The sequence below is a fragment of the Nothoprocta perdicaria genome, unplaced genomic scaffold (assembly GCF_003342845.1).
Source record: "Nothoprocta perdicaria isolate Ctin4 unplaced genomic scaffold, notPer1 scaffold_5, whole genome shotgun sequence".
NCBI lineage: Eukaryota > Metazoa > Chordata > Aves > Tinamiformes > Tinamidae > Nothoprocta > Nothoprocta perdicaria.
In genome coordinates this window covers 2,305,284-2,377,372 of record NW_020455754.1, presented here as the reverse complement: position 1 = coordinate 2,377,372, position 72,089 = coordinate 2,305,284, and the positions used below count along the sequence as shown (strand labels likewise).

At 39.0% G+C, this 72,089-nt stretch overlaps 1 protein-coding gene across 2 annotated transcripts; it reads left to right on the top strand.

Moving 5' to 3' along the window:
• Window positions 1-16,967: 16,967 nt before the first annotated feature.
• GABRA1 (gamma-aminobutyric acid type A receptor alpha1 subunit) lies at window positions 16,968-56,053 on the top strand. Of its 2 annotated transcripts, none has more exons than XM_026047448.1 (10): window positions 16,968-17,102; window positions 19,269-19,356; window positions 22,753-22,865; window positions 32,048-32,115; window positions 37,087-37,307; window positions 39,004-39,086; window positions 42,645-42,788; window positions 48,423-48,575; window positions 51,102-51,304; window positions 53,572-56,053. In XM_026047448.1, the coding sequence occupies exons 2-10, from the start codon at window positions 19,283-19,285 to the stop codon at window positions 53,878-53,880; spliced, it is 1,368 nt and encodes a 455-aa protein (XP_025903233.1). In that variant the 5' UTR covers window positions 16,968-17,102; window positions 19,269-19,282; the 3' UTR covers window positions 53,881-56,053. The 2 variants fall into 2 exon arrangements, with proteins under 2 accessions (XP_025903233.1, XP_025903234.1); XM_026047449.1 differs by lacking the exon at window positions 16,968-17,102 and adding an exon at window positions 17,281-17,297 and having other exon boundaries at window positions 53,572-53,992.
• The last annotated feature ends 16,036 nt before the right edge of the window (window positions 56,054-72,089 follow it).

The window sequence follows — 72,089 nt, the reverse complement described above, 5'->3', positions numbered from 1 at the left end:
CCCAGGACCTCACAGTGGAGGGAAGGTCCCATCACAGGCTGCAGTGACTGCTCTGCCCCTTCCCCCTGCAAAATRCCAGTGTCAGAGCCAGCATCTCCACAGCTCAAACGCATCCTGCACACGGCAGGCAGCAGCAGAGGCCTTTGCATATGTATCACAAGTAATTATTTTGGCTCCCCTTCCTTGCTCTGAGGAACGCCTTTACAAGTAGTCCCAAAGCAGCCCTAGACAAGACGTTCTTGAGAATAGACACACAAAATTATGACCAGTAGACATGAATATTGAATAATAAAATTATTGAATATTTTTATTAGTCCATATTCATGACTACACAGATACATATCAGTTTGTCTTAAAGACAAAATGGTAGTTACATGTGTTTTATATATGTGTGCACATACCCAAGTATTTATATATACATCCTGACATGCTGCAAGCTCATCAGCTTTAAAGCACTTATCTTGACCAGGACCATTCTGAAAATCATTTCCTCTATGCACAGTCGTGGTATAACAGAATTTGATTTAATTTCATGAGAAAATTATATTTAAGCTACTAAAATTTAATTGCAGCAGAAATAACTGTTTCTGTCTTTGTTGTATAATATTGACTATATACTTGGTTAGATCTTGACTACAACTTGAAACATTTAAAGTCCTTTACACAGTCCCTATGAACTTTATATTTACCATTTGTCTCTCACATTACATAGAACATCAGAACACTTGATGTACATATATAGACACACAAACTGAAACCAAAGAGTGTAGAGAACTTTCTGGTCGATTCTTAACACTTTATCAAGTTACTCAAGCGTCACTTCCTCAGAGTGCAATCAGCTATTAATATTCTTTAAATAAACGATATGCTTCAGGCCCAAGGCTGCAGAGGAGTATGCTATAGCCATAATCAAGGCTTATCACCCATGTCTACTGCTGGTCAAAGCTCAATCTCAAGTTCCCCGAGCAGCCACCAAAAGCACTAAGGACAGGCAACTCCCAGCTGAATTCAGATAAAACAGTGCAATTCAACCCGCTAGAACCAGAGCCCAAAAACACGGCACTTCCCTCAGGTTTCACAGTTGTGTCACAGCCAGCACAGCTAGAGTTACAGCACAAGCATCAGAAAAACACTGAGACACTGTAGGTGTCTTCTACTGCACTACTCATAGGTAGTGAGCACAGAATAGGAATAAGACAGAAAAGAATAGAAGCTTAATGAGAGCTACCTTTCAAAATACCAGCTGATTTATCTTTTTTTAAATGCAATACATACAGGCAATGCAATCTTTGGCAAACTCCCCCAAGCCTTCATATCTATAGTTAGCTCAGCAAATGAACTAAGCTAAAGAAGCTAAAAATGATGGCATATATTTTAAGAGAACTAATAAATCATTCATCAGCCTTTAATTATCATACTCTATAACACAGAATGAAGCAATAAGCATTTCATTTCCAAATTGAACACTTCTACCTGGCCATTGACTAAAATTGGGAAGCACTTAAAGACTCATGCTTTGTTTTAATTATAGACAGCCCAATTTTAACCTATCCATTTATTATATCATTTGCATCTCATCCTGAAAATATATATGCATTTCAGCATCTTTAATTATGTGATTAGACCAATGACACTAGTATCTACAAGAACACTTATTTTGAATATTGTTAGTCTGATACCTTAATAGGCCCATCCTTCAAGTACTTCTAACCTTCACATTTTCCTGTACTTTAAGAAAGTTTTTCAGTGCTCAGATTTGAGGGGAGAAGAGCAACAAAGTAGGCAGCCAGCCAGCTTTCAGTCCTCTGCTTTCTGAAGAGCAGAGTTGCTGTTACAAACCTAGAAGTAATATCTCGGGCCTCAGTGATTCTGTTCTGCCACCACTCCCAGAAAAAACCTATATGGACACAAGATACCAAGAGCTAGAAAACAGTTTAATGCAGATCCCCAATCCCTGCTTTTTAACAAGAGGAATTTTAGGGTTGAGTAGTTTATATAAATTTCATGCCATCAATGCTGAGAAAAGGTTGATTAAGGTAATTCTGAGACAGGCAAAAAAGTTCTCAACACAAATCCAGATTTTGTTTAAAGCCTCCATTGCTTATCAAAAGCAAATCCTAGCTTGAACAATTTCTCCTACGAGCAGAATATATTAGTGAATGTGTGGGTTTGACTATCTTTCACAGTATTTTTTTTTTTCTGCTTAATATTGTCATGTTTTTGTGCTATAAAGATATATTTACATTAAAGAGCATTCTATTATAGATTCAAAAATATTACTAGAGCTTATACTCTAGTAGAATAAATTATGATTGCTTTAGTATGTTAATTTTACATTGGATAAATAATAAATCTAATACTGGATATATGATAAATATTCACATAACAAATAGCATGAGACATGGAAAGTTCAACCATACCATTTGAGTATGTTTGAGCTTACCATATGTAACAATATATAGCCTAAACAAACAGTCTGGGTTGTCTTCAAAGTATAACTTTAAACGTTCAGTTTGCACAAACGCACCCATCTCTTTGCTGTATCAAAAATACAGCACAAGTTTCATAGGTCTCGTAGCCAGAGTATGGAAGGACTCGACTTCAGATTATAATGAGGCTTAAAATGAATATTCATGCAAGTCCCTTTGAACATCAAACTCTTTACAGCACTTGTTATCAATGCTGCTCTGCCAAAATKAATGCCATGCTACAGTGCCCCTGTGTATGATTTTAGCCAACTTCATGCTTTAAGCAGGTTAAAAATAAGACACCCAAATCTCCGACAATGAACATTTTCTCCTGGTTTCTGTTGTACTGGTGGTATGACTGCTTGAGAAAAAATAAAATCTTTGAGAGCTAGAAATTCATGGAATTGCATTACGGTTTATCAGCGGCATCTCTGAGGTGAGAGCAGATAAGCCCCAGCTCACCTCTGCAGGCATTTGCCAGGAAACTTGGATTTGGACCTCAACCATATCCACCATATTAAGTCTTAGAAGCATTTATGCTTATTTTTTATTCATCCAAGTCTTACTGTACACCCAAAAAACAGTTTTCCCTGTGAATGTCTAAGCATGTCAAGTTAACAGAAGAGCCTCAGAGAGGATGTCAGTTTTCACAAAAGCTTGGCATTAAAGCATTAATACAAAACACTCCACAGCACTTACATAGCAGCCTACAAACAATATTCAACTTAAATATGGARATATCTCTTTGTCTTTACCTGGACAATCTACAGGCCTTCTTGCCGCTGCTGATCTTCAAGGCCAAAAGGAGGCTTGCATGTAGTCTGATCAGTGTTAATATTACAGATAAGCCTCAATCCAGAGCTCAACAGTCTGTGACCTTAGGGCTGCTTGGCCCAACCTAAGGTTGGCTTAGAGATTTATGAAAAGAGAGATTTATCGTGATCCTACTCTTTGCACCCTCCAAATACTCCTCCACAAGGTAAAGGACCTGCAAGGTCTTCTGCTGACCAGTTCCTCTACATTGGAGCTTGCTTCAACAGTGAGAACAGAGAAACATCTGTCATCCAAGGCTGAAGCTTTTGATCTCAGTTTTACACCCCTAGCCTTATCAGTTTCTCTCAGAGGGGGAAGAGAAGAGAAATTTAAATACGTTCAAATACAAAGTTTCAACAGCAACCTTTATGACAGCTTCTTGGCAATTTGTCCGAGTAGTGTTTTGTACAACAGGATGTCAATGGCATGTAGCATGAGTGAGAAGTTTGCTTACCATAAGGTTCCTTAGCTAAAAAAAAACACCACAAGAATTGTTCAGTTTTACTTTGAGAGCATATGCAGTTTTAAATGCATCTTGTTCTGAGCATTTTAGCCGAAGTGTGAGCTTCTGAAGGTGTAACTCCAATACAGATAACAGATGTTATCTTGGTTCTTCTGGAGGCACCACTAGCCAGTCTCATGGAGGAATAAGATTAAAAACCATGGCGGACACCTGACCTCTTCCTATGAAAGCTCATCCACATTATGTTCAGAATGTAGCTTTACTTAGTTTATCAAAAATAACATTAAGGAAGCTTGCCAATCCACATTAGCTTTACATCTTGACATACAAATCAGTTTTTGGCCATCAACATTCTGAATTAAATAACAGATTTTCCTTTAACTTGGAAGAAATACAGTAATCATACAAAAAGTCAGACAAAAAGGTCAAAAGGGTTTTGCTGGTGCTCTAAAGAACCAGGATACAAATCAAGCATGTACAATCAATTATGTGCTTCAGCCTTGGTTGTTGCGTTACTGGCACTATGTTACCTGGATCTCATAAGCTGTGCGAGTGGCAGTGTTCTGCTGGTTTGATGTGGGGAGTAGGAAGAAAGGTTCTGTGCCCAAATACATTTTTAATATAACACATACTACAAAGAATCGACTTTAAAAGCTGATGTACTTCTTGACTGTGGCTTAGTCTTTTGGATGGAGACTGTATTAAAGTGTTGATTACTGTACTTCTGCTGAAAAACAGATCAACTTTCATGGCAGTGCTTCTCTTGTTTCTGGCTAGAACATTTAACTTAAAGCAGCGATATTGAACAAATATTAGTATATTTTGAGTGTACAAGTTCTCATAGTTTTTATAGTCTTAAAAACAAAGAAAATCCACAAAGATGCTGCTAAAAAACTCATCCACAGTTTTCTTGGGAAGTTATCTGCCTCCTCAATACTTAGTTTGCATCTTCTCCAAACTCTTGAAAGAGACTTTGAAACAAGACAGATGCCATCATCCCAAATAAGTTAGATATTAATTGCTCTGAAATCCAACAATAATTTGGAAATATAAAACATCAATACTGTTATAGAATGGCACCTATAAATTCCACTACATTCAAGGCAACAGTATAAGAACTCTGATGACCAGGTGCCAAAGATCAATAGCACCTATGAGCATCCTAAACTTTGATTTAGAAATATCTTGAATATCCTACAATGTGACACAAATGTGACTATGGTTATACAATTGGAAGCAAACCATAAAGAAAATCCTGATCCTATCTATGGTTAACCATCCGTTGATTTTTTTTTTTTTTTTTTTTATGATTGACTTCTAGAAACATTACTTACTGATTTTGGAGTAGTTTCAATATTAAGCAAACCATTACAGACTCTGGGTAATGAAAAAGGTGGCACTAGAAATGGAGGGTTTGGAACATTCATTTGTTTTTCTAATTCATCCATGGCATACTGTTACTACTACACTATACAATGAGAAATTATTTAACTAAGTGTCTTCACTACAGAATGGTAGTGGGAAATTAAAACTAGGAATTAACAGTGTGATGCATGTATGGAAGGTTACATCATTTTAAAGCTCTTTTAGAAGGCAGATTTTAAAGGAAACTTTATGGCTTATGAAAATGATCAATGCACAGTTCAAGACCAGATCTGATAACAGCAGTTAATTTTTTTCCTGAAACAAATTTGAGAACTATTCATAGCTTTGACTTTCAGCTCTGTATATTTTATTTTTTAGAACATCATCAACAGGAGTCTTGATGATTAGAGGTGTTCTCATTCTAGCTGAACACAAGAGCACATATTTTCCAGAGGTTTGAATATAAGGACTGGTGCATTACTGTGTAGCTCTTTACTATTTTCAAATAAACAGTAGCTATGCTGAGATCATTGTTCATCTTGGTCCTGCTGACATGACATATATTACCTTTATTCATTCCTTCCTGTGCAGGGATTTTGTCTTTCTGGTAAGCTTATAAAACTTCYATAATTTGGCACATTCTCAATTCAGAGAACTCTTGTGCACATTCAACAAAACTGTAAATGCAGGTACCTGCTCAGCTGTCACCTTGTTTCCACGGTTTACACCAAGCACAAGGCTATGCTGTCCTCCTCCTTCCCTGGAGAACAAACTGCTCTGCACAAACCATGCTAATACCAAGCCCTGCAGGTGCTGCCTATTGGTGGGGCAAGAAGAGTTAAAATTAAAAACTTGGTCCCAGTAACTGCCTGCCCCCATCAAGTGTCCAAACTTTGTGCCTYACTAGGCTATTTACATGGAAGAATCAGGGATATTTTTCAAGAAAATACCCAAACCTTCAGAACTGAATTCTATTTTTTTTTCCAGGCAAATGATACTTAATTGTTTCTGAAATACTTATGTAGGTCTTGATCCATACTACTACATCTTCATGTTACATTTAACTCAAAAGCAATTCTTTGGGGTGAGGCATTTTGCTAACATACTTCACATTTCTCCACCGTATCTTCAAACATCAGGAGCTTGTGTTTGAGCTGCAGTGATTGTTCTAGGTGGAAAGCAGGCTGTACGAGAAGAGCATTGTTACATTGGTTGACTCTTGCCCTGAGAGCTTTATCTGCCCAACTTCTTTCTTCTGAAAGAAAGCTAATGATGTTCCTTCTGCACTCATCCATGCTGCCAGTCATTGCAGTGGTCCCTTAAATAGCTTTTCTTGCAGAAATGTTGCTCTAAAGGTGTTAAATGCTTTTGGCATACTGAAGACTATATTCATTCACCTCTGAGATCTTTTTTGATACAATCTCATTCACACAAATGGATTTTAGCTAAGTCACAATCTTGTTTTAGAAAACATTTTCTTCAGTCTTCAGAAAACTTAAGAAACTTTTCACTGCATAATAGTAATTATTTTCTTTTTTTCATATTTTATAATACTTTGCATAACTAAAAGCTTTTACAAATGATAAAAATTGTGAAGCTATCAATACTTTATTCACTAAAGGCATCTTAAAGCACAGCACTAACTACAGGTGCAAAAGTTTAGGATTAAAAGCTGTTTCACAGTGACTTCACACTATTGAATAAATGAATATGCAAGTATCTACATAAAATATTCTAGAAAAGTATGGTTGAAATCTCTTATTCAAAGCCATTTCCATCACTGCACATGAAAGCCCAGCCGAGATTCACTTCAATTCAAGGCTGTTTCATTATTGAAAATTTGTTTTGAGTAACACAGAACCTTTTAATCATAGGTACATAATAAAGCCCAACAAATATTTGAAAAAGCATAGCTTGTGCTATAGTGCTTAGCCCTGTAAAGCTCTGCTGAGGTCAAGCAATTTTAATGAAATGTTCTCTCATTTCTTTGTAACATTATGACTATTTTCAGGAATAGGTCTTCTCCTGGAAATCTCTTTTACACACACACACACACACACACACACACACACACACACACACTAAGTTTGCTCCAGCAAAATCCATGGTCCTTTATCCAGTTTACCTTTAAATAATGCAATTAGTATTGAATTAACTAGTGCTTGCTACATATTACAATTTGAACAGAATTTCTTTTTCCTTGTAATTGATTTTAGAGATATAATTTACAGAGAACCTGTCATCACTGACCTTAAATCCATCAATATCCATGCAAAGACTCTTAAAGCAATATCCAACACAACAGAGAAGCATTTCCGAAGTACCAAAATCCAAACATTGAAAACAAGTATGTAATAAACAGCCCCAGTGAATCAAGTGGCACTATTAGCATCCTTAAAAACAGATTTCTGCATAGCATTTTAGATCAGTACTTAAAAGATGTTTCTTGTCAGATAAAGCTGATTTTTTTTTTTTTTTTAAGAAATCAAAGTATTTGCTGCAAGCTGTTAATGAGAAGCAAAACAAGGGGATCCAAGCTCAAAAGAAATGACAGCTTGCAGATCACTTCACTGTATGATGGCCTTCTAAAAAAGCATTCCCCCCCCCSCCCCCGCCAAGTTTTTCATTCAAAAGCTTGTAGAGTAAAAGCTGAGTAATTCTTAGGTTTGTTTGCAGGAATGGTAATGTATTATATCCCTGTTAACATACAGTGTTGTTGTCCACATCCCAGCTCTCACCTTGCCACAGCCATGATAACTGAAGAAACCAATTATAGCTTTCTAGTTTAAAATAATAACTTGACATGATATTCTATATCCCYGCCTCTGCAGAATTGTCTCTCATCCTAGTCCAACAGTAAAGACAGAAAAGTCTGTTTGCTTGAGAAGGYAGAGTGGGAGTACAGTCCCAGGTGGGCTAAATGAGTGTCCTTGACTTGCCAAGGAGCCAACTCAGAGCATTTGACTTTGCCAGCTTAAAAAAATGTCTAGAACCTCAGAGCATATAGAGGGCACTTGTTGCTATTGTAAATCAAAATACAATAAATTAGAAATGTGTTTTGCCCAAACTGCCTGGCTGTGCTTGCTCAATAACTCTGCATGATTGATCTCATTTTTCCTAATATAAATAAAAATGCCAGTATACAACAGGGGAAAAATGAAGCTGATTGATGAACTGTATTGGATATCCTGTGCTTCCAGAGGGTTTAAGACAACAGAGCAGACTTTGAATGCAGACACTACTGACAAGACCTCTCTACAGTCATGGTTGGTTCACCTCAAGAAAAAAGCATGACCATGGAGGTCCATGACCTCCAAGGGAGGTTTATAGCAACACCTTCCATAAAGGAATTTCAAATCTGACTTGCCATAGCCAGCAGATMCAGACAGAACCTGTGATAATGTTAAGATGTGAGGGAACTGGTTACTTGAATTTTTATTAATCAGGTAGAAAAAATATGTCTTCAAGATGAGCTATTATTTACTTCAGCCTCAGAAAGCATCCTGGTTAGGCAGCCTGGTTGGGCTTCCAGTCATATTTTGTATGCCTAATATCTATAGCATCAGTCTCAAAAAGACAAACAGCCAAATAAAGTAAATTTGGATTTTTCATATAAATATCTAGTCATTATCAAGCAGAATAGATCAGGAGATTGGGATATCTAAATGAAAACAGTTGATGCTATGAAGCAACTTCCATCCAATATTAACTTTGGATGTTCTCTTGAGCATGACTCCATGGACTGGACACCCTTTAGACAGCTGAGCAGAGAAAGCTCCAAGCGCCCACCTTTCCTTCTTTGTTACRAAAGCATTCCCCATTCAATCAAGTCTTTTCACATTTAATTATATTCTTATTTTGATTGCGATTCTATATTGAAATTGCAAGAATATCTGGCACACATGCATCCTAACAAGAAAATAAGACCTTTGAGCTTTAATAGAAAAAAATAAGCAATTTATTGCCTGCACCTGTATGGGCCCACCATATATTCATAGAAAGCAACTTTTTAGCTTTAGACAGCAGCAATACTTTCATTGCATGAGTAAGTACTTACAAAATAAGAAAAAATGCTCTAGTGACTTACGTGACTAATGATTTTTCATCTACATAATTTCAAGAAMAGAAAGAACATAAGGAAAAGCTTATGAAAGACGTGAATGGTGTGAAGAACACATAATCTGCCTTTCAAAGAAAGTACAGTAAAAAAACACAGGATGGATCAAAACAGCAGAWATATAATTATGCACAGACTACATTTGCATATGCCATATTGTTAGTTTGTTTCTACAGTATTCTTAGGYATAGGAAAAAGGAGAGTAGTAGTTATCAAAATGAAAAGCAGGGTRTTCTTATATCAGATGTTTTATTAGGATAAACAACACTGTACTTGTCCAGTATGATACCATTTACATTGAAACTTYACAATGACTGAGGCCAATAGAAAGCTCCCAAGCAATTTAAACAACCATAAATTAGTCACCCTTAACTGTATTTATCCTCTAGCAAAGAAAGAGATATGTATTTAATCCCATTTGGGTTAAATGGAATTAARCTAATAGTAACTTAAAAATCAGGCATTTAGAGTTACACACCTTAGACTCCGTGATAGCTACTGGGAATTGATACACCCCTCAGAAGAATGACTCATTTCACTCCAAATTCAGTTTTAAGAAAAACAGAATTACACTATCTCACTCCTCTGATTACTAACCATGTCTATATGACTAATTAGATGCCTAGGCTTTGATAGCTGAAGATGAAATAGATGAGCTACAGAGCAGAGTTCTACTCTCARAACGAAAAGCCAACTTCTTTACTAGCCTTTCCACAAAATGAGAAATTGGGCAAGATTCCTGGCATCCCAAGGAACGCCACTAACAACATTGTTTTGTTCAGAACCCGGCCTTGTTGACACTCTGCAATCTCATTGCTCTCAGTAAGGGCACACAACTGGAACCAGAAACCTGACGCCACAACTAGGCTAATTAATTGCTCCCTTAAAGACCAACAGCTCTTTTCCTCTCACCAGCCTAAAAACTAGCAGGAGTGGAAAGAAAGGCTTTCCTCTGCTTCACTCATTCACACCTTACTAGCCTAATACTGCTCTAATTGCATCCACATTACTCTAAATAACCAGCAGCATAACAGAGACTTGWTACTCTGAACAGCCACAGCAGACTGCAGTAGCATTTCCATGTAGTCACATTTCATAATGTTCCTAGAGCAATAGTTTAAACAACAAAGCAAAAACAAATTAATACTGATACACAAAATCTTAAAAGAGGAAGAAGCRCATACCTGTATGGACACTAGAATTAAATTAACATTAACAGTATTATGAAAGAAGCAAAGACCACAAATGCTAAACACATCCTGATATTGTTGTAGCTGCCTTTTCACATATTATCTCAACTAAGTATTGAAGACCATTACTTTATTTATTTAAACAGAGTAGCACAGGGAGACTAGATCCATAGGTTTAACTCTGCTGACCTGAGCACATCTGTGCCCACCTACATTGTCAGGGAAGACCATCCTTTACTGCAAAGCACTTGCAACCTGCCGTAGATGTAGGCTGTACCTTGCAAAGCTTGGCATGAAGGTTACTAAATTGTGAAAGATACTCCCATGGAGCTGAGGTAGAGCAAAATATATGCCTGAATCTGTAGGCTAAGCAAAGCAGAGGGCAATTAAAAGTTCATCCAGCAGGCCCAGGGGAAACTTGAGCTAGTGCCAGAATTTCAGCTCCCTGTTACAACAGGAGACAAGCAAGGAAATTCAAACATACGCAGGCCCTCATGTATAATACTAAAAAAAAAAAAAGAAGCCACAAACCAGAGGTAATCAAAACTAACCTACCTTAGAAGCCAAGCAGACATGATCCAGGAAACATAGACTAAAAGGGACCACCTGCCTCGCATACGCTGCTTTTATACTGCCTGTGGATGTCTGCCTTTAACACCTGGCCTCTCATTGGTCAACCACACCTGGCCTCTCATTGCCTTAACCACAACACCTGGACCTCTGACTCACCCAATACAGCAGTTGTTGCCTGGAATTTTCAATAGGTATAAAACCAAATATAGGTATTTCTTAAATAGAAAGAAAATGCAGAAGAGTTGTGTTAGCATTGCTTAAATAAAGATCATAAAAGGGACAAGGATTTGCAAAAGTTAAGCACAAAATCATGCCATTACATGGATATCACTTCATTAAGAAGTCCAGCATACCCACCAYGTGTCCTTGCTCTGCTTCCCTGCACTGTGAGTCTAGCACGGAGCAGGTCACTGCGATGAAATGTGGCCATCTGATTATTATTCAAATGTTTGCTCTGGTGTGTCAGGAGGGACAGCACAGGGAGGTGCAAGCAGGACTGCTGTGACCTCCCACTAGAGCCGAGCAGGCATCTCTGTGCAGCAGCATCAGGATATGGGAAGCACCTGCTGTCCAYGCCTGGAAGAACCAGGCGCCCACAGAGCATTCGTGGCCCCATACCGAAAAATCCCGCTAAAATGCACAGGAATTTTGGCTAACTGAACAGCACAGGTTGCAATGTTCTTATTCTAGATAAAAATACCAACAGAGAGAAATTAAATRTGTCCAAGGTCACCTAAGATATCAGCAGGGTATTTAGATGCCAGGCCAGCAAAGCAGCCAAAGCCACCCCAGTGTCACCCAATTTAGTTTAGCAATACTTATGACCTATTGGCATGAACTGCATTCTGATGCATTTTGCTGAACAGGGGTAGATTTATACAGCTTTTAAGCATCCCTCAGAATTCAGGCAAACGTAAATGAACTGTATGTAGCCCTACTGTATTTTTTTCCCATTTTTAAAAGGTGTTTTCTTGTTTCTTTTCTCTAGAAAGCTTTGCTTTGCTTTCCTTATTTTCTTTCCATGTTCATTTATTTTTTATATCCCCAGGTAATGAGGGCTTATTAATATACTAAACATTCTGTAGCTAGGTTATTCTTTAAAAGGAATAAAATATCTTAAAATATCAGGCTTCAGGAACTTTCGATCCTCTAAGATTCTTCTGCCTAAATAGGTATTACCCCTCTGGATTTTAGGAAAAATCATAATTATGGCTCAGTCTGGTTGTGCAAGTAAATATGAAGTTACAGGGCAGTTCATTGGTTAGCAGGAATACAGCCAAATTATCAGTCATAACTGCAAAGTATGAAGCTCAAAGAAATCTTGGCTTTCCAGTGCAGAGCAGAGGACCAGTGAGCACCCAAATCACCTTTCCAAAGCGTGACCAAGTGACATCCACGTCATGGAGGGAGGTCTTCCCTCCCCTGCAAGGACAGTGCACAAACTGTAGAAATTAGGGTGAGTTTACACCGAAGGTGCTGTGAAAGCCCCAGGAGGCTGCAGGTGCAAAAGAGTAAAGAAATGAGGAGTTTGGCCTCCTGTCTACAAAAATCCAGCTGTTGTAGGAAAAGCTCCCTGAGAAAGATCTCAGTGATGAACCACTAGATTGATAGAAGTCTTGTAATCCCTTGCAAGCCCCAGGCATGAACTTCATCCTTTCCAGCTGGTTTCGTCAGTTCTACATTAATTCTATTTTTTTTTTTTTTCTTTTTGGAAATAGATTATCATCCCATTCTTCCTTTCTGACATCAGGCAAGAAATACTAGTATTATCTGGAAAAGAATCCTCCATTTCTAGCTTTACAGATTGAATTTTCTGGCAATGTTTGGCAACAGTATAGCATAATAAATTGTTGCCTCTATGGATTAGAAAGGCAGAAAATCTAGTAAGAAATTGGGTTTTCTGTCTGAAGTATCGTATTTAGAAACTCTAGAATTCAATAATCAATCATCATTTCTAAGTTTCTAAGCACCACTCTATTACATTTTTATTCCATTTTTACAACACAGATCTAGAAAAAATGTTCCTATTTCTGCAACAGGCATTGCACCTCCAATTGAGTCTTTGAAATATTTCTTTTCATGTAGGTTCTCATTTGTACGTCCCTTCAAGTTCCTCACTGACTGTAAATTAAAGGGAGGAAAAAAATCCCCTGCATTTCCTTATACCTGCCAAAGGGCCAATAGCCATTCTTTGGTATATTCCTGAAGTGCATTAAATGACAAATCAAATCCAAATGATATATTTAACATAATATTTCTGTTTAATCACACAAGCAAGACTTGCAAATAACAGAGACCAAAGCTCTGGAACAGATGGGCTTTCCGTTTTAATTCTTTATCTGATCTGCTCGATGCTAGTAAATCTCTGTGTTTCATTTGCTTTATTCAAATCCTTTGCCTATTCAGGACACATTGTGTCACAGGATTCTGCTGGGGAATTTCGGTTAACTTAGGCAAAACATATGCATACTTTGCACACACAGTCAAGAATTAYATTAATGCCATAAAAACACAATGTTGAAAATAAATTTCTGGTATAGTGATCTCTATAAATATGTTATAGGTGTGTTTTTCTCTATATAACCATATAAATATAAGTACRTATGGGTTTAAAAATATGTATGCATACATATATACATAGAGATGATGTGTTTTGTGTATGATATAGAGATCAGCAGATACCTAAGCAATAGGTCAGACTTCAGAAAATATTTACTAGAAATCCGAAAGCAGGAAAAAATGTGAAATTAGGAGTTTCAACTTTTTTTCTTTCTTTAAAAATTGCATCTACGTCACTTTTAATCCACTATTTAATTCATTTATTTGACCAAAATAGGATTCCATTGGTTTAGCTTCCCCATTACTAATCACTTGCACTAACATCAGTGCTCCGAGCACTGCGTACAGTAGCTGTGCCAAGTTATTTTTGGTTGTCCGTTTAGATTTAACAATATTGTTTTTAAAGGATTTAACTGCTACACTCTATTATAACACGAATGACATAATCTCCTTCCGAAAACTTTCTGGAGTCGTAACACTGGCTTGGAAACAGCACAGGTCTTCTTGACATCTTCATTTTCCAAATGTGACGGTAAAACGGTGCAGTGAGATGCACATCAGCTAATATTTAGCTTCTTGGAGGCATTAAGTCCAAATGCATCCTTACTTACTCCTTTGAGCAATTCACTTGAGATTGAAATCATATGGCCCTAAGAAATACTAGTAAGGTATACAGAGATAAGCTGAGATTTTTCAAGATACACCAGTCTTCTAAATTAGAAGGCCCAAACCCGTGAATTTGGAGCCTCATCTCATGGACTTGTTTGAAAAACTTATGTGGTGCCTGGATTGAGGCAGAGAATTTGGGAAGGAAAGAAAACAAATGCAATGGGTCTCATTGAGTACTTATTTGAAAGTACATTCCTGTTAATGAAAAAAAAAAGTCTGTCTTTAAAAAATTAGGTATTTTCTTTTACTGTTTCTTCTTTAAAAACCAGTGATTTTGTTATCCTAATCCATAATGGAAGAGCGCATTTATTTGGTTACAAACAAATATTTTTAGCATTTACTATGAAACGACATGATAACTGCGATAACAGCCCTTGAAAAGAAAAGGGAAAATCTGGGTTATGTGTGAGCACTGATGGGCAGGAATCTCAGTCATGAAGGAAAAATAGTTTTGTCCTACTTTCTGAAGAGATGAGAATTAGAGAGAGAATGAACACTTCCTATTTTAGGTCAATATTTTCGCTCGCAGAGAGCCCCAAAAAACCTGTCACCCTTTGGCAGATTGCAATTGTATTACGGAGGCAAAGACCCTCCTGGCAACCCTTTGCACTTTACTAAAATAAAATAGTTTTTCTTGTTTAGATGCTAATTAAAATAAGAAGAGAGAATGCAACGTTGCATCTCACTGGTTCTGAGAGGGCTTCAGCTGCCCGTTTGCACAGGTTTTTAAGGCAAACACACCTTACATGAGCCTCTAGACATGCAACCATTCACTTGTTGTTCTGCCTGTTCATGTATCTGTATATTTATAGACAGACACATACAGCAAATGTACTTATTTGGTCAGTATTGGGGCAATTTTTAATATTGTTGCATTTTCACAAACGTGCACTATTCACCTAGAAAAGAATTGTTTGAGGGTGCGTACACACACACACAAGGGCACGCAAGCGATCTCCAAAGCTCACAGCCACCCATCTTTCACATACTTTAATAAAAAGCCCACGTGTTGTTTTTGTAAGTTTACAGCTTCACTGTTGCTTAAGCAGAGCCCTCCAACACGCTGCTACAAGAATAAAAACACAGTAAATTAAATTAGCCAACAGCACGTGAAAGGGGAAACCGTGTGTATTTGGAAAGCACCACGAGGCACTAAGAGCGTGGCTGCGCACTAGCGATCGGAAAAGTCGCTACTTACAATTCCTTTGGGAAGTCRGTAGGTTTTTCTGTTCCCTACTTCTCTCTGCACTACGAACAACCTTGAATCAGAATGAGACGAGCTACACGGGAGAAGGCAGGGAAGTGAGCAAAACGTCCCTGGTAGATGTCCCTAACGCACCGCGCGGCTGTTCGGCGCTGATCRTAACCGAGGGGGAACGGAGTGCACCGGGGTCTCTGGCAAACAAAATCTCTATTTCCCTTGTACTTAGAGAAGTCATTGCAGCGTTTAGGCTGCTCTAAGTCAGGCACTTATCCAAAATGCCTGCCACCTTGGAAGTTATTGCCAGCCTTAGCTATGAATGTCATTGGCTTGCTGGGTTAAATCAAATGCTTCTCACGCTATTGCAAAGACAAACAAATACTGCATTTTGCGAGGATGTGTAGAACGTGCACTATTTCACTGAGAAACATGGCTAAAGCTGGGAGAAGACACTATTCCTGGGACATACCAACTGGTAGCAATGACAAAATGAATGGATTTTGACCTCCCTTGAGGCAGCATCATAGAAGGGAACCAAGCGTGGGCTGCAGATGGCACAGGTGGGAGAAAGGGGAAGCCCAGCCCCGGCACGTGCCGTGCCCGAGGCAGTTGGTGGTGCTGGACGTTTCTGCAGGTGACTTGGCGCTCGTGAGGGGCGGCTCGTGGCCGGGGCGCTCAGCTTTGGCAGGGACCATGGGCCCCCTCTCCTGCACCTGCGGCCCCCGCAGCCCTGCCAAAGGGGCCTGAGCCTTGGTAAGGGGCACACAGCCCTGGCACCCTGGGCCAGGGGGCCGTGTGGGGCTGGCAGGAAGGGCAGCACCACAGCCAGCACTTGGCCAAGTCCCCTGTGTCCTGTGCCATGCGGAGCAGAGACCGCTCTGTGCAAACACGCGTGTCCTTCCCCCTGCTCTGAAAAGCGCCTGTGACTGTGCAGGAGATCCAGCAGGTCCTGGAGCTGATTGCCTGCGCGTCTGCCCCCAAAACGCCCACTACCTGTGCTTGATTGCGACTGCAGAGCAGCCCTGGCTGCCGCCCTGCCCCTCTCGGTGTGCAGGGGCTGGGGGCTCCGTGTGCACTGCTGCATGCCCCCCTCCCCAGCCAGCTTCCATTCATATTTATGTTGTGATTAAATGTTTGATCAAAGGTGGAGTGCGAACGTGGATCGGTTGTATTTTTAATGCATGGCCCCCAAAATAGCCTGTTTTGTAAACTGCGAGTGCGAAAAGCTTGGGAGCGCCGCTGGCCGCCCCCAGCCGYGCAGCCTCCCCCCGGGCAGCAATAACGCTGCAGATTGTAGAAGGATTTGAGTCTGCAGCCAGAAAGGGATTAGGGCGAGAGCACTGGAAGTTAAATTGTGCTGCATATAAAAAAATGGGCGGATTGGTCTCTAGATGAGAGCTTGGTACCACCTTCCTTTCTAAAATAAAATCTCTCTGGCATGAAGTCACAGCCTATTTCACATCCGGTTTACCCTGGGACGTATTACTACTGTCTTGGTAAAGAGAAAGCTTTTGTTGTGGAGCCGCGGCCGCAATATTGGGAAGAGAAACGCGGGCGCGGAGCAGCGGCGTGGCGATGGCCGAGGCGGAGTGAGCGGCGGAGCCGGAGCCGCGCAGCGCCCGTGCGCGGGCGCGCACCCCGCGCAGGCGGCAGCGGCGCCGCGGACCCGCGCCCCGGCGCTCCGGTAAGGGCGGCTGCTCGCGCGCGCACGGCCGTATGGACACACGCGTATGCACATACACCTATAGGCACGCACATATGCACGCACACATATAGACAGAGAGGCGCGCGCGCGCGCGCACCCGCCGGGCGCTGCCGGCTGCGGGCACCGCGTCCAGGCGCGCAGGCGGCTCCCGGCTCCTTTCCGCGCTCTCCGCAGGTACCGCCGGCTCGGGGGGATTTTTGTTTGTTTGTTTTGCTACCCCTCCAGCTTGAAAATCCGCAGCGGTCGAAGGGCTTTTATTTTCTTTTATTTATTTATTTTTTTAACGTGGACTGATTTTAGCTGATCCCTTGGAAGGGGGTTTTGGTGGGGTGGTTTTTCTTTCTTTTTTTCTTTCTTTTTTTTTTTCTTTTTTTTTTGGGGTGTGTGTGTGTGTGTGTGTGTGTTTATTTATTTATATTTTTTTTTTTCCGCGGGAGGCGGTGGGAGGGATGGCATTCCCAGGGTGAGGGGGAAATACAAAGTTGAAATACCGGGAGGGAAACAAGTCTCAATTTGTGCTTCAGAGCAGGACAAATCTCTCCTTAGTGGAGGTCAAAAATGCATCTAAATGCCTCCTTTTTTTTTCTCTTATTTTTACTATTATTTTTTTCCTTCCAGTGAGCGCTACTGAAATTCGCCCCGGCGCGTGGCTCTTCCTCCCGTTTTGCACGGGAAAAAACTCCGGCTGCTGTGGCGGGCAGTGCGGGCTGAGGGAGGCCGGTGGCTCGCGGAAAGTCCTCGCTTGCATTCGCTTTTTATTTGTCTTTATTTTTTTTTTTTCCCCCGGTTGCAAGAAACTTTGCTGCTGCTGCCGGGTTTAGGGCCGTTTCGGGGGGAGCGCGGAGCTCAACAGATCGCGGTGCCCAGAGGAGGCACCTGGCGCGGCCCGAGGAGGCTCCGCGGGCGCGGAGGTTGCGCGGGGCGGGCGAGGCGGGTTCGCGCGGCCGCTGCGCTCCACGCGGCTCCGCCGGCCGCTGCCCCCGGCGCTTTCCGCGGAGATTCCGCGTCCCCGCCGTTTCGCAATGGGCGTTTCTGGCCTTAAATCGTTCCTGGGAGTGTGCGGTGGATAGGGCAGATGTGCTCAAGGGTGTCACTCCGGGGGAAACGTGCGGTGCTGCCCTTCCCTGGGCGCTTTGAAGCACCCCAGTTGTCTCCTGGGGGTAAAGGCAGGGCTTGGAGGGCTGCTTTCCTTATTTAATGTAACAGATGCTAGACATCAACTAGATTCCTGCACGTATAGATGTGTAAAGGGACCTGCAGCATCACCTGGGAAGTCAGTTGAATCTGAAACACCAATTCCACAAACATCAGCTGAACTTTGTATTTTATGGCTTACTGGAAGGGGGGGGGAAGTCTGCCYTGTTACTTTTTACTCAAAGGTAAAGTGAAAGCAACTCAATGAAGTCYGGAGAGTGTGGAGAGAGGCAAGAGATGCTTGGAGAGGAGGAAGAGGCTGCTAATGCAAAAAYGCTCCCTAGCAGCTATTGGAGCCTGGCAGAGATTTAGGAGATGGTGTGCAGGTTATCAGCACATGGTTTTATTATAAATTGTGCCCTTTAGCCTGAGAAAAATAGTCATGCACATACTTAGCAGCAGAACGGGGATCTGATCGTTGTAGATGCTCCGAGACACGAGTGTTTCAGGGAGGAAGAGCAATGTCTGGAAGAGAAAGTTGCTTCAGCCAGTGGAGGAGCAGCCGGGCTGCGAGGGGAGCCAGGCACCGGCGGCCGCCCCGCGCACGCACGTACCTCCCAAGGGCTGCAAGGACTCGGGCCAGGCCGAGAAGAAGCAAACTGCACTTGGTTGTTGGGAAACGCCATGTCCCTCCAGCCGTGCTCTTCGTCATAGGAGGGAAGTGAGCAGGGATTTGCACTGAGCTTGGGGACAGCAGCCTTAGCTCGCAGTYGTCTTGCTGAAGTTTGCAATGGTGCAGGTGAACAGGCCCCTTCCCACAGAGCAGACCTCAAGGCTCCCCAGGCAGGGAGCAGGGCAGGCCACGCCGCTGTGTCTCCAGTGACATGAGCAGGAGGGCAGCAAGGTCAGTGCCCGGCGTCAAAGYGTGCTGAAAATTCAACTAAATCCATCTGGTTGCTGCTCCGGCGCCTGCTTTAATGTAGGGAGCACTGATGGTTGTTCTCCTTATAGTTTCAGAGCCCACCATGAAGAGACTCGTGGTGCTTTGCGACTGCTTCTGGGCCTGGAGCCTCCTCCTCAACGCACTGACTGAGAGAAGGTGGGGGAGATGTATTTTGATACATCAATATATTTTGGGAATCTTTAATTTAATACAGCAGTGTAAGACAGAAGTATTGCATAGGCTGCACTACTACTGAGTGTATTGGGGAAAGTTAATCCCTGTTCAAATCCCAGCTAAATCTGAATAAGAGAAGATTGAAAGAAAACTACAGTTTGTTTGCATAACATTTTTTTTTTAATATTATGAAGAGAACAAAAGCTATCTGAAACAAATTAAAACTAAGCTACCTTTGAAACACCTATGCAATCCTTTCAACTCTCAATGGTGACTGTTCAGTTCATTCAATATTTCAAATGGAATGCAAGTTTCTTGAGACGAAAAAAGAAGTGCAATTAAGTGGGATTTGTTTATTTATTTATTTAAGTGCTACTCACTAGCCTTATTTTCCCTGAAAGCAGAGGCAAAACTTTAACTTCGCATTTCGGTCAGGATTGGGTCCAAGTTAGTACCTGTCCTTGCAGAGCTGAAGGAGCCCTTCAAGAAAGGGGGCTGCTTGTCTGGAGATGAATTTGTAGGCGCAAAGCCTGTAATAGTTCACCTATTTGAAAGACCATCTTGCAGCAAATCTTTACAGAAAATAGGCTGAACTCCTGCCTGAAAATGGGTATTAGTGTGAGGAGCAATTGGTAATCATACAGCACCTCATTTGCTAACTAGCAGGTGAACTGAGCGCTCTGAAGCAGAATGGAGTCTACCTGGAATCAAGCACTCACTGCAATTCAATATTTAGTAAAGGAGCTAGAGGAACCTCACAGACATTTTTCCATATTTAAAAAATATTAATGACCTGGCAATAATGTTTCCTAATGACCAAGAGGCAGCAGGAAAGGGTTTGGGCTGATCTCTGACGGGTGGGTTTGTACCTTGATGGCAATCGTGTCTTCTTGGGCATTAGCAGCCCCAGCTGCACTTACCTCCCTGCTGCCYGGCAGAATTGAACGGGAGTGGAGGGCGCAGGGGCCACCTGCACAAGYACTTTTCTTAATGCAGTAGGAGGGATGGCACCGGATTTATGTAGCTTCATTGGCACATTGAATAAACACTTTCTTTTTTTAAAAAAAAAAAAAACTTTTATTTTGCTAATACATTGAGAAAAGCGAGAATTGAAAGTACTCATTAGATACTTCATCTGGCCTGCCTAAAGAATTTTGTGAAAACTTGTTTAGTTACATACATATCTAACACGTACAGGCATATATATATAAATGTATGCGTGTGCATTTTTAATGTGTGAATTAAAATGCATTGCACTAATGTTTTAAGAATTATATGGTGTGTCACTATTATAATGACCTGTAGATGGAGTTAGTGCACAGTGTTTTATTATACGGTGGTTTAATATGAAACAACAGTCACATACAGTAACTTTGACATTTTCCTTACAATGTACRCACTTTACGTAAAATATACCTGGCTTACGAGCCCTTTTGCCACAGTCACTTCATGTGTTGTCACTTCTGGAGGGCTGCTAATTTTTCATTACGAAAAAAAAAATGATGAATTAGAGTTACTATGACGTTCTTCTTGCCATTAAAAGATGAACATTCAGGCTCCTTTCATGAGTGTGGGCCCTGGAACCACTGAGGTGTTTGGATATCCTCAGCCTTGGGGACCTCCCGCTAGTACAGCAGCCTGTTTACTGCCCCAAAGTGTTCATATAGGGTTTAATTCAAAGAGGCTGTAATTGCAATCCTACCTAAGACGCATGGGAAAAGATCCTGTAAGCGATACCGCACACAGGAGGCGGCTGCAGAATTTGCTATTTGGTAACATAGGAAATGTAAAAGAAAAAGCACCAAAATGTTAACCTTTGTGCTTAAGATATAAATGCTGGTTTATAAAATAAATATAAATCAAACGATTTTTAATAATTCAAGGCATATCATGTGAATAGAAATAGTTAAGGGTATTCATCTAACAACTACTAGAGATACTGTCCTCTTCATTAGAGCCCATAACTTTTAGGGATTAAAAATCTTCAAAACTGTTCTCCGAACACACCATGTCTTATTAAAATAAAACAAAAATTAGTAAATCTCTGTGAGCATTGGTTCTGAAGCACATTTAAATTTGTAGCTTTCATTATTCAAATCTCTGCTACAAAATAACGTGGAAGTCTTTCTTTCCGACACTACAAAGTAAAAACAAATCCTGTGAGCAGAGCGGAGTGGAGTGGAGTACCTTCCATCCTCTGTGCTCTGCTTYGTGCACGCGAGATGCGTGAAGGACRTTGAACTGATGGGCTTAGGGGAAAACCATGGCTATGACTTGCGTGGAAGAGAACCAGACCATGTCACACTGGGCCGTGTTCTCCATGGAAACCTTTGGGAAGGGAATGTGTCCCAAGGAAAGGCTCACATGCTGCCCAGCTTATCCGGGCCACCAGAACATAGTGTTTGGAAAGCAGCGTCTTTGGGTTCAGTCGTGGTGACTCTCTGTACTCGTAATGACAGATTTCCCAGGAATGAGAGGAAAAAAAAGATGGGTTGGCTTTAAGGCAACCGTAATRTATGGTGACAAGGTATTTGGGTTTAAAATGTAAGCAAAAAGCTGATTCTGATCTTCTTTATAGCAGCTGGGCACTTCTGTGCCCAAGGACTTAATTCCTACTGGTARAGATGGAAACAGGATTTCAGTAGCGGAGTTCAAGGGCTGCATTCTGGTGCCCGTGCTGGGGCAAGGCAGGGGGACTGTGGCTGGGCGGGCACGATCACATTAGGGATCCGTACGCAAAGCCTCACAGAGATGAAAGATTTCCACGTCAACAGATGGTTTCATTGCACACTTGTAGGGAGAAGTGGGAGGTGTTCCTCCAAATCTAATCACTAACGGAAAATGAGAAATAAAATGAAGCAAAATTATATATTGATTGGTGAAAGTAGGCTGTTGTATCTTTTTTTTTTCTGTACTCATGCGGAAGACATCTCTATTTTTTTGTTTTCTCTTTGTTTTAGTGAATGTTTTCAGTCTTTAAATGTTAGTGTTTTAAATGGTGGTGTTCTTTGAATACAAACMGTTTAGAACAATATAAATTAAACACATTATCTTTTGCTGATAAATGAGCCTTTTACTGAGAAATACATATTGGGATTTTATAACCATTAAYGAATAATGAGATAAACATTAAGGGACCGAAGCTTTGCTTGCACACCACAGTGTTGCACACTGTTTTCCTGAGCTTTTACTAAAAATGTGCAATTTAAAAAAAATGTTCATTTGAAAGGACCCCATAAGGAGCTGCATTCTGGTTTTATGGAGAAGATTTTATGATCATAAATCAGTACAAGCAGGATTAAGCAGATTTTGGCATTGTTGTTTGGCAAGGTTATTGGTGGGTTACCCTTTTACAGTGTTGACTGTTGTGTATTTCAGCTATGGACAAACCTCACTGCAAGATGAAATTAAAGACAACACCACAGTATTTACCAGAATATTGGACCGTCTGCTGGATGGCTACGATAACCGCTTGAGACCAGGACTGGGAGGTGTGTTGTAATATTGTTCTTTAGGTTATGTGCTAGAGGAAAAAATGTTTGAAAYGCTGTTGTTTTTCTATGATATATTTGTCATTCAGCTTATAAACACATAAAAGAATGTTGATACATGATATCCATTTCCTTAGACATACTATGCCATTCTTGATGTCGCACATACTCATTTAATGCGTGCATCCAAAAGAAGAAGAGAAGTTAATGTTGATAATTCAAGAAAAACACTCAAAATTTGAATGGGCATGCAGTATGTAAAGAATAAAACATAATAAAAAATGACCTGACACCTGACAAAGGAGAAAAGTTTATGAATTGGGTCTAGATAACACGCATAAACAAGCAAATGTCCTACTATTTTTATAAGATTTGCTTTTGAAAGTGAAAACATTCATCAACCTTAGTCATATAACAGTCTCTGAAGTTTAGAGGATTTCTTTTCTACTAAGGTATATCAGGATTTGTTCCAATAATATTTTGTCTTCATAGCATGGCAAAAATGTCTTYCTCCTTCTGCTGAATGTATAAAAAGTGTAGAAAATACACAGCAATGTTGCTTTTATTATTTTTTTGTGTTTTTTTTCACAAAGCCACTGTTGCCAAGCCCAAGCTGCTGAGCACGCCGATGCTCCTGTGCTAAGCAGAGCGTTGCCAGCTGCCCTTCCAGCACTCTGAAAGCCTGGCATTATTTCTGCTTCCCCACAAAGCCTRTTTTTGGTCTTTCTGACTCTTCAAGCAACACAAACCAAGGGAAATTCTTCCCCCAACCCATGCAGAGTTCAACCTGCTCTTATGTAACAGTGCCCAGGAGAACTCTGTTTTATGAAGAACAGTGCATTGCATTAAGAGTTCTTAAACCACCTCCTGGGCAGGGGAAGAAAAATAATAAAAAAACCACGCTTAGTTATTCTGTGCTTGGAGGCTACTATCTTGCAATGATTCTTGAATTGTGAGCTGACTTCTTCCATGGTTTCATTGCACTGCCTTTACTGGATGGCTGTTGCTACCATCCTGCTTATAAASTGGTCCTTGAAAAACACATTTAAAAACTTTCTTGGTCTATACATTTTGGTGTGGACTTTCAAAATGATTTGCAGGAAGGTAAGAACCACTTTTTGGATTAATCTACCAGTTTTTTTGCCTGCTTTCTTGTAAATCCTTGGATTAATCTACAATAAACGCTCCTTAATCTTTGATTAATACAGCTGTAGGATTCAGTCAGCTACTACTTCATAGTAAATAAACATAGCACAGAAGGCAATAAATAAATGAAACTCTCTATATTGTATAAAGTCTGGTATGGGTCTACAAGAAAAATGCAAGCACACGATGATTTCCTATATGAGTTTTGTAGCTATCATAATTTGTTTTGCAGTTACTAGAAGGGCAAACAAAACATGATGCAGGAGAAAGCATGACTCTTATTTTCTGCATACCTATTTGAAAAGCTCCTAAGTACTTTATATTAACTGCGAGGGACCTTTTTGCAGAAGCTTTTGTGTGTGTGTGTGTGTGTGTGTGTGTGTGTGTGTGTGTGTTTAGACTTGCAGGGCATATTGGAAACCTCGTGAGAGGATCCCCCAAACCAGTTTAAATTTATCCTTGATACAAAGGCTGTCTGATGTAAATGCTTCTATAGTAGGAAATGGCTCTCTCCACAAACCTTAACAGCCATTTGCACTGCTAGCAATTTAAAGCAAAAATGAGTGCTAGAATGATGACTGGAATAGTTTCATTTAGTTTCATTAGCCAAGGGTTAGAGAAGATGGAAGTGTCTTTGCATGTGCTTCCTTTCTTGAGCTGAGTGTTTGTTGCATGTTCCTCCCTGGAGCCAAGGATCTGGAATATCACAATTTCCGTATGATGCAGTACAATATAATTTCATGGCTTGGCAGAACAAATTTAATTTATTTGTTATATTTCTGAGCTCGGAATACTAGAATTAAACATATCAGGAGACCCCTTGATGCAGGATAAAATACCCCATCTGATGAAATTGTGGGCAACAAATTCATGTTTTAAATCAAGTGTAATAAGAAGCAGTTTTACTGGTTTGACTACTGGATAATGTGTTGTTCAAAAGATATAAGGGTAGAGTTAAAAGCACTAATGACACACCTGGGTTAGTGTTTTCAAATGTGATGCCAATTAATAGTAATGCTTTTGCTAGATAATTCTGAAATGCTTCTTTACAATGTTTTCTTGTTTAGGTATCTAAATATAACCTCATAACCTCAACATGAGGCAATTCTGACATACCTGATCTAGATACTTTGTATAAATGGGGAACTATATTCTGAAATGGTCTGAACACAGAAGCAACCATTAATACATCTCATGTTGTATGGGTTTTGGCGATGGAGGCTCTTCAGCTGTTGTGTTTGCTTGGCCTATTGCTGGGAGCTTTAAATCCATTTGCAAGAATGGTAGTTTCGTTTTGCTTCCAACAATGCCAACGATGGTTTCTTATTAAATATTTCAATCAGAAGAAGGTTTTTATCCACTTTAAAAAGATTTTTTAAAAAGCTACCAAAGCTACCAGCACAAGAAAGTTTTATGATATATAGAATTAGGTCTAAAACTGATTAATTCCATAAAAATTACGATGCAGCTATGATGAATTAAATTAGGCAAATTACGTTCACAAATTTTACACTGTGTCAAGCCCAGTATCAATCTGTGTACCTCTGGCTTGTCTACTCTCTTCATTCGGTGCAAMAATAGCTGGTGTAAAACAATACACGCTACCATTGTTTTCTCTTGCAGAAAGAGCTACATGGCAGAAAACTCTCTACTTCTCCCTTTACAATCTCTCCRTATACACTACAGCTTTCTAAATATATGCAAGTACAAAACCCACAATTCTGTACATGAACAGAAACAAACAAATTAAAAAAAAAAGCCAGAATGAATTTCTCTCAGCTGTGAAACAGCAGTCAGTCGGGTTGTTTGTTTCACCTTCCTCATGTGTCTGCATATGCACAGTAACAAAAAGGTGTAGTATAAAATAATATTGCAATAAATCCTAAAAGAGGTTTGATCTTCAGTACTACTTCTCGTTTGTAGAAGCAATTTCCTCCCTCTTGAGATAAACCACATGATATTTCCCTATGCTGATTTTGCAAACTTCTTATTCGTGGGAGGAATGCTTTCATTTACTGGTGGAGATCATCTCTGTGGCAGATCAGGCTTCATGAAGGCAGCTCTCTTGTCGTGGTGAGCTCTTATTATAAGGACACCTTATCAGAACTGTACTATATATTCACTGGCAAGCCAGATTATAAGAAGGATCATTAAGATAATGAAAAATTCAGAGATTCAGAAATTTGACCCTTAAATCCAGAATGTGTGGAATAAGAGCTAGATTGATATTACACCCTCCCTTTTCTTTTTCAGATGTTCTTTTGAGGTATCCCTTCAAAGGGAGTCTGGAAAAGCACATATGCTCCATAGAGTATGGAAATGAAAATTATTGTTCCTCAAATAACACAGTAAGGCCATACCTGAAATGAATTGAGCTCAGAGAATTCTGCCATTAAGCAAAGATAAAAATATTTTTTCATTATAAAGAATATAAAAAAGTGGAGTGCGTGACCCATCTAGAAAATGTCAATTATTGAATAAATTTGTTATTTAAAAGAACAGCATTGTGCCAAAAATTAATCCCTTTTACAAAATAAGAATCAGCAGTATTATGCCTTGACACATTTGCGCCTATTATCAATAATTATTGATATAAATTATATTATTTAGCTGTTTGCCTCCTTCATACGTGGGCACAGTCACTTAGTCAGACATCTCTAGGAATAAGCATCGGTGGTACCCATCCATAAATACGGACAAACAACTCCGTTTACAGTGATTTCTGCCTGGAAAATAGGACTTTCAAAATGAATGTAAAAACATTCTGAATCACTCTAGAGGATACCTACTAGCGCTAGGAGAGGATAATCATTTAGAAAAAGCAAGAAGGAGGAATTATCGAGACTAACATACTGAAGATGAAAAAGAGGAAATCATGTTAGACATTAAGGGAAAAAAAGAGTGAAGTCATTAAGGTAATAGGATAATTTTCCGTGGGAACTATCTGGATTCTTGAACTAGAGGTGATTCAAAATAGACTAAATAATAAAGATGCCGTGCTCTTTCTCAAATACATGATCCTGAACAACATAAAGGATCATATAAGAGTAGAACATACAGAAGAAGTCAAGTGAGGCTTTGGTGACTTATTGTAGTAGGTCACTGTTTCTGAGGTGGGAGTTTAAAAGCACTGAAAAACAAGATGAAATAACAGAAAAAAAATAATTTTCTTGGCAAAATGAAAGTGCTGTTGACTTTTCTCCTGGGCTTTCTGCTCCTGGTAGCAGAGGGATCCTGCTCATGGGCAGGGACTCTGCTCCTTGTATTGAGGCTCATGAAGGTGCAATCAGCTCCAGATTTTAAGTATGTCACTTTTGTACCCTCTCTATCCTCAAGGAAAGGCTATCAGATGCTCTGTGACCTTTTAGCTTAAAATAACTGTCAATGTGGTTTATGTCTCTGAGAGGGATTTTTAATGGAAAGATATAAGAATGTTAATATAGAACAACAGAGAAGAGTGGGTTTCATTAGGATGATGAGAGCAAAGCTTCCTAAATGAAAGCTCACTTTATTGTTGAGTCAAGTAGACATTAGATCATCCCAAACAGATTATTCCCATTACTTGAGTATTGAACAGAATGATGCTTGTCTCAGGCTGTACGCAGAAGCTATTTGCTCTTCTCCATGATGTATATCAAAATTGAGTGTGACTGGCCCTAAATGGAATATAGGTCTGTTGCAAGCAATTCATTACTTCCATGGAATGCTGAAGTTTAAAGGGATGGAGAGCAAGCCCAAAAGTATTATGTTAATTACATTTACAAATTCATTTTTATGAGGACATGATCTATAAATATATTATAAGGTGATTGAGGTCCCAAAGGATTTCTTTGGACTTTAACTCAGACCTGCAGTAACTTAAAATTTAGGTAAAATATGGTGTTGGTCTATGTGAGTAATACAAATTAAATTAAACCTAAATGACTCTACCGTAAATGAAAAGAGAGTCCTATATGGGACCTTTTCTTATAATCCTGTAACAGAATAAAGACTGATTGCCCTGGTTCAGTCTTTTTTTTTTTTTTTTTTTTTTTTTTAAGATAGTAATAGTGTGCAGTATACAGGCATCTTTTCATTCAAAACCGTAAGAAAACCTTTTTTTCTTTTCTTAACAGTTTTAATACTGTTTTAATAATTATAGGACACACAAAACCAAGCCTAGGAATGAAAAAAATATGGAACTAATTTAACATATTCCATCAAAATGAGTAATTCAAAGTTGTGTGTTCAAATACAAACAGGTCAGAAGGGGAATATAAAATGAATAGTTTCCTAAAGATAGATAAGCTTACTTCCTGCTGTTTAAATAAATCTGTTTTCTTTTTTCCTTTTGTTCTCAATTTGTAATCCAATCACTATTCTAGAAATAATGAGCCCCCTGGGAATTTAAATCGAAGTGATTTTTGTTTTTACTTATTAACTTTGAGAGTTTACATTAGCTTAACATCATTAGCAAAACACAGTAGTTGTAAACAGTGAAATTACAGTAATTCATGTTGACTGATGCTTTTACATATATATGTGGACCATACCCATTTTCTATTGGTGCAAACTGCTTTACTGCCTGAGAGTTTGTTCTAGGTATTAGTCTCAGAGAAAAAGAAATAAACTTTTTGAGGTTTCCCTCGATATCTTGCACTAAAGCATAAAAAGCAAGTAAGATATTTCACATATTCCTGTGACTTTGCTGATCAGTAATGATCTCGAACACCTAACATCATGGTTGCTGTAAAATTAATCTCTTTAAACGTAATATAAAGTCATTAAAAATTTACCTTGTTTTTTTTTAAGCTTATCATTTTTACAGATASTCCCACATTACCTGTTCTTGATTCAGGGTGTAGATGTTACATGCTAGGGATGTGGTTAACAAGTCTTTACAATTGATTGACAATCCTTAGCTCTTARAGCAGCTCCTGGCCACAGTTTTCTTTGTTCAGTAGATTAAGATTTTACTCCAGTTCTTAGGGATGGTAATGGATTTAATACAGCCATGACCTGAGGTTTCTGGGAGGGGAGGAAAAACATGAGCATTTGAGGCACAGTTTAAACCTTCCCATGGTGATCAAGTTTGAAACTGAAAATGGTTAACCTCGATTCTAAATATACTTCTGAACTGTATGAGTAAACCCATGTCCTGTACAGGAGTGACTCACAACCTTTGGAGCTCCTAACAAAGCGTGGCTGAATCATCTAATTAGTAAAACAGTAAACAAAAATTTAAAAACTGCCATACAGCTTTGGAGTGGGCTGATGTTTCTTTGGTGTGATCATACACATTTTTTCCAAATACATCCTGTATTTGAAAATGAGGTGTATGTGTGTGTGTATATATATATATATATATATATATATATATATATATATATATCAAGGATAGAAAAGATAATTTGAAAGGCACCAGTCATTTGTCCCTTCCCTGAAAAATCTTCTATCTTGCTGCTGAAGCCTTTGGTTTCCATTTTGCTTCCTCCAAGAGATTTCCTAAAGTCTTAGCCTCTCTGTTATAACTCCAAGCAAGTCTCCAAAAGCACTAGAATGATTTTTAGGATTCAGCATACACCACATGATACGCTCCAAAGAGTATAATCAGTGTTTGCGTAAGGTAAATCAGTTCATTCCATTATTTTAAATAGAGTCACAGTATTTTGCTTCAGCCAGGACTCTGCACTGATATCATTAAGGGATGAATATATCGCTTCTGAATTGTTTCCAACATCTGCTGTTTTGGGACTATCTCCCAATGATGCTGGCGAGAATGCTTCAATGGAAAGGAGATGGACAGTAAAAATGAAAGAGCTTTAAATGAGATATTTGAGTTTCAGTTTTCAATATGCAAGAATTCAGATAGATTACATGATGACATTAGTTTCTCACTCTTAAGATGACTAAGTTGCTGGAACTTAAATAACCTCTTCAGCCAATATTTTACTGGACCTTGTGAAATTTCCATCTTCTTCTGTTGCCAACTGCTTCATCTCAGATCCCAGCCTTCACCTCTTGAACTTTCGTTAAGAGTGCTGGGCTGACAGAGCAAACATTTCTTCCTAGTCAATATGTTTTGGATGACCACATGCCTCTTCCTGTAAGAGGAGGCTGAGTTTTCATTGTAAACTTCAAGATTAAGCCGAGAGCCACTTAGATGTCAAGGGAGCACTTCAATATATTTAAGGCAATTAAAAAACTTCTAAATGATGATAAGGTCATATAATCATTTCCCTGGCTAGCCAATGAAGAAATTTCAATTTCATCTATCTGGTGCTTCTGTCAGCAGTCACAGTAGCCTGCAAACCTCTTAGGCCCTGCTATGAAAGAGCTCAAATACAAGAGACTATTCAGGCAACTCAGCCACTTCGCAGTATTTAGCTCTGTGACTAGGAATCACCCACTACAAATCTCATCCCTTGGCTTTTTAAAATAAACGCTGGAGATTACTTTTGCTACCAATGAAATTTTGCACCAACTTGCTAATAGTGTACAAGTGTCTTAGAAGTGCATTACAATGACAGAATCAGATCTAGTATTATCTCTTGACTACTGCTGTCTCACAGAAAGGGAATTTTATTATATACATATATATTAAGTGTATTTATATTGAAATTTGCAGACTTTTTTCAAGTGTAATTGTGGAAAGATTTTTGTGTACACTTTAGAACGCTCATTGCCATTGTAACTTTTGGGACATGTACAGAAATGTGTATGGATTTTAGTTTGCTAACTGTTATTCCTTATTTTCACTCCTCTTTTGTTAGAACTTAAGTTAATCTTGCTCATTGTCAGATGGAACAGAGCTGAGATTTCTATCAGATAAAGCCATGCTGGTTTGTGTCCTAGAATAGTAAATATTTGGACTTACCATTCAGAAAGCTGATGGGGTTAGCTCCACTCTGCACTGCTTGGATTTATGCCTCCAGATGGTGTTACTCCTTGTAGCTAGATTAAAAACTAACGAAGTTGATACGTGTCATTCTTGGAGAATATTTTGTGGTATTTGGTGGCGCAGAAACTACCCCTGTATTCAGAAGCAGCCGCTAATGTGGATGCAGACAGGGAAGGAGGGAGGCTGAGGATGTAGGTCTCCCAGTGGGACTTTCACCAGTACTTCTGCAGAAAGCAGATGCTTGGCACCCATACAGGGTCTCAGGCTGAGTGCTGCTGTGTGAGCACTAAAATCACGAGGCACTTGTGAAATGGCCAAGGGCACTGGGCCCCGCAGCGCCAGTGCAGCCTGGAAATCATGGGCAAGTGAGATATGGCACATGCCTATAATCTATTTTATGTACACATTATAGATTTCCAAATTATTATTCACGCTAATCTGTCACTGGGGCCTGTAAAACAAATCTTTTAGTTTAAACAAAACCTAATATCAGTGCCAACATCAATTTAAAGACATTGTAGGATTACAAAATATTAAATTTATAGAGATGTCAAAAAGACATAGTAGAGATGAGAGTAGAGATATTTATTGGGAATAGTTTTATTTCCTTTTTGTTTATTACAGTTATAAGTAATGCAGCCATTCCTAACTCATTCCAATAAAATATCTTTATGTTTTCATACATCATAATGTACTCTCTCTCTTCTACATTCCGTGTCTCAATACTAAAAAGATAATGTATAGCCAGGGGCTAATTATTAGAGACCTTCATTCAGCTTGCCCAGAAGCATCAAATACTCGATATGACATTTGAGTATGTAAAATATTCAACACTGTTTATAATGTCAGGCAAGAAGCTTCATTAGTCAAGGAGTGAGAAGATTTACACAGCAGCAGAGCTGTGGCCTCTATACTCCGGCATTACAAGTCATGTCTCAAAAAGTTATACGGAAAGACTCATAAAAAAATGTTGCTGACAATATTGACTGTGAAATTACACCTAGAAGCAATAAATTATCATGACTGTATTGTAGACCAATTTTAGAATGGCTAATCAAAGCCAATAAATTTTCTATTTATTGTGAGAATTGGTAGTGGTTAAATCAAATGAAGACTGTTGATAGACACTCACTGTCCTAATTTCCTGCTTCATCAGAGCGTGTAACTGAAGTGAAGACTGACATCTTCGTCACCAGTTTCGGGCCCGTTTCGGACCATGATATGGTAAGTGATGGCCTACATTTCTACAGCATTCATTTTCTCTTGTCTTTTTAATTTGGAGGATAAGTGATCTCTGCAATAACTTATTTACTCCTTTTAAGGCTGTTTTTCTAAAAGCCTTGATCCCAAAATGCTGCCAGCTTTTATGTGCAGCCATTATTGTTAGCTGTGACTGCAGTTAAGTGCCCTTAAATTAGCAGCCTCGGTGACTTTAATAATGCATTTTAACAGAGCTTATATTTGCTACATAATATATTGGGAAATGCATTAGGGTTTGGATCAGTACTCTTCAGAGAACGATTGCTCCGGTCCTAGCTGGCACATCACTGATCCAATTTGCCGAGAAAAATCATCATCTTAAAACRCAATTAACACTTATGCCTACAGTGTGACATCCATGTGGTCTAACCTGTATTTTTACATTAAAAGCTACTGATCAATGGGAAGTGAGTTTCCTAGATCTTGGCTGCTGAAAGGGAAGCGAAGATTAATGAGAGAATTAGTGTCACTTCTTTATGGCATGAATATGAAAATCAAATTGCTAGATCACCGCAGGGGACTCAGCAGTTCAGAAAAGTGAATGAAGCTGTGGTGAGCCCGGGTCTTAAGAGATACTAAAAGTTGTGAAAAATATCGATAAGGTACTTACCCAAGTTTTCCATATAAATGAGACTTTCACAAGGTTGCTCTTGAGAGGAAAAGCCTGGTTTGCACTTACCAATATCTGCTGGATCCTGTGTTAGGAATAATGCTGAAAACATCCTCATTAATTTACATAAAGAAAAAAGAACAAAACAGTTAAATCTTGTAGCTAGCCACATTAACCTAAAGACATTCACCACAGGAAAAAGGAAATAAAATAAGAGGAAAAATATCACAGAAAAGCAAACATGTTTCATTTATCACTACAAAATTTTCAGTTGTTTAATTTGAACTAAATCTATACACAGGTCTTAAGCACCAGATAATAATGCATTTCTGACTGCTTAAAAATTATTGAGGGAATAACCAGATAGTAAAAGTACAAGACTATTTGTTTTCCTAAATGCACTTTATGCATTTTCCTGATGGCCTGGATAATAGCAGTCATAAAATTGCAACCAAATTGATAATTGCATTTTCCTGATGTCATGGTATTTAAATCTGAAAAAGTACTTAATAAGAAGCAGAGATTATTTGAACAGACATTCTGCTCAGAAGTCCTGCCACGGACACAGTCTCTGGAAACACCTCAACTAATGACCAGTTTTCCTGGTGTATAAGTATTCTACAGTGCAGACTACTAAGTAGTCTACAATGGAGAAGAACAGTAATTAAAAAGATTAATTCAATGACTTTTGCTTTCRTTCTATGATAATCCTGTGAAGTTACAAGTTCTATTTATCAGAACTAAATTATGTAGCAAAACAGAAGAAAACCCTTAGACTAAGGGCTGTTAAAACCAACTGTATTAACTGTTTTTTGTTCTGGTGATTARTTCATCTTGCTTTCCTGTACTGGGATGCAAATAGGTAACCAGCCACTATGCTACAAGCTGAGAACTTTAAAAACAAGCCTACCACACAGACTCCTGCTTTTCACTTAGTATTGGGGAAAGACATCATCAACATCCTAAGAGAGTGTGTGAACAAGAAACAGACAGCCAAGTGCTCACATATTTTGAAAACTAAGGCGTTACAGCTAGGTACTCAGCATAAAACTCCTACTCACCTCCCATGAAAAGTAATGTCTGTGCAGCCTACTCATGCGAAGTCTTTTGCTTATGGAAGTATGTGTGAAGATAGACAAACATGGAGAGAAAGATATAATGAAGAGCTTACCACAATTTAAAGTTCATTTGTTTCAGCTTCAGTGCAAATTTAGAGTGCAAGGTCCTCCGTGCTTATGGCACGTTGGTTATAGACACTGTCATTTGAAGGCCACCCCAGAACTGCTCCAGCACTCAGACTTTGCCCATGCAGATTGGGAATCAGTGCCAAGGAAGCCTCAGAAGCAGCAGTGGTGGCACGCTTGGGAGATGGACAGGTTCCTCCAGGAGCCCAGGACTGATGGGTGGGAGCTGGGAAAGAGATATTCCAGCTGACGCCGTGTGTTATGAAACCGCAGCCATGGTGAGGCAGCAGGCTACCTAGACCATCTGTTTGCAGGCTTCCAAGGAGGCAGTCATATATAGCAGGCTGATATACCAGGGAGTACACGGCGTTCCTACCCACTCTAAGGCACTCTTTTAAGAGYAGCATAGACATAACCTGCTATGCTATACACAGAAAGTCTTGGATCCTTCTTAAACTTGTGAATAAAACAGGAGAAAAGCACTTGTATTCTAAAATAATAACATCTATTTTGAAAGAGTTTTGCAGAGTTTCAGGCATCCTCTCAGATCGTGAATTGAACTAATCAACAAAACTGACTATTCTCAGATGACTGTCCTTGCTATTTTTGTAAAGGTTTTGATTTACATTTTCTGGAAGAAGAACATCTTTAAACCGGGCTTTTTCATAAAGGCAGAATTATTTCTTTTTTCAATAAGTTTTCATTCCCTCGGTTGTTGTACTCTTACATTCTTTAGGAAAAGATTTCTGTCTTCCTACCTTCCTGCCCAGAATCCAGTACAACACAGACCATGGTGTGCTCTCTCCTGTGAATTAAYCAGCTATCTTCAGGGAGAGATAAAATGTAAATAAATTAGAGAACACAGAAAATATAAAATGATTTCATCCCTAGATCTGACATTTAAACCAACATTACAAATTTGCTATATATGCAGATATGCTATACTGTGCAATTCATTGCCAAGGTGTAGAAAGGAATCTTTACCTGCACACTTAATAATCTCTTTCATGGAGAGACTAGTCTGAATCCCCCAGACTCACCTCTTTGCATATATACCAAGGTGACAAGATTTTTTTAAGACAGGATTTTTTTAAGCAGAATTATTGTTCATGTTAAAATTGTGGAAATTATGGAGATGAGAAACTCAGTCAAAATGAATTCATGCTTTGTTGTTCAACAGCTTAGGATAGAGAAACTGGTAGTCTGTGCCAGGCATGACCTGTCAGCTACTTTTTAATTAATCTTTGGTCTTCTACTCTAAGATCTCTTATCAAATCTTTTAGACTCTTTCTCCTTCTCCAGCTTACGAATCTCGTGTTAACATAAAGTGAAGATCCAGACTCTCTCCCCTCAGCCTGTAGCACCACCCACTCCCTTCCTTCCTGCAGTACCAAGGTATAAAAAGGGAATGGCTAAAATTCATACTGAAGTGATGTCACTTTCTGGGAATGTCTTTTACCTTTCCCACGTGTGTAGAAGAAAATCTGTGGTACTAGTTAAACTCAACATTTTAATGTGATTTGTTGCCCTATGAAACTGCTTTCCTCTCATCCACTCTCTTGCACACTTGGGACAAGATTTCATACATGCTTCAATCCAAGGCCYCCGTCCAGCAAAACCCTAAAGTTAGTCCTTGGGTAAAAGTGTATAACTACTGTCACTGGAACCAGAGAAATCCAGGCTCTAGTAGCTCACTGGTGCCTAAAAAAGYGGAAATGTGGAAATGCTTACAATTAGGTACGCGCCACAATGATTCAGAGGATTGGGGTGTAAAGAAAGAACCTTAAACCAAAATAAGACCACTTCTGGAACTAAAACATTTTAACATCCAAAAAATATTTCCTTAAGCGTTTCACGCCCTGAAAACAGGAGAAACGCACTCACAATCAATCACCATTCCTATTTCCTGAGAATTTCTTGAAAAATAAACAGCTCACAACTACTTGTGCTGCAAATTGCTAAAATGAAAATCTCAAGTTTAATGAAGTTTGGTATAGTTCCATTTTGTAAATTCATTCCAGAATGCTTCACTTCACTAACRTATCCCTTGGGACAGCTGTTTTGTTTGTTGCTGTGTATCTGCCCAGGCCATTTTCCTTCAGGATTTGCCATCAGTCCTTTGGCAAGAGATCTCAGCAAAGCTTTAGTGTTTAAGCCAAAAGATTATCTTTCAGGGTAATTCTGAACAGCTACACTTGACATTCATCACAACGTCTTAACGATGAATGATAAGAAGGGCAGGTTAATCCCAGAATTCAATTTCGTGTTCGGGTGGAATTTTTTCATTGGAAAATGCTGCATTATACTGTATCCACAGGAGTTTTTCATTTTCACTTTACTCCACTGGGGGACTATTCAACTTTTATAACACCTCCAAATATGTTTCCTAATTTCAGCCTCTTAACTTCCATTCCTGTCACTTTATAATACATCAAATAATGCTTCCATTTCTTACTGAGTACCAGTTATTTCAGTTCCCCTCGTCTACACTGACCCAACTTCCATGTCTCCTCCCTCTTTATCCCAGGCCTTAAGTGCCTGAGCTGTAAGTCTAGGTGCAGCACTGACCTTAGCTTACACTCCCTGAAGTCCAACAATTTGGCCCGCTGAGCTGTTTTATTTCCCATAAATCAGCCCCTATCATTTCAGTCATCTGGGCACTTTCCCCAGGTTAACTCCCTGTTTATGCTAACAAGATGCCTACAACAAAAGGCACTGGCAAGATTCTGCCTCGCCACATTTGCTTTACACAGAAAGACCTGCTCTTCCTCCTGCCACATGGAATGAATCCATATCCTAAGCTATAAATTACATTTTTATAGGGGGGAAGTGAGAAGAGGATGAATTATTTTGTTTCTACAATACTGTATTGCAAATTCTTTCTAACTTTTGATATGCAGTTCTCCCAAATGTTTATTACAGTATGATTTTGTAATCAGTAACACAGTGATGATTTTGTAACTGTTCTATAACCAGCTTCATATATATTGCATGTACAGAGAATACATGTTCTGATAATTACTGATTTCATTAATAGTCTCGCTTTTAAGGAAATGGTAAAAATAAACATATCAAGTTCTTGTATTGCAAAATATTACATATTATAAGATATTACATTCCCTATTTTTTGAATTGATATAGGAGTACACAATAGATGTATTTTTCCGCCAAAGCTGGAAAGATGAAAGATTAAAATTCAAAGGACCTATGACTGTTCTCCGGTTAAATAATTTAATGGCCAGCAAAATCTGGACACCTGATACCTTTTTCCACAATGGAAAGAAGTCAGTGGCTCATAACATGACGATGCCAAATAAACTACTACGAATTACAGAGGACGGGACATTGTTGTACACAATGAGGTGAGCCCTAAAATAAAATATCCTTCATTTAACTTGACAATTTAACTTGTTAAAGCATCATATTTTCCAAACAGGAAATAGGCAGGGGGTCTTTTTAAGTATAATTTGATTCTCAATCCTTATTTCTTATTATAGAATACTCAAGTATTATTTTCACAATAGGTTGTAGGGTGATGGAGAAATTGTGGAATTTGCTGTGTTCATTATTTCCCCTCCTACTGTGTCTTCTTGATGTGTTGTAATATTTGATTTTTAAAAAGTGTCTAGAGTTTTAGGCATCAGCCAACTTGCAGCAGATCTTAATTTGGAGAGGCTTTCAAGGATCACAGCTCCAAAGTATCACGAAACGTAAAAGCTAAAACACTAATCTAGCCAACTTGACCAAACATTTGAGTCTCTAATCTTTGGATACTCTAGAAAGCAGAGTCTAAGAACCAGCAAATGAGCACAAAAATCATTGCATTTTTTTTTCCTATTTGTTGTGTTTCTTGGGAATACAGAGCATTAAAATCTAAAAATGGGCCTTTCTTACTCCTTTCTTTACAATAAAAACAAGAAAGTATTTGAAAAGTTAGGAGAATGCATGAGTTCAATGATGGTATCTATCTTACTGGAAATATGTTATTCTCTTCATGGATAACTGAGCTTTTGCTAACTAGTCATCAGCAGATGAGTTAATGAGATTCTTCAAATTAATGATGATACATAGTGGTGGAACATTCTGGATTAAAAGACCTGAAATTTAAAATCAAACACAAAAGTAGCATGTGGTCTCCCCAGAGCTACACTTCCCCCACTGATGTCTCTCTGGGAATCAAACCAGGTATAATGTGATTCATCTGACTCAACGTCAAGATGGATAGCTTAGTGCATAGCTGAACACTGACCTTTCTTTTAGCAATCCTAAAATGTTTTTAAAAGCACAGGAAGTACAAAAAGAAAGAAAGAAAAGAAAGAAAAGTCTCCAGGCTCTCAGGAGCCTGTCAAATATATATATATATATTTTTTCCCGAGACACCTTTCAAGACTGTTTGGGCTAGGACAGAATCTGCTTGTCTGGTAGTTACATAAGTTGAGGTCAATTGGTCAATTTTTCTTGTTTTCCTAAATGCCTGGTTAGTAGGGAGCACTATCTTGGCAGCACATTGTTCAAATACTATTTTTTATATATTTTTTCCGCATAACCATGTCTTTTATCCCATCCCTGCAAGTGTCTTAATGCTCTTTTCTATCTGTTATTCAAGTATGATTGTCCATTCCTTGCTGATGTACAATATGTGACTGCTTCGGGAACTGTTTCTAGTGTATTTAATATCTTTAATCGAGGAACCTCTTTCTATCCAAACTCAAGACAAAAAAAATGATTTCAGCAAATGACTGAACATACATAGTGGGCCAGTTGAATCATGGCAATAAGGAAATGACTGCAGTTCCTAAGAGATTTAATCTGCACACCAAGGTAGCTGCAAGCTCGTGTCTGCTGCGCAGTGAGACGTGGCACCGGGGCAGTGCCGGTCCCACCGCTGTGTCCATGCACGCCCGTCAGCACTGGGCAACCACACCAGCCAAGTTAGCTGCTAACTGACCACATAATAGATGTCATGCTATAATTATTTTATGTGTCTTAATAGAAGTCTATTTGCTATTTCTATGAAACTAGAATAAATRTGTCCTTTTGCTCATTAATCCATTATAGATTGACTGTGAGAGCAGAATGTCCAATGCATTTAGAAGACTTTCCTATGGATGCACATGCTTGCCCCTTGAAATTTGGAAGCTGTAAGTTTATTTTTAAATTGAGGTTTCTCCCTTTTAAGGCCACTTTACAAAAGTATTTTGCAACTGAGCAAACCTCAAGGTTTTAAAATTTGTGTATCTTTCACTCATCTTGCAGGGTTGTATTTTTTTTCTTATATACATATTTATATAATGCATCTCTTCTATATATTCTAAATATCTTCCATTATCATGCGTAAATATTTGTAAAGGAGAAAAATATTAAGTTATATAAGTTATACTTTGATAACTCATATGAAGATGTCAATATKACACAGAAAATGGTAATCATATGTCATTTCTGGAAGTGAAAAGTCTCATCAGAGAGTCCTATACTTGCAAGATTTTTAACCTTAATTTAGAAAATGCACTGGACAAACAACCACATGTAATAAATGGCCCTACTTTCACTAAGTCCAAAATTTCCCCTAAAACTTTAATTTGAACATACAATCAACATGACRTTGATCCTTGGCAATTCATCTAAATATATTAGTTCAAGAATTAATCGGAAAAAAAAAAAGGAAGAATAAACAAAGAAAAGAAAACACAACCCTTCAACGCTTTAGACAAAAGAAAAATATTAGGAGCTGTTTTACTGTGGTTGCATCAGCACAAACAAGAAAGACAAAATGAGTGGAAAATGTAATAGTGTACAAATTGTTTCCTCAATGGCTATTTTTTCCAGTCGAAATTGGTYATTTCACTGATAAAGGGTACTTAGTGGCTTGATCTATTTTTGAAGCCAGCAAACAAAACACTCAATTCATTCTTCACAGGGTACCAGACAGGCTGATAATTTACTTGGGGCTCAATAGCTAGCTCTGTGTTTACTATGAGAAAGGACTGATATGTTGTCTTTAAAGAGCTCCTAGTCTCCTAGACAAGATATAGAAACAAAAAGCTCATACAAACTTGGGAGGATAACTGACAGGAGTAGTTTCTTACCTGGATGTTAAATTTTCTGACAGCATTTCCAGTACATTTTTTTGTATCTCCTGTGAAACAGAAGGGGAAAAACAAACAGCCTTCCTCCAACCAACAAAGGGCAAATAGTGGCAGTGGTTCCTACATCTGTAAGAGCAAATCTGTGTTCCTGGGACCTCCTAGGAGAACCAGTAAGACCAGGAGGGTCACAGGACTGAATTTCTTTTGAATTGCACCATACCAAGCATCTGCCCACTGTCATCTAGATCTAGGGGTGCCAATGCAAAGTTCAACCAGCAACAGGTCTTCAATAAATGTGACACCAGCAACTTGAATTTACACAGATGTGCTACAAAATCTATTACCATATTCACGTATCACTGAACCTTAATTATTACTTTTTATCAGAGGGAATTGTATTTGAATATTGGAGACATTTCTATCAAACAACTGAAGCAATTTATAAAATTCATTCTAATAGACCGAAAAAGATATCTGAAAGAGACTTATGGTCATCTCAAAAGCCACACTAAGCACAGATTACAGAATTACACTTAGTAACTAGGCAAGGTAGCGTCTGCCCAGCAATGTTTGTTTTGAATTAAACTGGAGAAGGGTTTTTCCATGTCCTCCAGTCACTCCTCCTGTGCTGGAGCCCGATCCAGCACGGCCTTGTGTTGATGGGATGGCACTCGTCTCCCATGGCCTCTACCCATGCTGGAGAGGCCAATAAATGCTTGACCTAGCTCCAAGGCTAGAGTCACTTGCCAAAATAGCAGCTTAAGCTGGAGGTTATTCCAATGTAAATTCAATGTGACAAATGCTAAAAAGGCTTCTGGAACAACAAAAAGCCATATGTTGGTAAAGGCAAAATCAGAAAGGCAGCTGCTCTCCTCAGCTCTTCCCACAAGAACCTGACTGTCAGCTCGGTTCACGACTACCCATTAAAAGCGAGGCCGCTCCGGCGCAGCAGGAGAGGAGCGGGAGGGTGTTTTGTGTTGCTGCTTATGCAACGTGAGGCAGATGCCGAGGTCAGAGAACACGTGGAGGCTCCACAGAGCCAGGGGAACCCAACCGGGCAGTCCCAGAGTTGCCGGGCTCAGTAAACTACTGACAGCAGGTCAGAAAATAAGGCCCTTACCTCCAAACTATTCTCCAGCTTCGGAGTAGATAAAAATAATGGAAACGGAATTTTACCATTCCCACTCTTCCTTTATGTGATTAACAGGCAAATGCTTAGTCTTATTGAGGCCATTGTTTTTAAGGTCACACTTATTGAGACATGGATTTGCATTTTCTGCTGCTTCCATGAAAGCTCTGAATATGTTACAATGCTCGGGGAATGAGCGAGAACTCCCTTCCCCTTCAGTGATGCAGGATCAAACGCCATGCAATCAGCTCCCTAGCACACCCGGTGCCACCTTGGCAATTACCGACACTCTCTCGCATACCAGTGAGATAAAATTATTAACTCACAAATGAGGTCAACTAAAGCAGATTCCTTCCCTTCCCTTCCTGTTCATCACTCCTGAAGACGCACTGGGGAAGTCTTATCCTGTAGGTAGGATCCAGTTAGGTATCTAAATATACATGTCTACTGCCATTTTAGCTGCACTAAGCCATCCTATTTGGCACCCAGCCCACTGGCCTGCGGTGGGGGCAAGCTTCGTGGGTGCTGGGCACGTGTTTGGTCCCACGTGTACATCCTGACTCCTCACAGATGCCCAAAACCCACGAGATGGCTGCATGTAGATGAGAGACTCCCACGCAGAGCGCTCGGAGCAAGAGCTGTCAGACGGCCGGCACGGCACATGGCCAGCAGAGTTTTACAATGACACTAGGCAAAAAATCAGTATGTACAGAATTCCTGAAAAATAACGCACTTAAGCACACCAGAAAACACCAGAGTGGTATATGGAACACCACAGATACACTGAGCTAACATATGAGACTAACCAAGACTGCAGAGTCTACAGTGTTTTTATTTAGCTTTGTTCAGGGCTTGAATAGTGTGGATCGAGAACTCCCTGCATTTTCCAGAAATAAGCCATACCAAAAAATGCCTCCACCATAATTTAAACCTACTTGAGTCTAGGCAGCCTGCACAATGTCCATTCTGTTATTCCACAAGGAGCTTCTCAGTTGGGAAGAACAAAACCCAGAGCTCTAGCCAGCCTGGTGAAGCTACTCCGAGAAAGGCTTAGGTTCTTGGAGGGGCTCAGTCAACACTATAAAGAGATGCAAAGGTTGCCCTGCACCTTTCTTGACTGTTCTTGAAAGTTAGAGAAACAAGTGAGGCCCCTGCCTACCCATCTTACTCTTTCTGATTACCCAGATTTTATACAGGTAGGAATAACGTAAGAAATTTTTATGCCATTGAGGACAAAACTTTCTTTAGCACRATGCTCCATGTTTAGCTAATCACAGTATCGATAGACAAATAAAATCAATATTTCCCATAGATTTAAATTTGAAATAAGCTGACTGTAGGATCTTGTCAGAAAATTAATAATTAATAAAATTTAACATCTCTTTTATTAAAATTAAATAATTGCTCTTTTTTTTTTCTGTTAAAGCTATATCAGCATTAAAAAACAAAAAAAGCTGAAATGCAATATATTTCCTTTAAATTAGATGCTTATACCAGAGCAGAGGTCGTATATGAATGGACACGGGAGCCAGCAAGATCAGTGGTTGTTGCTGAAGACGGCTCTCGACTGAACCAATACGATCTGCTTGGACAGACTGTGGACTCAGGAATTGTTCAGTCCAGCACAGGTGTGTAAAATACATTTTCTGGCAAGAATCATGGGTCTGCACTGATAGAGGATCTTTAACTGCCAAAACAGAATTTAGAGTTTGGAAAAAAAAGACCCAGAGACCAGGGAGCAAGTGATGTAAATTGCAATATGCGAGCTTCAGAATAGGATAACATAACTGTCAAAAGATAGCGTATCTTGAGATTATTTTCATACCTCAGATAGTAGCTGACATGTTTGAAGGGTTTAAAAGCTTACTACAGTGCCATATCTAGCCAAAAACAAAGAGTAATTTACATCAGAAAGAGGCACTTCTATCTTTATCGTACTTTATCGTCTGCTTTCTATATAAGCTGAAAAAGGAACATCAGAATGTGAATCCGCACAAAAGCATATTCCTGGAGTAGGCAGTGAAGAAGGATGCTGAAAGCAAGCATATAAGCTCTCAAGGAGGTATTTAAAGTAAACAGAAAACATTTCACAAAATTACAAACCATTTTGAACAGCGAAATATAAGATTCAGGGGTCTTAATGCTCGTACCCGCTTTAAATCCAAAACTGCTAATTCTGTGATGTTAAAAAAAAAAAAAAAAAAAAAGCCTATTTTTACCACATTATGTAGGTATAACTTTGGGGCAGGCTTTTTTTTTTGCTTTTCCACTGCCTACTGAGAAAAGATTTAATTTTTTTATTCTAGTTATTTTGAAGGGGGACGAAAGACCAAAATACAGCAATAAACTGAGCACTGGGAATGAACAAGTGCTCAAACTGTTGACTAGACTGAACGTTTAATGGACCAGAGAGAAGTGCTTCACTGAAGCAGCAGCACTGCTCCGAATGTGGCCGAGGCGATGGCCAGGGCAGTAGAGTTACATAATGCCCAAATTTTAAATATTTCATTTACAAAATGAGCCAACATGTACAGGAAAGTGAGTCGATTTAGATTGAACGCTAAACTCATACCTGGATTTTTTTTTATTTAGCTTGTCGCTGTAAGCTCATCTACCCCATTAGTCAAAAAAATTTCTTACAGGCGAAAGGTTCTCATGGACCAATATTCAGCTCAGATTATGATGCTGAGYTAATGTGACCATGACAGTAAGTAGGATGGCAGCAATAAGTACTTTGCTTAAGAAGAACATTAACACAACTGCACCAGTTGAGTTGCTGCTTTTGATCCTGGGCCACACAAATGGCTTGGGCAGAACTCMGTGCCTGGCCACAGCTCTTGGCTTCTGTGAAATCCAGCCCAGTTACCCTTTACTTGCCTTAGTCAGCGGGATTTGTGAGGAACTGCAAGGAGCCCTCGGCTCTTCCCGTTGTGGAGCTGCTTGCTTGGAGAGACCTTGGCACCCCGCACACATGCCCTTTCCCACCAGGTCTCTGCTCGAGGGACGTGTTATGAGAGCGGCAGGACAGGCAGAAGACTCATAAGCCTGGGAAGATATTGAAACTGCATAGCTAATACCAGATATAGTTCAGGATAATTAGATAGCCTTGTGAGCAGCACCCTATAAATTCTTAAGAAAGGCAGATAATAAATTTTTCAACAGTACTGAAGGCAAACCTAGGAAGTATAAAAATTCTTGACGCATTTCCATGAAGAAACTAAATTATCCCTCTTCTTCCCATGATGTTTTATAGCTCTCAATTCCATCTCCTTTTTCTATGTAAAAAAAACACTTTATCATGTCTGTGCATAATCTTAAATGCTGTATAATTAACACTTGCTAAGATAAATACGTTATTGTCTGGATGCAGAAAACATTACAAAGGACTAGATCCAACAGTTACGAAAACTAAAAATAAAACCATTAAATTATCCTATTGGTACCAAACATGCAATCTCTTTAATACCCACTAAGAAGAGAGAGCAGTGGAAGAAACAACATTTGTTTTCAAATTCAGTGTTTCACATGGAAATACTTTTTTTTTTGACATTTGCCTTCATAAAAATAATGCAAGACACCACAAGTGGTTAAAGAATCACTTTTCTCCCCATTTGGGTAGGTGTAAACCCAGCAGAATCCTCCAGCACATCTTTATCCTCTGCACATCTCTGTTTTAAGGTGTAAGGCACAATAAAGGAAAATTATGAAAGTCCTCCCCGCTTTCAGAGCTGCAGGGGTGACTCATCTGACAAAAAGGCAACGCAGCTAAAAACAACCTTCATTTAGGAACTTTCAGCACCTACATGAGGCGAGAAAATGAAGCTGTGGTGCAGCTGATTCTGTGGGTCTCTGAAGCAATATCCAAAAACCTTTTGCAAATTTAAGATGATATGTATGGTTGCAGTTTCCCAGTCTATGAGGGAGGGCAGAGCTACACAGAACATTCGCAAAACTATAAACCGATTTGGTGAAATCATCAAATCCTTTTCCTTCCCTTTATTTTTTTCCTTTGCTACAAGGCCATTTGTTCTCCTCATGTCTGCATCTAGAATAAGACAACCACAAATTCAGAATGTTTCATGGACAGAGATATTCAACTGTCACAGTTTTGAAAGACTAAAATATTTTCACAGTGTAATTATTCATCCATGCTGGCAATGGGAGATTCATCTCCATTTACTTGCATGCGCAACTACCATTTGGAAAACAAAATAATAGTTATTATTGCTATGCTCAAGCACAGAGTTATATTTTTGTGATGTATGTGAATTACTGTCTGTCTCTAACTGCTGAGTCTTTTTGATTCAAAAGGACTTTAAAATTCTCTGCTTTGTAAGATGTCCTTAAAAGAAAAACAGATGCTTAAAGTGTTTCTGCAAATTCCTATTTACATGGATTTATTTTGCCACTTCGAAAATATTTTTGTGCTGAAAATCAGCAGAATTTGTATTCACTAAATAGTCTATTCTTTTTTCAATGTTCTGTGTATCTGCTGACAGGACACTTTTCTACAGAGTTTTTTTTTTTTTCTACTAGGTAATACAGCATATAATCAAAAAAAAAAAAGACAATACTGTACTTTAAAGTCAAGGAAAGCTTTATTTCTACCCACAGTGACATAAAGAGCRTTATCATAGCTAAAAGTCAATCCCCACATCAAAACTCAGGCCTGATGCTGTGACACACACATTTTTAGGTACCCATCTGATAATTATCTGGGTTTGTTAAAAAATAGTTCACAGAATTAACAGCTTGTTTTCTTGTGAGGACACATTAATTTATAAGAGTCTATATATTTATAGACTCTTAAAGACTGCATATACTGTAGAATTAAAGGCTGATGAAGGGCTGCAGCTGCTTAAGTGTTGAGCAAAGATACTAACTCTCTTAGATCACTGAAAATGTTCAAATATGGAAGTGGTCCAAAAAGTTTGGTTAATTTAAATGAAGGAGTTATGTGGCCATTTTTAAAAGTCTCTTTTTGTATAATATGAATAAACTCATTTAAACGTCAGGAAATAAATGAAAAAACTTCATGAAATAAATGAAAAACAAATTAGTTTATCTACTCAGTGCAGTTATATGTCAAGACCTCAGGGATTCCAGGGCAGCTAGAAAGAAATACCTTAGAGATAGACATAAGAACGTAAGATGCATACACCTCAGCACATGTAATTTTCAATTAAAACCAAAATATATTCAGACTCTATAAATATTGGAAAGATGTTACTGAAGGACCATTCGGAATTTTAGGCTATGGGATATGATATGATATGCATTACAAACCTTTGAAAAGAGAATTACAGGAATTCTGTCCGGGAAGTTGGGCAGCAGTTGGCAGCTGCTGTGAAYGCTGCCATGCATTCCACTGAAACCCAGCCACACAACACAGGAAGCTAAGGATACATTAAAGAAATGGCAAAATTTCATGTCCTGCAGTCATTTAAATACGTCTCACCAGAGATTGCTTTTAGGCACAGATACCTCCTAATACACGACTGCAGTCTAGTGCTGGTTTTGAGACTTAAAAGATGTTTTTGCCTTAAAAAATGTTTTTGCTTTGTCATTTAATTGTAGGCATGATTTTGGGCCTGTGCTTTGCCTGCTATACTACTTGTGGCAGACCTCTAACAGACTCCTGGCTCAGTCCTTTTAAAATATTTACCTGATCACAGAAACCTCTGTCTTTTTAATTGCCTTTAAACTTCCAATCTTGTTCTCATTTTGTAGAGGTTAAAAATACTTTGATAATTTAAGCAGCTAAATAAAGCTTCAGAGTACAGTGGTGTGTTCACTCTGTATTCTTAACTTGTCATCTACAATCAGTGAATTACTTCTGACATACTGTTGTGATCATGCTATATCTGATTGCATTAAAATAGCTTCCCACGTCACATTTTAGTAGCTAAAATTAAATTATTGGCTCTCCAAGCCGGGACTGGTACCCTTCATAGAATCATAATCTCTGGTACACAGGAAAAGGAGGTTGTTTTGGTGAAAGTTAAATAAAGATGAGCAAAATCCTTGTAATAATGGCCATTTTAATACTCCTGTCAGTATTATTTCTGAAAGAAATTTTTYCTTGTATATCTTTTGCTCTACCTCTCAAAATTGATTCTCTTTCTCCCCTTTGCTGCTGTCTTCTATTTTATATTGAAACATACCAGGAATATTGTCACATCCTATTTATAAGCTTGCCTCAGGGTTATAAGTGGAGCAAGACGGTTCATATGAATGTTCCTCTAGACTCTGAATTAAAGAAAAGGGCATTTGACATGCTCGGTGCATAAGCAGTCAATGTCTAGACAAAGCTTTTCAATCCCATTTAGGCTTTTCCTGTATAGGTGCAACTCTCYCTCCAGTTGCCTATATTTTAAAAGAGAATCATGGTGTTTTCAGGTGTCATCTCTAATTTAGACACAGATTTTTGTTCAGTTACAAGTCCACCTGTTTCTTCTCCAAGCTAATGTCTATTTTACAAAGAATCAATCTACCCTGAACAAAATGTCACAGCAATGGATTTTCCTGTCTTGCGAGCTGATTTTTTTTTTTTTTTTTTTCCAAAAACCCATTTTCAGTGATGCGGTAAATAACAGCATGAAAACGGGCCTTATTTGCCGTGCCCTGTCAGGAAAGGTTTATAGAGTTGTATGAATGCTTAAGAACACTTCTGATCGTAAACCCAGCTCATCTGTTTTGGCAGCCCCCAATAACATAGTGTTAGTGAAAATATTCTGTGTTGTTCCTGCCCCAGCCGGTGGCTTGAGGAGAGGCTGCTCCTACCGCAGGTACCGCTTGGAGCGCTGGGCTCAGCGTGGAGCGCAGGCACCGGCGGCTCCAACACAGGCACAGCAGCCACAACACCTTAAAACCGCTTCGCCTGAAATGCATCTGTCTTCGTTTTGCCCTTGAACACTGTTGACATGCGAATAGTATGTTGGTTTTCCATTTTGTAATGGGATTAGGCCTTGCATGAGAGGCCTGAACAGCCACTAGTGAATGCATACGTTCATTCACTGCTCAGAGGAGATGAAAAGATGTGAATTTAATTAACATTTCCCAGAACTGTCTAGTTTTCTATTATTAGTGGAATTTTAATATCTGCTTTATTAAATGTTTTCCTCAGAGCTCAGCCAGCTTAATCCAAGGRCTATATTTTCTTTTTATAATAGGGGTGAATACAAAGAAAAATTACCTGCAACAAAGCCTTCTAATTTGTAAAGTTGTAAAAGCTTTCATTTTCCCATTTTTCTCSTTTTTAGGGGAATATGTTGTTATGACTACACATTTTCATTTGAAGAGAAAGATTGGTTACTTTGTCATTCAGACTTACCTGCCRTGCATCATGACAGTGATTCTGTCACAGGTTTCCTTCTGGCTCAATAGAGAATCTGTTCCAGCAAGAACTGTGTTTGGTAAGCAAAGTCCCAGCACTCCTCGGGAATGGAACACGAAAGAAGTATCAGGAATTTTATGCTATAGCAGGTTATGTAATATTAGAGAACAGCAGGATACTGTACATAGKGCAGCGCACAGTAGTTAACATTGCTAAGATGTGGCCGAAACTTGATTTTTTAAGATATAAACCACTTCAATTGGTTCTCAAGAGAGACCTGAAAACATCTTGAATGATCTAGTCCAGTTCTACTTTTCCCAAACAAGTACAAATGTAAATAATACAAATAACCACAAATAGAAAGGGGAAACAGCCATGACATTGATAGTGGAGATGAGCAAAGAGGTTTTCATCAGTGAGTCTTGGCCATTTGGCATCCRTAAGCCATTTGAAAATGCCTACCATAAAAATCTTTCTCAGCACTCCCTTTTGAACACTTCTGCTAAAGGCCTCTTGAAATCAGTGACAAGATTTATCATGCTTAGGATAGATTCACTCAATGAGTGCCGTTAGAGAACCTAAAGGACTCCTCAGTTATACGRCTGGCCCCTGGTGTTTTAACTGCTGACTACAAATGACTCGCTTAAAATTAGAAGCAGACAACTAGAGCATTTTTTGGAGATATTAATCAGCTATATAATTAAAAGAAAAACAAGTGACAACATTTCTGATGAAGCCAACAGCACATGAAGTGTCTCCAGTGTGACGCAGCCTGTCGTGTGCTAGAAGGGGGCGCAGGGGGTGCCCRGCACGGGGCAGGAGCAGAGCCGCAGGGCTCGTCCATCTGCGTGCGAGAGCCCAGGGCCAGACCCTGAGCGAGGCCGCGGCCCCGGGACCTGCGCGGGAAGGGAGCTGTTGGAGCCACCTCGCCTGGCTCGTCCCAGCTGAGCCCCAGCTCCCTGCAGCCTCTGCCCATGAGTCACACACCAGAGACCGGGGGAACGGGCTCAGCCTTTCTGCTGGCACACGGCTGACAGTCTGCAGGAGAACAGCTTAAAGCAGAGCATAATTAAATTTGCTTTGCATAATATCCTGCAGATTAAAATCTAAAATCAGTTCTGAAGCTTTAGCATTGGCTTTGCTGAGAATTGATGTGGGGCTCTTGAAGGACTCTCTGCTCAAAGCTACTGAAATTGCAGCTATTTTATCGCTTTTGACCACACCATTTAAAAGGAAATGTCAGACTGGCAGCTTGCAATGCTGTAATGCTTTGTCCCTAGATGGAGAACAGAATTTCCTAGCCCCACAATGAGTAGCAAATAGCAGTGCATGACGTTCAAGCTAGTATATGTGGGGCTCAAGAACCCACGCATCTAAAAGTTTTCCTTTTTAAGGCAGTTATTTAGTAGCCAATGTTATGCTTACTTGATCATAACCTATCAAGATGAGAGATTTTTAATTCCCTAATAGCCCTGGAAAGCTCTAATTTTGCATGAATATGTGCATACACAGAGGAACAGCTTACATCCTTCAGCCCACTTACCACTGTAGAAAATACAAATAATAAATCCTATTTTACTACTACATTAGAGGAATATAAACTCACTAGTAATGAGTCAAAGACAAGATTAGGTTGTCTCCTAGGGAAGAGAAATCACATCCTCATTAGGCACCAGTAATTCAAAGTCTTTACACTAATATGTAAATACATCGTTCATTATTTGGCCTTTTTAGGCCACCGCGCATTTTCACCAACCCTCATTGCAGTCAAAATAAGCTTGCAAGAGACGTTTAATGCATGACACTGCAGTTGTCTAGGTAACTTGCAGACATGTGATTTGATGGAAATGCCCAGCCTGCACCGTAGGCTCTTTTCAGGCATCTCTAAGAGCCTGTGTGAATTCAGCGCAGCGCTGCTGGCAGAGAAGGCTCCCGGGCAGTGAGGTGAGAGGGTTCAGTTTTGGTACTGAAATCCAGACTGCTCTATCATTGCTCTTACGTAACTTTTTTGCTATTTCCAGGGCAGCACAAATGAAGGGACAGAAATCTGTAAAACCATCAGTTCACATAAATGCAGTGTCACATACAGCTAATTGCATTTGCGCATATGCAGCAAGGAACATACACTAACATTTACTAAAYAACTGTTTTGCAATAATCAGGCTAATGAACAGGAAAATAGTACTTTTAGAGCTCTCTGTGTAAGTATCTTTGAATTGCTGCAAGAAGTAGAAACATGGAGCTGCTAAATCTGTGGGACAATGTRCAGGGCTTGCAGAGGGAACAGCAAAGGTGACTGCCCAAATTTCACGAAACTCAAGTAGCATCTAGTAACCAACTCAAAACATATTCCCATTCCAGTTTTGAAACTGGATTCTGCTAAACAATGCCAAAGAACAAAAACATAAAAATATTTCCAGTATCCCTCAACGGAAATCAAAATCTGATGCCCCCAGAGCGCCATGGAATTTAAGTGGGGAAGTTCAGAAGAAACAGGGAGGGAAAGGGGAGAAATGAGGGGTTCCCCTGGGTGGTGATAGCTGAGAGATCAATGAAAAGTCAGAGCGCCCACAACGTAAAGACCCTAACCTCGTGTGCCCCGCAGGAGTGACAACCGTCTTGACGATGACCACGCTGAGCATAAGCGCGCGCAACTCCCTGCCCAAGGTGGCCTACGCCACGGCCATGGACTGGTTCATAGCCGTGTGCTACGCCTTTGTCTTCTCCGCCCTCATTGAGTTTGCCACCGTGAATTACTTCACCAAGAGGGGCTACGCGTGGGACGGCAAGAGCGTCGTGCCTGAGAAGGTAACGCTCCATTCGCAGTCAGACAGCTTTGCCTGGCACAGTAGGACAAGGCGCCCAAGCAGGGCCCTTGCCGTCATTCCCAATTTTTGTAAATGAGAAATCCCACCAGTTTTCCTCCTTAGCTCACTTAATTTTGGGCTGGGGCTGCACAACCCTGATTCTTCCGTCGCATAAAGCCTTGCAGAACCTCATGCTGGAGAGCACCCWTGGGGACTGCTGAGAGGAAGCTGCATTTCCTTGGAATTAGCGAGTCAGCAGCTTCTGCGAGGAAGCTCATTTAGCTACTTTTAAGAGTTCTCCAAAGATAATTTTTACTTGTCTAATTGCTTTTTATGAACACGCACAGGCTACAGCTTCAGTAGAATAAATATTTGGAGGAGCAGATGTTCCTCATCAGTACACGAATATGTGTTTAATTCAGGAGCATAGGTCTAAATATAAATATTTGTTTTTTGGGTTTTTTTTTCAGCTTTAGTGACATAAGTTATCTATTAATAAATAAAAATGAAATTATACATTTATGCAACAATGACTAATGTAAAAGTATTATAGAACACAAGAATGAACTAGCTTAATGAGCTAGTACTAGCGAGCCACACAATTGTTTGCTGGCAAATATTGAGTTTTCAGTTACTGATGACAGTTTCACTGAAAATCATTTCTCTGAGTCTTTGTGGTGCTGCCAGCTTCATGATTTTCTTTTAAAATAGATTGTATTAAAAGAACAAAAGTCCTTAAATAGCAAATACTGCCTTTCTTTATATAACCTGTGTTGCAACACAGCCATTTCACACCCGTTTCAAAGAAAAATTACATTTTCTGAAGGGACTTAAAAAGTCAGTAAAAGCAACGCCAGGCAGCAGCTGAACCCCTTTCCTTACCAAGCAGCAGAAAGGCAGCGTTGCAGCCCCTTATCCTTCCCGTGCAGCTCCGTGTGCTGGACCCGGCCCTGGCAGCCCCCCTTCCACAGCGGGAGTTTCACCCGGGCTCCCTACCCACTGATCATGCCTTGCCCATGTAAATAGTAACCCATAGCTGATCTGTCCTACAGAAAGTCCTTCTTCCCTGGCAGCTGCTTCTTGCAGAGAGAAATAGAGGTGCTATTTTATGAAATAAAACAATAAATCACACTGCTGGCATTTTTACTTTAGGCCTGCTCATTTTGTTGTTTAATTATCATGATCTCCTACAGGATCAAACAGCGGGCGTGCATTTTTTCTTTCTGTGGCAAACACAACTTAAAGATTTTCCAAGCTCCTGGGGTCTTTTTATTTTGTTTGCTTGTTTTCCCATAATTCAAGCTACCTGGAGCAAAGTGGGGCATTTTTCAAGCCTCCCTGCCCATGCRGTGCATCTCTCTCCCACACTTCTCTCTGTGCAGGGCAGATTCAGATGCTCTGCAAGAGGCACCACTTTATTCCAGCTGGGATCCCCAGAGCCCATTTTTTTCCCCACAGGTAGCATGCTATAAAGCATCAGACCCAGATCAAAATCAAGATATTCTTTCTGATCATCAAGTTCATTAAGATTTTCCATCTATTAACATTTTTTCCTATCTTCCTAGATTTCTTGCTTTAACAGTRTAAGTAGATGGACTCCAAAATCATGGAGCTCTATAAGCCCTCGCACGCGGGCTGATGTTTCAGCCACCATGACCCAGTTGTAGCATTCAGAACAAGCACTTATTGATTTGAGTGCTACTCAGCAAGCATTTCAGAAAGCATTTGCTTTTGGTCTAAACCCTTAGCATATAGAATATTAAGCAGCTTTCCATGTTATTAAACAATCCTCTCTCTAGTGCTTAGTCACATGGTGTTTTTTGGTACGAATTGTGTAAGAAGGCCCCACGCAACATTATTTGTCCTAATTTTGGAAAACTACATTGAGCAATTCAGTGTCTCAGAGTATTCTTTCCTGGTCAAAAAGTACAATTGATTAAGGAACATGGAATTATCTGTGGCTTGACACTATTCATAACCATTACAGGAAAGTTTATGTATCAGTGATCCTAGCTATCAATAAGCCCTTATTACAGCCTATCTATCATTTAATTTGGTTTAATTAATAAAAGTAATCAAAAAGAATGATTCTGTCATCAGCTTTACCTAACTATTTTGCATGAATCATACATATAGATACTAACATTTTACTTAGATCTTATTACAATTTTAGTATAAATTCCAAACGTGCCAAAATATCACAGTGCTTTGTCATTGTATTATCTATTGAGATGACAGTTGGAATAAAATATTTTCTTCTTTCTTCAGCCAAAGAAGGTGAAGGATCCTCTGATTAAGAAAAATAACACATACACAGCTGCAGCTACAAGCTACACCCCTAATATTGCAAGGGACCCTGGGCTGGCCACCATTGCTAAAAGCGCAACAATAGAGCCCAAAGAAGTTAAACCAGAAACAAAACCTGCAGAACCCAAGAAAACTTTTAACAGCGTCAGCAAAATTGATCGACTATCAAGAATAGCCTTCCCATTGCTTTTTGGGATCTTCAACTTAGTCTATTGGGCCACTTATTTAAACCGGGAGCCCCAGTTAAAAGCCCCAACTCCACACCAATAACCTCATTTACTCATTTAGTTCTGTTCTGTGTTCTGTGCTGGGAATTGCTTTTAGTTTTCACATACAGTAATTCCCATTTGCTTCATTGCCTCTGTCTTAAAGAAAATAAGGGTTTCTTTTTTTGACAAAAAGTAAAAAAAAAAAAAAAAAAAAAAATTCTATATATTTAAAAACCCCTGTGTGGGAAAGAGCAATGAGCTACTTACTTCTGAAAGCGATTCTGGAAAAGAAAAAGGAAGAGTTCTAGCAATGAAAAACAGAATACATTTATAGATAGGGTGTTGCTGAATGTCCCAAAAAGATACTGTATATGTAAGTGAAGAAAGATATTTTTATTCTAGGGATTGTGGGGATTGGGAAAATGTTCTGTATGATGTTCATGTTGCACATACTATACTGTACTTAAATTTATTCAAACACTGTTTATAAACTTTTCAAGGACGTAAAGCTTTCCATGTGTTGAATTCCATAAGATAACTTATTTTCCTATCTCTTTCTCCCCTTCTATATTCCAAATTAYGATATTAAATGGTCTTGAAAGAAAAAGGATACCTGCTCCCTCTAGGTACAGTTTATCACTGAATAGCACATTTGATCTAATGGTAACAAATGCTTTAATCTGCTGTCTTATTGCAGTCTTGTTCTAAGCATTAAGTTGTCACTAGACTAGATGTAACACCAGTTGCACAATCAAATGCAGATCCTAAATTCCCTTTGTCTCCTGTGTAATCCAAACTACTCCTGGAGGCTTTTACAGGTAGCTTTTACACATCACTATGTTTTAGAAAGTTTAAAAAAAAAGTTTTGCAAGCTCTAGATATGTTGAATGTATTCTTTTATAAAAATGATACATTAAAAAAAAAGCTTTAGATTGAAATTTATGGATAGCAGAAAGACAAAATATAGTATTTAAATAATATATGTAAATATGCAGCATGAGATTGTACATTTTTTACTTTTTTAAAGTTGTGTTCTTAAAACATTGTCTAGGATTCACCTCTTAGCTCTTAATATGTTGTTAAATGCTCAATAAAACATATTTAGAGCCTGGATTAAAAACAAGAAAACAACAACAATCGTATTGGAAAGCCTAAAAAAACATATAGAAAGTGCTTGGAATTAATTCCATTTGTAAAGTGGTTAAGTGTACAGTAGCTTGCAATTTGACAATGTCATCAAATGTATACTATTAGATTAATGACTGGTCTGCTCAGGTCATGCGTAAATACTAAAGTACGGAATTATATTTGGTAGGTAAAAATGGTGAATATTTGTTAAGACAGAAGTTCATCTGTATATTACTGCTATATTTGCTGATACATAACTGTTACAATAGGTGATGTAATATATGTAGCATTAAATACAAAAAAGTCATACACAAAAGAATGTACAGAAAAAATAGATTTTATTGAGTAAACTTACTACATTTCATTTTTACTGTAGCAATATATTTGTAGGAACAATATGTAAGGGCTTTAAATACAAGATGTCCATTTTGCAGGTATTGTGCTCCCTTCAAACAATTCTAGTTAGGATTGGTACTGCTGATTCTTAGAAACACAAAGTATCAGATGAGGATTTCTCAGAGAGACAGGAAGACTATGGATTGCTGCCAGCATTAATTCAGAAACCATTAGGATATGGTATTGAATGAACTTAACTACAATGCTACATGAGCCTTCAGATAAATAGCTAACAAGAGTCAAAGTCCATATTCATGTTTCAGGCAATGTTTTATAAACTCTTTCTCAATAAATTCAGAAGTTGCCATCCTATATCTACAAGAGGAAATAGTTAATATTTTATTTAGATTTCCTTTTTTTTCTTTTTAATAATGCTTCGTTGTCTAACATTTAGTCCTGTCTAAACTTAATAAGTTATCTGATTGGAGCTTATTAAAAGGGGGTGTTTCATCTTCTGGTATCATGTGTAGATATATGTATAGAAAAAAATAAACTATGGCTCTTTAACTTCTGTGTACTTGTTTATCTTGTTATTTTTGGCGTTAATCTAGTGTGTTCATTTAGGGCATTTTACCTTTCTAACAATTCATAGCTACCTTTTGGTCTGCATTTTGCACATTAGATGTGATTATTACTTAATTAGTCTGCTTTTTGCTATGCAATGACTGCATTATATCACCTCTTAGTTTGTTAGTCTATGAGAATAGTATTATACTGTATAAACTTGATTGCACAGGTTATCAAAGACAAGGTATCCTCTATGTAGCTTTTTTACAGTGCTTTGCTAAACCATGTAATAATAGTAAGTCTTCCTTGAAAATAATGATACACTCTTATAGAGGACAGTTTCTGTTTACTCCTGGGATAATTTTCAAAAGATGACATTGAATGTTTATTGCACCTCAGTGCAGTGATGTGGCAATAAAACCTAAATCTAATAGAGGTTGTTTATGGCAGAAGCATGTATTGCTTTACAGAGTTTAGCAAAAGCTCTTTATTTTATGTCAGACTGTAATTCTATTATAATAATAAAGCTAAAAATGTTCAATAATGAAACTGAATGTTTTACTTGGGTTTTCTTTAGTTACTGTCTTTTATGACATATTGCTTGACAAATTGCTATTCATTCAAAAAACTTTTTTTTGTGGATTTGGTAATGAATACAGTTTTAATGAATGTAATTTTCTGTCCAGTGTTTTCCAAGGACAAAAATAATAACAAAAAGCTTTCTGAAATATGATTTGACATTCAAAAAACAATAGTTTTGTCTGCACAATGTATATCCAGTAAAGCAATAAACTGAATCAGATGAACAATTTAATAATGCCATAACAATGAAAGTGATAAAGGGTAGGAATAGAAAAAAGAAATCTCTCCCAGTTAAAAATGTCAAACAAGCAAAAAGGTAGAGTAAGCCTCTATTTAAATGAATATACAGATTTAAATAACAGTTAGAAAAGACCCTCCAGTTAATAATAATATTTAGCTAATCTAGTGAGGTTTGAAGATAGCATGCTAAAAAGTTTATGTATAGCTTGAAAATTTCCACAGACAAGCCTTCATTCTCCACACAAAATTCAAGAGAGGAAAAGTCAGTTCAGGGCATTCAAGTTGCYGGCATGTGTGGTTCATGCTCTTCAGCAGGGGAAGACAGAGAGGGAACGATTTCCTGATGGATTTGTGTTTTAAAAAATCCATAGCAGGAAAGGCTGACAGACATATATTAATGTATGTGTGAGTATGTGTGTGTATAACAATGCACACAGAATATATAATATTCTTCCTCACTTGCAAGTCCTGCAGAAGAATTCTTAAAAACGGAAATTGGGGAAGATCATGCTAGTATAGGCTCAGATTCTACCAAATTGATTATTCTGCTGCTTTCCTTGGTATATTTTAAATGAGAATAATATAGTTTGAATCCCTAATTTCCTTGCTTCCTCTTCCTAACTCCATGAAGATGAATCCCTATGGAAACCTATTCTGAGGGAGTAAAGAGAGTGGCAAGCGACACCATTTGAGCAGCCACCTTCTGTGTTTATGTGCCAGATGCAGAGCATCCATGGGGATCCTCACATTTTCCTTTGTTGATGCTCAGATTTTTTTTAGGCAGAATCTTACTTGAGTAACTCCAGTGAAAACAAGTAGAAGTGACAAGATTTGACTTGGAGAAATACATATAGCAGTATTCAGCCTCAGAGCATTGCAGAGCAGCTTGGTGACGAGACCRAACCCCAGTCACCAGACAGACCAAGCATGACACCTGGCAGGGCATTGCCCTGCTGCTCTGGCAGAGGGCAGCAGCAGGGCAAATTSCAGGTTTTCCTGGGTCATCCCTCAAAGCCACTGCAGCAAATTAGGAGAGCAAGTTTAGATCATTCTGAAAGTTGCTGTCACCTTTTTTCCTTCTGTGACTCTTGTCCTGGCAGGGGATAAAACGTCATTTTCCCTCCCTTGCGGAAACAGGGAAAGATGACAGAGCAGCCTGGTGGCTGCCAGCCAGGATTAAACCATGTCCCTACTGCTGCATATTACATAATATAGAAAGACCTCTTCTCATATATGCTCTCCTTGCTTTGATTTTGCTCATCAGTTACAAGTGGTAAATCCAGGTGACTATATTTAGCATGAAAATACCAGGCAAAGTGGACAGAAGTGGTCCTGTGTGTGGTCACTCCCTGTGCCAACAGCTTTGCATGCACAGCAAACAGGTACCTGAACACTTGGTTGTTTGRCCAACTGGTCCAAGTGCCAAAAAGTAGCCCAGACTTTACGTATTCCTAACCATGGAAACGTGCACATCTGAACCATACTGGTTAATGGGTCTAACAAGGGTGAGGAAAATCACACAACTTGCTCATAGGATCATGAACACTGCAGAGACAAAGAGAAACAAACTGAAACTCTCTTAATGATATTCTCTCTCATAGACCAACAGATGCRAGTCCCGAAAAAAGTGAATTCCTTTTCTATCTTCTTCCACTCTCCACCAATACAGAAATAATAATAAGTTATGAAACACACTAATGGCTAGAAAATGGAGCACACATGCTTCAGAGAGCAAGGAACAGAGAAACTCTTTCAGCTTGTGCTTTGTATCTGAATGACTGTCCAGATAAATTAGTGTGACTGAGGAAAGTTAAACTTCTGAGCACTTAGAAAAATATCAATCATACTTTAAAAGGTAGAAACTCARGATCTCCCCAGACTTGCTATTGGCAGATGTACAGAAAAATGCAATCCTCCTGCTATGCATAAACATGACATAGCTTAAATAAAAATGTGTTTGCAGTCTTAGCACATGAATTTTGCAAGTGAAGTGTATTATCAGCTTGTCAAGCCGTTGTTGTCATGTTACATCTGATTACAAGCTACGTCAAATACAACACGAGCGGTGAAAGTCTCCAAATGACAAGACCCCGCAGGCTCAGCCGGCCCGGCCACAGGCCCACGTGAACAGACAGCACCGCTCCACGGCTGCTGAGAAATTCAGCTCATTAAACTGCTCTGGGGCATCTGGAGATGCTCGGGGTGGCTTCTGCCCTCGCAGCTGCCCGTTACACACGTCAGCCAAGAGCGGGGACAGGTCCCCGCAGAAAGTCCCGCGGCCACCCGGACACCGGGCGCTGCTGCTCCCAACGAGCTCCCCGAGGGAGAAACGGCCAGGCAGGGAACGCGCTCCCGCGTCAAGGGCATTTTGACTACAGATAGGATGAACTTCTTGCCCAGTACTCTCAGATGCAAAGTACATAATTAACCTCAAGTTGTACAGGCCTAAGGAGCCTAATTAGGCCTAAGATGCTGTATTTCCCTAGAAGTGCTTTGCTAATGGGTGCCTGGAACGCTCTTTCCTAGCTGCAAAACACATTTTACATGTATTGATCAGCCACTTAGCACTAGGTGACTTGCCTCAGAGGGGGGAAAAAAAAAAAGGAGCTCATGTAGGATTAATGTAAATATCTTAAAACCAGACTTGAAGTTCCTATCCCATTACTGCCTGCAACGACCAAACTGCACTTCTACATAAGTGCTATGAAAGCTTCTAGGGTTGTTCTCCATTGTACTAATATTTATCGCTGAAACAAATTTACCACAAAGGTACGATAAATTTGACCACAAAGGCAGTGTAAGAAAGTCTCCTATGGTCATGTAAAACCATAAAATAAAACATAGTGAAGCTGCAGTATTTTCATTTATATTAAATTACTTTCTAAATAAAATATCTCAAAAAAAAAAAAAAAAAAAAAGATACAGGATTTCAGCCAAGAATCATTTTAAAGGAATGCATCTTCTCAACAGATGAAAGTCAAGAAAGGCTACAGTAAAAATCTCTGTTAATTCCAATGTGTTAATTGTTAAGAGGCCATATCCTCACTGGATGAAATTAACACAATTTCAGTGGTTTCAGGAGACCTTTTGCACAGGTTTGGGACTTTGGTTTTGCTTTTCTTCAAAAGAAAATTAAAAAATAAAACCGTGCTAAATACATACAGCTATTCTGAAGAATAAACCCACTACAAATCAGCCTGTTCATTTCTGCACATTTCTGCTGAGCTCCTCCCTAATTTGCCTTGCCAACACTGGGCCAAGTTAAACTCACAGTTAAAGTCACTCATAAAGGAATCTAGTCTAGGTTTTCTTTTGCAATCAAAGTGGTTGAGTCAAAATTGCYTGCTTCTATACAGATGCAGAAACCCTCTTTTTGAATATAGAATAAGTTGAGTAAATTGACTAAATTGAGTATATTATTAATACTAATAATACTAAAAAGCAACAGCACTATGATCAAAGAGAATAATCACCGTGGATAATACAGAAAATAGTTAAAACAGGAAGCACACATTCAAACTTTTATTATAGCTTTAGTCCTGATGATTCAAAAACAAACAAAACAAACCCACAAACATCCCCACAAATTTCCTATTGGCTTTCTCTTGTTAAAAGCAGTAATACCACACAATCAAAGCACTTCAACAGGATGAAGCACAGATTAAACCACACTGGAGGTTTTTGAAAGTCTCACTCAATACTTGGAGCCCTGTGTAGAACTACTTTTAGAAAGAATGCGGGGGAAGCTGTAAAAATTTGTCATAGGAAGAAAAAGAGCATTAGGCTTTGTACAAATTTCARTTAATTTTCAATTAACTGATTTCAATTTCATTTAAATTTTAAYTTTTAATTCAGTTTTCTTGGTCTGGGTTTCTCCAGGGTATCAATCTAAAAATCTTATTCTTCCAGAAGCATGAACCCAAATACCTAAGTAGTAAGCCACACAAACATGGGTTTCAAGTCTTTGAAGGAGAAACAAATTTCTATATTCACAYTGTTGTCAAAACTTTCCTTAATTATATAACTGAGCTCAAACTTCTATAGAGGGTTGTCATAGATCTGTATGGAGTCATGGATCAGACAAATTAGAAGCAAAAGTTAATTATCATCTTTCTGTATCAAGCCTTAATAATGGCAGAGGAAATAACAGCTTGCAGTTCAAGTAACCCAATTCTGTGAGGCATTTCTATCACATTATTCTAGAACTGACATTACTTACCTCTTAAWGCACTATAGAATTGTTCCTAAATATTGGTTTACTGCAAAATGTAAGATATTAAAAGAAAGAATATTTATTTTGTTACAGGCATAGGCTTGAAGGGTAGGAATAAGAAAAACTTCAATAAATATGAAAACATACCTAAAGAAGCACTGATTTTATCTGCTTCCACTAAATGAAAAGAAGTCTATAAATAAGTATGATTCACTTATTTATAAATGTCTAGAGATAYGGGCTAATAATAATTCCCTTGTGCAGCACAAGCTGACTGATTTATTACTAAACACAGTGTACTTAACAACAAGAGTTGTAAGACAACAGGCTGTTTTACTACTGCCTCTTAATAGGAATTACATGAATAATGAGTCTCAGGAGGCACTTACCAGCGATAAAGGTAAATATTGGCTCTAAAAAATGTCAGACAAGCTATTATACCTATGTATTGCAGGCAAGTTACAAGGACTATTAGCTATTATTTTGTTTTATTAGATCTAGCATTTAATAGCTAAGAAATGTATGCTTAGTAGAGAAAAAAGACTGATGGTATCTGAAACTACAGGCCCTGTAAACGGCAAATCATGATCCACATCCTCTTCGCATCATAATCGTGGCTGGACAGTATATACTATTAAAGTAAAGAAAACTTGCTTTAAGGTCAGCTCAGTGAAACATCTTGAACAGAAAACCAACACAGCAGAAACCGAACTCTAATGTGCTTTGCCCTCAATCCCACATCAAAAACATATCTCGTTACTGCTCCTACGACTTTTGACAGGGAGCAAAGAACCTGCCTGAGATTTCAGCTCCGTTCCTTGAGGTGCTATGCAGGAAGTTGAAGTTTTTTGGCTAGTTAGAAAAATGCACATCCTATTCCCATCCACACACATGCAGCAAACTGAGGATTGGGGTCATATGGAACTTTGCTAATGCTAAAAACGAGGGAATTAAAGGCTGGAAAGTCAGAAGCGGAATAGCAGAGGGTGACAAAATCACCTTTCAAGGTGAGAGCTCTTCTCAGGGCTGCTTCTCATGGAGCCATTGTGAGAGAATTGCTTGAGAAAGGGGAAATTAGAGAAAAAACAGGACCTAACAGAAGTTACGGCATTACAGAGGTTTGCTTGAGGTGAGAGACAGTTACTACTTCCAGGATGGTTGGCATGTACAGCATCTACTTCTCCATGATTCCCTTGGCAACACCATCTGCCTTCCTAGCACACACTAGTAAGAGTAAACGAAGAGCGGAGCAGAATGAAGACACCATCACAGAATCATTACAGTTGGAGGGACCTCTAGAGATGATCTAGTCCAACCCTYCTGCTCCAGGCCAAACTTTGTTGGATTCCCTGYGGAGGAGGTAATCTGATGGTGCCATACAGCTGATGAGCAAATGGAGAGTGGAGCCGAGTGAAGACACTGCAGCCGAACTCTGTTGTTCTCCCTGCAGAAGTGGCAATCTGGCCGTACCGTGCAGCTGATAAGCCACACTGTGATAAGATGTCTGGTGCTGGACCAAYGATAGTGGCAGATTAGTCCCTTCCATGGACTTTGCTCAAACTTCTCCTCATTTTAATCTCAATATAATACCAATACACAACCCCATCCTAGAAGTTACCTGCTTCCAAAGAATGACCCCTCCTCACTAAGCATACTCTCTAGATTTTCAATTAACTCAGGAGAATTTTAAAACCAATCAATAATGAAAGTATGACTAGAGTCACCCAAGCTCCACCTAAATGTAAAAGAAAATACATAAAGGGGAGGGAGGGAAGGGAAGGGAGGGGAGGGAGGGAGGGAAGGAAGGGAGGGAAGGAAGGGAGGGAAGGAAGGAGAGAGGGAAGTCTCCATCATAACTTCTGGATCAGTCGACAGGCTGAACCCCTTTCCTCCCCTCCGGTTAGGACACCGCCTGAGGAGACTCCTCAAGGTTGAGAGCCCTCTCCCATCTTTTGGGGTCAGTGATGATTGCACGTCAGTGATGAGGCACTAGCTGAGGGCTCCACACAGTAGCAGAAAATTTCCTGTACTGACATCCAAAACCTGTTCTCTAAATGTTGCATTTGAATAAATTGTGCTATTTGTGAACTCAACTATTTGTTCTGAAGGCAACTGGACCCACGGTCAGCAGGGTGTTGGTGAACCTGATACTGCCAGGGTCAGGCCTATAGTTACCACAGTATCTGATATCCCTATTAAGAGATGAGTTCAGCYGCCCTCAGTCCCTCTAACCTTTGAGAATTGGCCAGAGCAGAAGCGGATTCATCTCTCAACAAATTTCCATCCCCTACAAACCGCAACAGCCACGCTCAAGTTGGAGACCCCAGGTCAGCACGCAGCTTTGGCAGCATCCGACCTGCGCCCGAGGGGCGGCGAGGCCAACGCTCCAAATTCACACTCGCCCTTTGGACCTATCTTGCAGTTCACTGGGGCTGAACAAAACAACAAATCCTCACTGCTCTCCCAGATTTCCTGCGTGCCCTTTAGACAATCTTCAGAAAACATGTCATAACTAAAAATACATGGCTGGTAATCTGCAAACAATCTGCAGTGAGTAATCTCAGTTTCTTAGGAGAAAGAGGCAGGTGGCTACATTTGTCTGTGTTAGGAGTCTCAGTGGTGGAATGACTATCAAAAAAATATCCAACCAGTACTAGAGAAGATTTTAGTGGAAATAACTTTTAAAACTATTCTAAGCAAAACAAAAATCCATTTTTGCAGTTTTTTTTTTCATCTCAGCATGTCCCTGTAATCAAAATCTAAGATTTAAATGGTTCTTACAGTTTCTAAAATGCTTAGCAGAAGTACAGAACAACTCTGGGCTGTGCATTTAGAGGGCAGACACATCTCTGTCTTGTGGCGGGAGAGCAGGGTTTCTATGAAGAAGAATTTCCCAAGTCCAACTGCCTCTTTGGTGACCAATTCCCAGCTGTAATGCCCTGCACAAGAAGTGTCTCCACTTGCTGTCCTCACGAAGCTGCCACTTGTGATGTCCCAGAAACCACCCGCTGGAGCTGCATTTGCTCTGCCACTGGCCAGAGCAGAGCGATAGGGCAAGGGACACAGCTGCAAAGAGACGCCAAGATGGGGAAAATCAATTCTGGAGCCCAAAAGGCAAAACTGCTGGTGCAGAAGATGACTAAATACAATCAGCTGCCTTATGGCMATGGAATCTTCCAAGGAGGACACTGTGAGGCTGCTGTCCAGTAAATATCAAATAAGATCCTGTAGCTAATCACAGAAAAAGGAGGAATAAGGTTTTTTTTAAATTATCGTCTCTCTAATTACTCTTTGCTCAAGGAATAACKGTGCAGATTTGTATAAAATATTTCAAAATGTTTGTATTACTAACATAATGTTGTATGACTAAGCGCAAAAATCTTCTGACCCTTTGACAGATTTGCATTAGCCATGGGACTTTGCCAAGGGTAGACTGTCCTTAGGGAAAAATAACTCTGTCTTCAATATATATGCAAACCTGAACTGTGGGATAATGAGGAGGATCTCTTATTCGAACTCCAGTGAAACCATCCTAGCCCTCTAATCAAATACAAAAATGCTGCAGATGCACTTTTAAATATATATGTATATTTAAATGCATATATACGTATATGTCACTTTCACTCTCAACTTTAAAGAGGCTCTTTCCTCTTCAAAGTTCTGCATGAGGCAGAGCAAATGCCTGYGTGACACACAGTAATGCCAAAATTTACTTCCAGCTTGCCATGGCAAGAAATAGCGTGCTGCTCACCCCATGCCTAACCTGGGGGCTTGACTTGACTGCAACCCAAAATAAATGCAAAGCTTTTATTTTGCTTTGCTACTTTTATTTGCTTGTTTTTCTCCTAACTTGTTTCTCCAGCCGACTGTGCTCACCTTGATACAGTCAAGTCACTTGACTATGAAGGGAAAGCGGGGTGTGTGATGGCCAAACATGTGACAGGCATCTCTTTACAAGCCTGGATCATGGAGCCTGTAGGCTGATCTTTCACTATCCACACAAARCTTTATCCTGTTAAAATAATATATGAAGGCAATAGAACTTTGTGTGATGTCTACAGATAATTGGCGAAAGAAATTCCTTGCAGATTCCCTTTGTTTTACTGAAACTTYAATTACCTGCCTCTGTTGAGTCCTTGCTGTTGCCAAGAGTTCCCTGGACTAGAAATTGGAAGTAGACTGAGGACAGAACTAGAATGACAGACTGTTTTGTGCCATAAGGGACTGCTGGATTAAAAAAAGAAAAAAGGCTTGGGGGAAGATTTACTGGCGACAAGCAACCTATGTCAGGATCAGAGAGCAGAAGTCCTGGGACAGAAGAGCCCCAGGGCTGTGACATGTAACAACTGTATGTGGCCTAACTGCCAAAGAACATTTAGCCACCACTGATTTGTCCAAAGGAGGCAGTAAATCAGAGAATGGAACAGGCCACCATTCCTACTGCCCTTGTGCCCATTCTGGAGACCTTATACCTACCTATTCAGGTAACAGAAAGTTAGAGGATACAGCAGAAATATTTTGTTATTCACTGTAAGAGAGTGTGACACATCACCAAACTATCCTTAGCACCAAAACTTCGCTCATTAAAAATCTAGAATGGAATAAAAAATTATTCATTCATGTGTTGCTGGAGATCTAGTAATGTTCATGTTTCCCACTGCTGAGAAAGGAGCAATTACCTCCTCTCCACCACGAGCTCCATCAGGCCATTAGTTATAGTTTTTACACTGCTTTGTAAGGTCTTAAAATGGGTCAGATGCTTCCATATTTGGAACTATAAGAAAGAATGAATTARGTACTGGATAATTCTGTGCAGGTCTTGAATTTTCTAAATACATCTAATGTAGTTGACTATAATGAATGAAAAAAACCACTAGATTCTACTTTTACTAGATCATTGGATCATATTTAGTGAACAGGCACTTTTGACACCCCACACTGCTCAGATTCAGTGTTTACAAGACACTAGTATGCTAAATCTTCCTGTTAAGGTAGAATCAGAGAGCTATAGCTAAAATCTAGCAACCATGCTAGTTATCTTACTTTAAGCTAAACCTTATCGATATAGCTATATTACAGGAATTGCAGGCCCAGGATTACTGTCATGGGAATGTCTTGTGCTAGGTGCCTCCCCTCTTCTGGATCTGTGTTTTCATCCTGTGCTGCCCTTGCATGCCAATACTTCTCATTTCTGTTGGGATGTTCAAGATTAGGAAAAGGTTTATATTATTGTACAAGAAAAACAAAMACAGAGACACTGAAACCTGGCATGGAAAAAAGCAACACACTTCTGAGTTTTGGAGACTTGAAAGGAAAAAGAAAAGTGGAAAAGCCCAATATGCAAAAATGGGAGGTTTCGATCGACTACAGCAGCAAAGCAKCAAACTCGCATTCCCCCAATAAAGAAATCTGAGGATGTTCACATAAATTCTAGGTCAATCTGGCTTTATTTGTATGTCTTAATTTTCAATTCATGGTGAGAAGCCAAGTGGTGGTTTTAAGTTATCTAAGAAGTCAGACCCCTCTTCAGCTGTATCACAAACCCTTTGTTATCRTAGTCATTGAGCCAATGTACATATAATTCAAATCAGATTTATATTTCTGATGCATTTGGAGAAAATAGAAATCTGGAAAAAAACATTTCTGCACTTTAATCAAGATAATTGGCACTATCTGCTCCTTCCTGGCCAAGAGATTTGATGAGAAACTGCAGTCCTCATTAGAAAAAATCAGCTTGAACCATCTAGACTTTAGACATTTATGTTTCAGAGTTGGAAATTACGTGGCTTATAGTTTTGGACTTTTATCACCTCAATATTCAACAGCAATTTAAATAATTTRATATAGATCTCAGGTTGTATGATGCTGAGTCACGTCGAAAATGAAAAAGATTGCAAGTTGTAACTAGATTGGCATACAGGTGAATGGTATTTAGTGAAACAACATTTTAAAGTATATTTAGCTGAAAATATTGCTGAAAACATTTTTAGCAATATTTAGTGGTTCTATTGTCTACTTGGGTGGCAGCTTTTAGGGGGGAAAAAGAAAAAAAAAAGAAAAAACAACCTAGTATTATGAGGTGATTAAAGAAAGCTTCAATTAATGTGGATTGTTGTAATATGGCTCAAAGTGGATATTCTTATCATTTTTCTTCCTGGTCTTACATGATGGAAATAGCAGGTCAGTGCAAATAGAAGTATGATCCTTTTACTTAGCAATAAAACAAAAATCTACAAGCCAAAAGTAGRAAGGTGAAACCCAACAAAAAAGCAAGCTAGGAAAACACTGCCATGAAATCCAGGCTTGTGCTGCTGCATACTGACCAGGGCTGGGATTTGGGAGTTACTGCTGAAAACCTACAACCCTCACTCCAATGCACTGCTGTCATAAAGGAGGAAAATGAAAAAYGGAATCAAAGCTCCAGAGAAACAGAAGTGGAATATAAATCAGAAAAAGAATGAGTTTGTTACCTGGTTTATTCTCACCTATAGAGGTAGGATGCAGAAACAGAAATCTCGTTCATCCCTAAGTAAGATAAAATTGAGGCAAGAAATGGAAAGATATTACTGAGCAACTGACTGGTTAACATAACTAAAATGTACATTACGTAGCTGATATCAGAATTCTTTTTTGATGTATAACAAATTTGGAAAAAAAATCAAAATATCTCTATGTTATTCGTCAGAAAAGCCACGTATCTAAGATCAAATCTTGCTGTGATGCCAAGGGCAAGCRAGGGCCACTTCCTGCTCATTTGGCGGACTGCTGAGAAGCATTAAAGCAAACCGGTCTGGATTTCCTCACCAACTCATATTGATAGATGGGCCAGCCAATCCCAGGTAAGAAAAATATTTGTTAAATGCTTATTTCGATATCCCAAAGGTATTAGGTGCACCTTGYGTTAAACACGAATTTCAGCCAGCCCGAGGTAAAATCCAGAGCCCCAGGCAATCCGGCAGCTCTGCTGAAACAAGGCTCTATACAAACGAGAGGAATTCAAGCAATTACAGCAAAGCCAGAGGAAGAAAGGCTGCAAGGAGAATCAGAGCCACAGATGAGAGCAGAAAAGATCAATATCAGAAAAAGAAGCAAATCTGACTCTTGCCCACTGGCCCCCACTCTGTAGCATAGTGTAACTGTGTCACACTAAGGATATATAATTTGTCTTTAGCCTTCCTTTACTCCTCCTCTCACCATTCCAGTCATTGCTCCTTTCCTTGCCCTTTCTGACTTGGGAAGATGCAAGCAAACAGACAGCAGGGCACTTTCTGCCTTGGCAAGAACCATCTTCTAAATATACCTACGCTGAAAGGAATTGTGTAGAGCCGCTCTGAAAAATTAATCTCCCTCCTCCTCCCACAACACACCCTTGCTAGTCTGTGAAATATAAAATAATCCTGTTCTAAATCCTCTAGTAATAGAAGTGCCATGGCTCTTTTTAGAAATAGATTTAAATGGTCCCAGCCCACTTGTTGCTTCATTCTAGCAGATAATCTCACTATCATGAAGGGTTTTACCATAAAGGACCTGCAAAATTATGTTAACATGCCATGGCTCCAGCCTGGTTAGTGAAAAAGACACCTTGAAGAAATACATTTTATYTTTAAGGTGGAATGATAATAAGTGGACAGCTCATACTTGGGGGAATCCTTTTTCCTATTTGTTTTTCCGAACTTCTTTTATTTTTACAGAACAAGGATGGTTATAAAACAAAATAAAAACTAGTCTTCAAAAAATCCCTAAATCCTTCTTCTCTAACTTTGACCTTAAGAATCCAGAAGTCCGAGTTAGTCCTAAGGCATTCTCTTCAGCATATACAAGACTCAAAGTTATTTGTACCACCACACTCACTACTTTGTGAGTGACAGCTGTCAGTTTAATTCATAATCAAGGGTCTGCATGACAGTTATTTAAAGAGACTGAAGAGCAACAAAGACATAGAAGGCTAAGTTTTGGTGTGTCATCTGGATATGGTTATTCTCCCACTAAGKTTTTTTTTGATGCATAAGCTTCTTCATTGGTTTCAATGACAGGCATGCAATATAGACATCAGGCTTTCCTGTAGCACAGAGCTGAAGCTTATAGACAACTGAAATCATCAAGGAATGAAAACAATCACCCAAACTTCCATACTTCAGAAGGAAGGCTTAGAATATTGAATACAATAGGCAATGGAAATATGTATATATGGAACAATTGCAGAAAGACAACAGAAATAAAGGGATCTTAATACTAAAATGAAAGTTTGAAGCTTGAGTACCATACTCTGATAAAAGTCTTAAAAATGTAATGTCTTRCATATTATGATTCTGCGAAAGGCTGGATAGCAGGAACTGCTACCTATTCTGCACCAACAGTTCACGTTTGTTGCTAATTACTAGTTACTAATTCTTCTTCCCTTGACTATCACTCATTCCAAGTGAGTTGTACCAGAGCTCACTCTGCATTGTGCCTGGTGCCAGTGTGGCTTTAACACCAAACAGTAAAGACAGTGGCAGTTGATGTGACCGCAACAAAAATACTGTAACGGCCAGAATAGCTGGAAACATTTTGCAATCACCAAAGGCATTTTTCTCCCATCTTTTCTTACCCTCCATCTCCAATTTGTTTGCTAGACACCTGATAGCTTTTGAATTGTGGTATTTTAGAAATTACATACTCTTAACACAGCAGCTACAGCCTGGTTTACAAGAACCTTSTCTTTTCTCAGAGGTCTCAGGTCATCATCAAATGACAACCACCCTTGGGTTCCTTGCGGTCTGGTCCAAGAACCACCACCTAAAAATCACTTCCTCTGTCAACTGAAAGGTGCCTCTGGGCTAGCCCCCATCTTCCATATGTTCACGTGCATAGAAAGGAAAAGCTAAATATTCTGGAAGACGACAACTGGAGAGCACTTGGGAGAGACCTTCTCTGACTGCAGTGATTCACTGTGCTCCTAATTGCAGCATTGACAGCCATAATTAAAATGTCACCAAAAAAACGAGGATGTTCCTACTCAGCAACACAAATAAAACTGTTTATTCAACAAGGAGAAGAGTTTTTGACAAAACCCACCCCTCTCACAGATATTTAAYGAGCTCATTTTCTAGGGAGGATTAACTGATGGGATGTTTTGATGGAATTTAATTATTCTTAGTGCAATAAAGTAAGAAATTAGGGAAGACTGGGTGGATTAGTAAATAAGTAATTTATTTTTCCATAATTAAGGCCTAATTTAGACTGCTATATGAGATGGGCTGTATTATCAAGAAACTGTAAGCTATATCCTTCCCATCATTCCTGAATACCAGGAGACTTCTGCTTTGGAGTTATTAGTTTGAAGTTTTTATATTGATTTTAAGTGTACCAACTTGTTTTTGTACTGTAATATCTTTCAACTGAAAAATATTTTATGCTACTGTTAAAGACRGTGGTGCCACAAAAGACATCATCGCTCTGCATGAAACTACTTACACTTTCTGTAGCTCTTTAGAAAACTGTTAATTCCTTTACTTGAAAGTCTCTTTTTTTTTTTTGAGAGGTAAAAACTTTCTGAAGTATGTTCTGTGCTTTTGACACTGTGGAGTATTTTGCTCTTTTTTACATAACTGTTTCTTCCAATGGAAACAAACAAAAAAGAATCCAACTTCATAGAACTGTAAACTCCCCCAAATATTTGCATCATACTACCTCATAGTAGTACATAGAATCCTTCCTTACAATACCTAGATTGCATCTATTAACATTTATAAGCTAGGCTGTATATTCTTAGGAACACCTTTTAACAAAACATCCCTTCAGAAAAAACAAAGCTGCATATTACCAGCTGCGCAGTCGTGTCCTATTTGCATTATATAATTGCCTAGCAGATAGCTCTAAGATGAGGCGAGTGACTCTGAAARGTCAGGTTTTGAAGAGAACCAGCACAGCTAATTCCTCCAGCAGTTATTTAGATAGGACACAGCCGATGGAAGGCTGCAAACCTCCCTGACTGCCTGCACTGCCTCTTGATTCTACGTACAAAATGCATCTCGGGCACAGAAATGCAGAATAAGCAAGTATCAAAGACAGCCAAGGAACAACAACTGATTGACTCTGGTTCTTTTGCTAACACAAAGCACTCTAACTGAATTTTGGGTAGAGCTGCACAAACAGATGCATCRTATACAGCCCTACAGTTACCTAAAACACATTAATCTCCTATATTTTATGTTTTCAGTGTGTATATATGAKGGCATTTATTCACTTAGTATAGAAATCTTAATTACCAATTATTCGCTATGCTGATTATATATTCAAATCTTTTTTGATTATAAATTCAAGACACAGTTACTGAAATAGATAAWGTAGTAGTAGGTTGTATTTTATGTCTATTTAAATAATGGCATACATTTCATCTTACTGGAACCAGGAGATGCAGGCTCTAGGCCAAGATTAAAGACATTAATATGAAGAGATTGTTTATCTGAGAGATTGCAAGCATATCAACTCATTTTCAATTTCCTTGGATGTCTGATTGCCAACAACAAATCATTCGGCATCCCATTTGATTTCTGTGCATTTTTTTCTTCCATAATGTAAAATACAATTAATCAATATGCTACAAATTCAACAAAAGCAATTTATATTCTCTTCATACACAAAGTTAATTTCAAACATTTTCCTACCTGTCTACCCTTTTCCTTTCAAATTTGGCACCATTATTTTGAAAAAAAAGTGTCTTCTTATAAACAGAATAACAATATGCAAAAATTTTTGCTCACTAACCTTCAACTCAACTTTATMTATACACACACTCCTGTGGGTATCTCTCTATATATGTATATATGTACACATGTGTATACACGCAGGACACACATCTAATATATACACACACACACCAGCATATACATAAAATAAATCACTATTCACCTTGAAATGAATCACCTGCATGGAAAAGGATCTATTCTATAGCAGTCAGGTTCTTTAATCATATCAGAGTTGCTTATAAATCCACTACCATCTTCGAATCACATAAACACAATTCAAATAATTTAAACAGTTCTGAGCAAAACAAACAAAATAAACCCTGCTCACACCTCTGTGATAAGTTGTGAGGAAAGGTTTCCAAAATACTGCATAGATAGAAATAAAATGGAGAGTTAGCTATGCATTAAAGTGACTTTACTTTTGTMAAGATCTAGCTTGACATAGATTTCAATTTCACTTCAGACAATTATTGC